Source organism: Sparus aurata, chromosome 5, assembly GCF_900880675.1.
Source record: "Sparus aurata chromosome 5, fSpaAur1.1, whole genome shotgun sequence".
Lineage (NCBI taxonomy): Eukaryota > Metazoa > Chordata > Actinopteri > Spariformes > Sparidae > Sparus > Sparus aurata.
In genome coordinates, this window is record NC_044191.1 from 14,027,632 (window position 1) to 14,099,720 (window position 72,089).

Here is a 72,089-nt window from a genome sequence, read left to right on the forward strand (position 1 = left end):
AGTGGGAGAGTTAACAGTGTAAACAAATGAGGAGTGTTATGAGGATAAAGAACTGCTGCGAACAAGTAAGCCTTTGTCTTCACACATACCTGCTCTCTCTCGCCTCCCTTGCTGTCTAAGGCCTAGTCCACACGTACACAGGCAAATTTAAAAACACGTATTTAAAAAAAAAAATCCTCCTCCAGTTTTAAAAAAAAATCCCATCCACACCAACGGTATGAAAACAAAAATACTGGCTGTCGAGCGCACACCAAAGCGACAGGTGGCATATATACCTCTACCGTTAGGCCACGTTGGCCAATCACAAGCTTGCCAAACAAAGGAGACAAGCCAAAAAAAAAACAGTTTTCCTGTCTACACATAAACACCGCAAACAGTGTTTGTGACTGTCTTCAACCTGGCAGGAGTTTTCCAAAAGCTCAGTTTTCAGTGACCTGAAACGCTGTTTACATGTGTATGGAAGGCCACAGCACAGAGAATTGGTATGTTTTAAGAAATATCTGTGCACACACCCACACACACACACAAACATACAGCACATTTGCTCCTCATATGGTCACTTCAGGTTGTCACCAAAAGCGAGTTGTTTCCCCTCCAGCCCCATGTTAAAATCCCCAGCATTACAGCAGTATATAACAGTGTTGGTAAACAGCTTGGTAAAAAACAGTTTTGGTTTCTAAAGCGATTTTCCCCATTCATGACAGCTGACCGGAGGGTGAATTTTATATAGCTCACCTGTTTATCTATCTATAAATACAGTAACCTCTGTCTGTCTGTCTGTGTGTGTGTGTCTGTGTGTAGGTGTGTGTGTGTGTATGTGTGTGTTCCTCAAATATCTCTGCGGATCAGGATCAGACTGACCTGAGAGTTTCAACATGGCTGCTGCGTGGTTCAATGGTGTGATATTTCGCATTTGTTTGGACTGCAATGATACCGTTAATAAATTATTTCATAAATGCTTTACAAATTCCACGAGCATTGTCCACCGGAGCCACCACAGTCAGGTGCGCACCAGAGCCAATCACTGCACTGCTGACCACACAAGTGAGTGCTACAGCAGAATCATTCTGTGTATTACATTTCTGATATTGCACATTATGTAATGCCTGTCCTACGGAAATGTCTGCCTGTGCAAGTATTTAGCTGTGTTTATGTAGCAATTTTACACGAACTAACCAAGCAGTGTCACATAGTACCAGCTAACGCTAACCACGATCTTCCAAGCTAATGCTAACCGCGAGCTTCTAGTTCGCATCAGCACGGTCTCCACATGCAAACCCAGAGACCCGGTCGGTCAAGCGGTACATACACACACCCTCCACTTGGTCTAAGTTTTCAGGATTTTGTGAAATAATGCATTTGAAAATGTTTTCTAAGCTGAAATATGTTGGCATAGGCCAGGGCAAAACGAGTGTGCTGTTGAGTGCTACACAGAGTTTAGATTCCCTGCTCGAGCCCGCCGCTATCCTCGGCCGGGCCGGGCCGGGTCCTTGACCAAGTATTTGTGCTTTTTTGTTTATAATGACTCAAAATAATGACCATATTTACAGCTAAAAAACGCGCATCTATCTCCTCCCTCCATTTTTGTGTTGCTGCGTGGTGTTACACGTGGGTTATCCTCATGGTAAAAATGTGACTTGAGACGTACGTGACATCACTACCGTCACGCAAGAAGAAAGCAAGAATATATATTTTAACTAAGGAAAATGACCAAAATAATTGTAATGCACAGTGACTTGAATAAATAACTTTAATCTGATCACTGGTTTGGAAATGTTAACGCGTTAGATTACTCGTTACTGAAATAAGGAGGTCAGGTTAGAGTAAGGTAACGCCTTTAGTGCTTGAATAAAACTGTAACAGTGCTGTCATGTGTTACTCCTATCCATATCTGGGAATTCTGTGCAGTATAATTAAACTGTGATTACTTGTTGAGAACATTTCAAATTGTTTGCCAATTTCTTGCAATTGTTTTCATGTTTTATTGTCTTTTTACTGTTCAAGACTCTACCTGGCTGCACTGCATTACAATGAGAAGGCTGATAGAGGACAAGCTACCACATCATCAGGAGATCCTCTTTTCAAACCGAGCTTTCCAAAGTCCAGGAAGGAAGGGAGAGTGCAGAGCCAAACCCGTGAAGACAGAGGCGACATTCTGTAAGTTTTACAATCTTTTATTTGAACCTCACAAATTAAAATAAACATGGACACACAGGCATCACACAAAAGGTTGAACACAAACACTTAAAACTTAAAACCTGAATTCTTTTAAGATGGTTTCAAAATAAATAATAAGGAGAATGTATAAATAAGAAGTCATTAGGAGAAATAAGAGAAACATTACAACACTGCAGCACAAGGCTTTTTGGTTCTACTGCAATTTTCCTGTAAACATACATTTTTGTTTATTTCACTGCAGACTGTGGTGATGCACTGTTGGACCTGATCTCGAGAAGGTTTTCCAGGACCCTGCCCCATATGTGAACGAGGTGCTGAAACTCATAATCCCTGAAGACCTCTCAGACCACGCAGACAGGCAGCACAACTCTCACTCTCTGCCCCAGAGAGCCCCAGCACCAGCTTACAAAGCTTCTGTAGGCTATATTGGCTGAACACAATTCAATATAAAGTCAGCACTGAATGTTTACACCCACCTTTAAGTCTGAGGGGAATAGTGCAGTAAGCTTTTAGTCACATAACTACTATTCATTTATCGCAAAAGTGTTATGATGAAAAGTACATAACTGCTTCCTCTATCTTACTAACGGTACTGCGACGGTGGTTATCAACTTAATTTGTCAAGTCCGGTTCTCTACTTTGTGCTCTGCGCACGTTCACATAAAAGGGGGCATTTGACGTCATATTATTCTACTTCTGTGCGAAAATGGATCGATCCAGGGCCACATATTTTACTCAAGATAAGCAGATTCTTATTATGCAGGACTATGAAGAATTCAAGGAAACCATCACGGTAAAAATTAACACTGTCGCCGCCAATAGAGCGAGGGAGGGCTGCTGCCAGAAAACTGCTGACCGTGTAAATGCGTAAGTTAACAATGATTAATATTATGATCAATATTACTAGTGCAGTGCCCGTAAGAAAAATGTATTCCTATAGAAAAGTGGGAGGTTAAGCAGCTTTTTCATGGATGGCCAAATGAAACTGTGTTTGAACGTGGGACGTCAGGGATATTTAGGTTTGTTGTGAAATCCGATATTCCAGGGTATAATTGGCCGTTTTTGACTATTAAAAACTATTTACTTGGTGTCATTATTTTTTTTTGCACAACCTCACATGTGACTGTGTTTATTCATGGCCACATCAAAGAAATAATTAACTTTACTCATTATCTGTGACAAATAAATACTAGGTTGGCCTAATTAATGTTTCATATTGAATTTCATTAAGATGTGGAAGCAGCAGTCGGACATGGCAGCAAGTTAGAGCCAAATACAAAAACATCATTCAAAGTGGTATGTAGCTAAGCTGCCCCATCATTTTGTCAGTGTGTGTTCTTGCTCAGATTTTCTGCATCACCAACTGAATGTAAGTAGGTTCCCGTGGCGAAAAAACTAAGGGCTACACAAAGTTTGCCCGACAGTGAGCGCACAGCTTCTTCGAGTGGCATTCCTGACACTTGGCTCAATAAGTGAGTGTACGGTATTCCCTCGGCTGAAAATCTGTATCACTCATAGAGAATTTCATCAGGAAATGCCAGCAGATCAGCGCAATCTCGAAGAAGCAGCTCACGTCGTAGTGCTGCCCGAATTATTCTTGCTCCCACGTCCACAAGGTTCTCAATGAATGGTGACGCCATCTCCGAATGAGTTACACAGTGAAACAGCGGCGCTTTTATAGCCGATTTTAAGCTGAAACTCTGAACATAACCTGGTCGTGACCAGGTTATGTCCCTGTACTTTGTAGTACAGGGAAGCCTGGCTTTAGACTCAACATACCTCGCTAACCCACTAAACTGGCTTCGCAGTACACCCCTCTGGGCTGTGAAACTGATGTTTCAAGAACCCTGCTGTGCTCAATCCTTCAGCTTATTTCGACCAAAGCATGTTACTAACATTCCATTTAGACTTCAAGGAACCATGTTAAGAAGCAGAAATTAGCATAATATGGGACCTTTAGGAAACAAGCAGATTTATACCTGCAGCTGCGCGAGCTGGACCGGGATTTTGCCGGCGGTTCGGTCCCGATCTGTTCTGTTCTGTGCATCTAAACTGACTGTTGTGGATTAATGAGATTAAACGAGTCCGGACCGAGTCTGTTCGGGTCTGAGGAGATCCGGAGACGCGCGGACAACAAAGTGGAATCGGAATCTGTGGATGTGCGTGTGTAGCTAGCCGCTAGCTACACTCTAGCTACATGGCCCACCTCCCGAGGCGACGGACCGGAAGCATCGGCACGTCCAAAACCGGACCTAGGGTAAATAATGTACGCCACGCTTTTTCGCGAACATTGCCGTCACGTTTGCTTTGTTTCTGGTGCAGGAAGAAACGGTAAAAACGGGCTTTTGTCACGAAAGTGTCCAAGCAGCAAGTTTGGTTGTTGAGGAACAGGAAGTTGTGGAAGGGACCTAGGCAGATGAATGACATGCAACGACGGTCGGTGTGTGTGAGAGTTCTGAGATTTGTGACATTTAGAGTGTTTGGAGTTTGTAGTTAATGTGTTATGTAGTGTTTGGTGTAGTGTGTTTAGTGAGTAGTGGAGTCGTTTTTTAGTTTAATGAGGAGAAGCTGAATGTGGAGCAGGCAGTCCAGCTATTTATTCAGCTGGAAGGAGCACAGGCAGACCTGAGCATTGCCTGCATTTAAATGTAAATAGTTACATATAACTTTGTAAATGTTTTAAATGTATGCACACATTTAGATAATCAACAATTTATCTTTGCATTATAAGTAAAAAAAATAAATAAATAAAAATGGATTGTTAAACATATTTGTGGTTAAAAAAATCTTACTTTTTCTACTCGGATTTCATGTTTTTTTTTGTGATTTTAGGTCCATTGTGTTAATACAGTATGTCAAAATAAAAAAATAACTGTACAGTCACACATGTGAGGTTGTGCTGAAAATAATGACACCAAGTAAATAGCTTTTAAGATTAAATATAATGGCAAAATCAAAAATAGTCAAAAACAGCCAATTATACCCTGGAATATCAGATTTCACAACAAACCTAAATATCCCTGACGTCCCACCTTCAAACACAGCCTCATTTGGCCATCCATGAAAAAGCTCCTTAACCTCCCACTTTTTTATAGGAATACACTTTTCTTACGGGCACTGCACTAGTATTATATTGATAAGGGGTGAACCGATTATTGGCCCTGGATTGTCGGGGCCAATATTTAACATTTTTTATCAGTATCAGTGATTTTTTTTTGCTCTGATGCAGCCCCCTCTCACACAATGTTCCGCCAGCAACAATATATATGGGTTGACCCCTAATATTGAGCCTTAAAGTTTTGTATGATTAGGGGTGTGGCAGCTTTGAATGACAGCTAGCTGTTTAGTTAGCTGTCAGCAGCTTCATTTGGCCTGCCTCAGCTCCACCATGCTCCACCTACTTGCCTATTTTTGGATCGGCTGGGAGTCAGATGCCCAAACAGCCGGAGCCACCACGCTGAGCTTCACAATGGCTTCAATCTTCAGAAACCCATGGGCGACGTCAGGGAGACAGCATCCATGTTTTTTACAGTCTATGTGTAGTATCTCTCAGGTAGGGTAGAGCATTGCCTATTTTCTAATCAGATAAAGGAACCACTCTTAGCAGGGCCTTATGTTCCTGATAGGTGCTTTTTTTATACCAGGCAGTGATAGAAATAAATAAGTACTCGAGGAGCTATCCAGAAATCCCTCAGGCTTCTGAAGGTGAAACAGTCTCTTTCTCACACTGAGTCAGTACACAGCACCCGGGTCAGACCCTCTGTTATGTGGACACTAATGTACTTGAAGCTGTCTCCTCGGAGGGCCCACTGACAAACGTTGACGGGAGCGTAGTTCATTCTCTGCTTGTTCCCAGATTTCAGTACATCTCCTAAGACTCACTTTCAGGTGAAGGTTCTTATTATGAGACCAGCAGGTCAGGTCCTTTATTTTTTTTCAGGTTGGCCTCTTTTCTGTGATCAGTTATGTGTGTACAGGAAGTACAGTACGGGACTCAACATCGGGAATGTTGAGATTGTTGTTTAATTTTGTTTGAAAAGAAGATACAGTATTTGTGTGTTGACTAACATTTAACCTGATGATACAAGTGTTGTACAGCATATAACAACTGTTCTGTTTAAAACTGAAAACTTTTTTTTTTTTTTTTACAGCAGCAGACATCAATCTTCTCCAGTGTCAGTGTGTTTTACGAATCTGACAACAAGACAAATCTTATGTTGGAGCTCCTGAGTAGGAAAAGAAACCCAAATATTTGACCATTTTTGGCCGTTCATGTCTACTTTTACAAAGTGCAAAAATGCAGAGAATTTGCAGAGAGTGCTCTGACAAGGTTGCAATGACACACACATCCCACATTTTTAGCTTTTCATTCGAAAGAAGGAAATCACTTCACACATATGTTTTCAAACAAAACAATTCACATCTCAAACTTTTCCTTTCACACAAACGTTTTAATCTTGATTTAAGAACCAGGAAGCATAACCTGTAGTTAGCAGTGTCCCTGCAGTATTGTGAGGTTATCTTTCATCTTTCTGGGTTTCCTCACTTGCTCCCAGGACAGGAAGTTAAAGAGTATCTTACCAGGTTGAAAAATAAAGCTGCAGAGCTGCCTTCTCTGGTTCCAAGTCTGTTGCACCCCGTCCCCGACCACACCCAGCACATGTGTCAGGACGTATAAGACATCCTGAAGTACAGTTCCATTAAAGCAAGGTGAGAAGTGAAAACCAACAGGGGTCATAGGAAACATTACATCCATAGGTGTGAATCTAACAGTATACTGTATGTAAGTTCTCTGTCCAGGAATTTTCTTGGGAAAATGACAACAACCTTTTTTAACACCTCTGACCATGAAGTTAAACCTCTGTTGGTTCCTAACGCCACTCGTTATAGTTTGTGTCAGGTTATCTGAATGCTCATTAAATGTTTATATAATCTGAAAATATGCTATGAACTAAAGGATATTTCTTTTTAGTTCCTTTCTGCTAGCTCAAAGCCTCGATGCAACCTTTTTTCCAGACAGAAACTTGCAAATTAAAGTGACAGCACATTAGCAGAGGACTAAGAAAACAAATCAGACATCCAGGATGCAAAGAATGCCTCGCTGTGCTGAAAGAGGCCACTCATTCTGAAAAAGGGGCAAATAGTAACAAGTAACATGCTCACTCACACACACACACACGCACACACACACACACACACACACAGATGGAGATGTGGCCGGGCGTCAGGCCAGATCCTCCAAGAGAAGGAAACTCACATTCTTGTGATGGGGAGTCATCAAGTATCAGGTTCCATAGACTCTGGCAGAGACTGTAGAGCCCCCTCACCACCCACCACCCCATTACACACACACACACACACACACACACACACACACACACACACACACACACACACAGTCATGCACACATACACACACACACACGCAAACAAACACATGCATAGGGGCATACTTTGTAGCCCCATCCTTTTTGTGTGTGTATGAGGGTAGGTTGGCTGCATGAAAACACTGAATTGCTGCCTTTTCTAATCTTGTCAGATCTGTTCCTGTAAAAGTAAGGGCAGAAGTTTCTGATCCTACATGCAGCTTGGAATGATTAGTTTTATTTTGCGAGAGTTTGTGTATAATCCATGAGAAAAATCTCCTTAGTCTGTAGCAAAGATGAACAGATCTAGACGAATTTGTTGGTTTGATCCAGTGTGAGGTCTACATCCCGACTTGTGACTAAAGCTGATCAGGCCTTTTGCTGTTCATCTTTAGTATCATTTAAATCTATGTTGTTTGACCATCCTGTAATTTGTATTATAGACATATGATAAATACATACTTAATAGATGGTTTGTAAAGCATTTTATTGTTTGTTAACTCTCAGATAACTAATGAATAAAGTTTTATTCACCATTCATTTACCACATATTAATTATGGCTATTGTAAAGTGTTGCCAAATGATCATGGAGGCGAGAAAGGGAATTTAGGCCTATGTGTAATTTCTTATGTTTCCACTAGATGTCCCTATCAACCTTCTATTCCTCAGGCCACTGGCACTCAGGTTTAGATTAGATAGACTCTGTTGATCCCACATCGGGGAAATTCAACAGGTCACGATGCAACAAGTCCAGGAAAAAAGAGTCTGACAGATACGCATAAAGTTAAATAGAAAATAGACATTAACAAAAACCAAAGTGAGTGGAAAGGGATTTTTCAGGTAGTGCTTGGGTTACACAGTCTGATGGCTGAGGGGATGATTGATCTGCTGCTGGAAGAGCTGCTCGAGGCTTCCACAGTCTAGTTCAGGGGGTGAGAGGTGTCGTCCATGATTGACGTCCACTTATCTTTTCCTGTCCCTGTCATAAAATGTTCAAAGTAATGTCCTCTGCACCCCAAAGGACCTCGCCTCCTTAGCAGATGGAGGCGACTTTGGCCCTTCTTGTACAGGGCACCCGTGTTGTCAGTCCGGTCCAATTTATTGTATTATATATATATATATATATATATATATATATATATATATATATATATATATATATATATATATATATATATATATATAGAGAGAGAGAGAGAGAGAGAGAGAGAGAGAGAGAGAGAGAAAATTAAGTATTTCTGATCACAATATCTGCTTGAAAATATGACTTACATGCAATTCCTATGTGACTACCTGACAATCACATTAGTCAGGAAGCTACTTCAAACTTACCGCTGAAGCCTGACATGTAAAACACCTGCAGGAAGAAACATCAATCACAAAACTTGACAGTTTACTCTTGTGTCCAACGTTTGTCCATTCAGTGACACTCCATCAAAGCAGCTTGTGTCTGGAAGGCAACTGCGCAGACAGGTTGAATCACTGCAGGTGGAGAACATGATAAACTGCAATGAGATAACCAAGCTGTGACATAAATACTTAGATGACACAGTGATATTTTCGAAGACATTGTCACTGCATTTTTATGTTTGGGTATTTGTATCTAAACACCCGTTGAGATAATTGAAAGAGTATTAACTCATTAATGTCTGTTGACATATAGCCAAGTGGACCATCATGTGAAACTACAATATCTGTTTTTTAAATGATAATATCTAGTTACAAATGTCAAACCACTATTTAGTGTTATGTAACCATTCGCGTCATCATTATGCAAGTTGATGCTGATGCTGATAAGGGGGCTGTGGCGCACGTGGAAATTGTTAAGGCATCTTCCATAGAAGGACAAGAAGAAGAATCTGCTTTACTCTAACACATTTATTTTGGTGTTTATTTAGCTGTACTGCCCATATCACCGTTTTTTTTTTTTTTTTTTTTTGAAATTATTGTTTGATTGCTAACATGCATTAGTTAAAACTGAAGTTTCATTGTCAAGCCTCTTCAAACTCCGGCTAAGGCTATTTGGACCAAACTGTGAAAATCTTTATCTTAAAACATTTATCAAACAATGAAATAATAATAATTGAAATAAAAAAAAAGAAAAAAGAAAAGCTGATTTCAATTTCAGCAGCAAATGCATGTAGTAGAGATATCAAGATAAAAGGTTCTCCACTTATATAATGCTTGTTGGTGGTGTTTTTGAGGTTAGTGTGTTAACTGTGGCAGTGTATGCCTTTGAGGTCAAACAAGCTTATTTTGAGACACGTATGAAATGTTTTGGTGGTTTGAGAGAGTTTTGGAGGTGAGATGAACTTTTCTGGCCATGATGCATGTTGGTAATGCTAACTGATTGTTAGAAGTTGGAAAAAAAAAGTGTGAGTGGACCAATATATCATAAAAACCAGGGTATCGTTACTACTTCATCAATGCATTGGACATTGAATCACTGCATAAACTATTCCTTAACTCAAAAAAGAAAGAAAAGGTTTTAGAAAATCTAACTATGTCATCTGATAAATCACAAGATGAAACTAAATCGGCTTCTCGCCGAAACGCCTGTTCCTGAAAAGGTTCTGGTTGTTATGTCATCCATGTTTGTTTTTCATTCCTCTTTCAGTCTTACATAATTGTTAAAATCTCTGGCCATCACCATCTTTTTTCTGGCTGCTTCCCTTCCTCCATCAGTGATGACTAGATGTCTGCAGCAACAATCAATGCTGCTCACTAGCTCTGTTACTACACTGTAATTGTTTTTAACGACTAAATAAATGCTGAAGGAACAAACACTTGCACTATCCATCCATAAACGTGTGTGTGTGTGTGTGTGTGTCTGTGTGTGTGTGTGTGTGTGTGTGTGTGTGTGTGTGTGTGTGTGTGTGTGTGTGTGTGTGTGTGTGACATCATGAGATGACAGTGGTGGAATGTAACATATCAGTTTGTTCTTAAGGGATAAGTTCACCCAAAATGAAAATGCAGCCATTCTCACTCACCACTATGCAGAGGGACTGTTTGCTGAAGTTTTGTAGTTCTGGAGCATCAAAGCACAACAGGGTCGGAGCATTTTCCGAATGTTGTTCTCATAGTGAAGCACTTTCTGTTGCCATACAAATACAGTTTGATTGATTCCCTGTCATTAAACTGGCTACAGTTGGTCTCCAAGTTTGAGTTTGATCCTGACACCGGCAATGTTCACTTGGAGCCTGGTACGGTCTGATAGCCATTGTCAGTGGTTACTTTAGCAACGGTTAAAGCCATCTTTTTTTATCAGGAAACTCCATTAATCATTGAGGGTTCAGGCAGATCATCTGGAGGATGTTAGAGGGAAAACTAGAAAACACTTTATCCATAAAATATGATCCAGTTTCACCTAAACAGTGATTAAAGTTATACATGTGTGTTTTTGTACACTAATCAGTGAGGCCTGAGGATTTCTGATGGGTTTTTAGTGTAATCTCATTTGTTACACATGCAGTGATTTAATGAACCAACCGCTCCACCGATGATGCCATCACCACTACCCTCCACCTAGCACTCAGCCATCTGGATAAAAAGGACACTTACGTCAGAATGCTGCTCATAGACTTCAGTTCAGCATTCAACACAATCATCACAATGCACCTGACTAGGAAGCTGAGCTTGCTGGGCCTGAACACACCCCTCTGCAACTGGATCCTGGACTTTCTGACGGGGAGACCATTTACAGAGGGACTATTGACAGCCTCCTGGGTAGCTGCATCACTGCCTAGTTCAGAAACTGCACCAGACTGGGCCACAAGAACCTGCAGCAAGTGGTGAGGATGGCTGAAAAGATCATCGGAGTCACTCTCCCCTCCATCTCAGACATTTACACATCACGCTGTATCCATAAAGCAACCAGCATTGTGAAAGACCCCACCCACCCCTCACATAGACTGCTCTCCCCCCTTCCTTCTGGCAGAAGGTACTGTGGCATACGGTCTGTCACTACCAGACCACAAACTGCTTCTTACCCCAGGCCAATACTCAGAGACTGAACTGATCACCTCTGTTGCCCTTCTGTATGCTGTCGTACGTCGCTGTTTTTGTATTTGTCTGATGCACTATTGCACCTCATGTAAATAATAATGATAATAATAATAATAATCATCATCATCATCATCATCATATAATCACTTTATAAAGTATTTTTGCACTTGAGAGCAGCTAAATGTATTATTTAAAAAAAATAAAAATGTTTGTTTCTTGGGAAACATTATTTCATTGCACCATGTACTGTGTATATGGCTGGAATGACAATAAACCCCTCTTGAATCTTGAATCTTGAATCTATTTTAATGGGTTTCACAGAGGGATTTACATGGGTTTGTAATGTATTCCCATAGGTTTCACATATAATTCAAAAGTTTTCACATGTAATCCTAAAGGTTAAATGAATATTTACAAGGCTTAACATATTATACCATGAAAATGTTTCAAAACTATGTTTCACTTGTGCAAGGCATGCGTTCAGCATATTTCACACCTGATTTTAACATGTTTTAACATGCTTTACAGGTATTCATATGTGACCATGAAAAATGAATGTTTTGTTTCTGTAAGGATGTCATCTCCCAACATCACTGTGGTATATAATTGTGAGCAGGTGCTGCTACCATTTCTACCATATTACTGCGTTGGTAAGCATGTAAAGTTGACTGGTAGGAAAGCAGGTCTTGTGAGAATGTATGACCTGTAACATGTTGATCTCCTCCATCAGGTCCCTGTCAATCACAGCCCAAGTATTTTTCAAACTATGATGATTGGTTTCTTTCAACTTTATGTTTTGTAAGAGATGAACATTCTAGTTGTATTTATTGAATAAATTAAGAAGTCTAAATGGGAATTGTGTGTATAAATTTAAGAACATTTATTTGTATAGCACTTTTCATACAGAAAAGCAACAGAAAGTGCTACACTGTGAGAACAATATAAACAACCCCCCCACCCCCATACATACACAGCAAGCAATAAAAACAGTAACTTAGGTGTCGAAAGGAGAGCATGCCTGCAAGTTTCAACGCCCATAGGCTTACACAATAACAGTGGTCTATTGGCAAAAATATTTTTTGGACTGCAGGGGATTTTTAAGCTGCAAGACCATGGGTGGCTACTTGGCAAAACTGGGAGCAAGGCTGAGCAGCGCCGTTGTATCAACTTCTATGATACATTCATGATATGCTCCTCCATCTGTATACATAAAATGCTCATTCGAATGTAAAGAGAGCACAACAGTTCATAGTTTCAGGTGATTATACTATAATCAAAACATAATTATATATATTGTGATGCATTTCTGCCAATAGATCCTCCTGATTCCCCCCTAATCCCTACTAACTGGACCATTAAGCACTAATTATAGTGAGGTCCAAGCTGGGACATTGACCTCGTGGTCTGGCAGTAACAATGATCCATGTGGAGTGCACAGTCTCTCAAGTGACTTACTGTAGCAACTGCTGATCAGGTCTTGCCTTCTCATCTCAATATTGTCAGTGCAGGAGAAAGGAAATTGTTCCTGGGTCTGTGCCTAGAGAGACTTGGGTGTGGTGAATATCGTCACCGCTGTCTGCCTGTGATTGTTGTTGAGCTTGAGCAGAGAGAGAAAAGAGGAGGGGTTTTCTCCTCTCTGGTGCTATAAAAGCCTTCAGTGGATGTCTCTGTTGTACAGCTCAAGAAAAGCTGGCAACTCTACAACCTAGGCTTATTTTGGGACATATGCCTGGATTACACAACACAAAGGTAGGAGCGCTTGTAACTTAAGAGTCACTAAGGTGTATAGGACAGTAAGACATGATTAAACTTTAATAATGTCTCTAATCAATTGAGCTAATATTGAAAAAAGGTGATACTGCAGGTGCAAGAAAAGGATGCAATTCTGAGATTATTGGCAATAGTGGAGCAATGCACATCAATCAGCCACAACATTAAAACCACCTGGTATGCACTCTGCAAGTTCCTCTTGTGCTGCCAGAACATCTCTGATCCGTCAAGGTGTGCCGTCAAGTAGCATCCACCTGAATGCCTGAACCCAAGGTTTCCAGCAGAATATTGCATAGGAATTAAATGATCAGTGTTAACTTTCGTCTGTTAGTGGTTTCAGTGTTATTGCTGATCGATGTAATGTCATGACGATTATTATCAGTAGGTGATTTGTTAATTTTTAACGGGGGGATGGCCCAATGGGAGCACCACCCTGCCTCGACACACCTATGTACACCTCCCAAAGGACACCTTTACCATAATCAGTTATCTTCCTTCTTTTTCTACAACAATTGTCTTTTTATAACTGGATTAAAGTAATACACCTTTAAAGTGTATGTAGTGGACTGAGTTTATCCAGGCAGGGTTCCTCATGTTTCTCACAATACACTTCAAGCAGAGTAAATTTAAGTTACATGACGCACATGAACCCTTGGAATTTTTTACCATCTAAATTCCTCTGGATGAATGTATTGTACTTGGCCCTATGCCATGTCTCCCACCTGAGCACACTGGATGGAGATGAAGAATGGGAATTGGATGAGTGTGTGAGTGAGTGTGATAGACAGGACAGCAACACACAAAATTATGTTGTTAGGGCTGGAGTCCACAAAAGATAGGTAAGGCACAGTTGCCAAGTCTGCTTATTATAAGCAACTTTGGGCTTGTTTTTCTGTAAAGTCGCTTATAAATATTGGTAGTCACGGGTTGCGGGTTTTTGACCTTGTTGTTAAAGTGTTCCTCTTCCTATTGTATTGCATGTCATATTGTTTTGAAGTATTGGAACTAAAACAAAAAAGGATCATAACATATAAAAACAATAATAAATACAATGATATTTCTGGATTCAGGGTTTTTTTTTTTTACCACAAATGGAGAAGTCACTTGTTTTGGGCACGTTTTCATAGGCCCGCTTGCTTGTTTCTCTCGCGATATCTGGCAACACTGCAGTAAGGGGCAGAGGTGAGCTCAAGATGAACCAGATAAGGCAATGCAAAGACCAGGAAGAGAAAATCTGATTCAATACTCTTTGGCATTGCCATGTTCCATGTATGCACCTGGACAGGTTTAGGCTGAGCACCATAATGCGTCATTGCATATTTGTCTGTTAGAGGACATAAATAATCCTACAAGACCTAATTGAATTGTTGTCTAATTATTTCACATACCATCAGAGTAGGGAAATAACACAGACACTACACCCAAACCACAGGGCCTCTCCCTGGTCTGATGTAAATCTCCTATCAGCTGGTTTGTAGATTGTCATCATGGATTATTAACAACTTTAACAGCATCGTTATCCATTGAACGACGCTAACAATACAGCACAGCAAGCTAGGAACACCAGTCACGCTTTCATAACAGAGAAATCGAGACGTTTGAGTTAAATTGACGTGACTGAGTCTAGTCGGAGGGGTAAATCGTTCATTCACTGATGTCTACATGCTAACATTGCATCTCAGACACTAGCTAGCCCAAAGGGAGCACCACCCTGCCCCGACACACATATGTACACCTGCCAAAGGACATTGTTACAGGACACCCTAACCATAACTGTGACATTTCTAATTCTAATCTACAATTCCATTTCATCCAGTTATCTTCCTTCTTTACCTATTACAATTGTCTTTTTATAACTCAATTAAAGTAATACACCTTTCAATTGTATGCAGCCGACAAAGCAAAGACCAGGAAGAGAAAATCTGATTTAATACTCTTTGGCATTGCCATGTTTCATGTATGCACCTGGACAGGTTTAGGCTGAACACCATAATGTGTCATTGCATATTTGTCTGTTAGAGGACATAAATAATCCTACAAGACCTAATTGAATTGTTGTCTAATTATTTCACATACCATCAGAGTAGGGAAATAACACAGACACTACACCCAAACCACAGGGCCTCTCCCTGGTCTGATGTAAATTTCCTATCAGCTGGTTTGTAGATTGTCATCATGGATTATTAACAACTTTAACAGCATCGTTATCCATTGAACGATGCTAACGATACAGCACAGCAAGCTAGGAACACCAGTCACGCTTTCATAACAGAGAAATCGAGACGTTTGCGTTAAATTGACGTGACTGAGTCTAGTCGGAGGGGTAAATCGTTAATTCACTGATGTCTAAATGCTGACATTGCATCTCAGACACTAGCTAGCTATTGTTACATACACACATACACGTTTTTGACAGAGGGAATGGCCCAAAGGGAGCACCACCCTGCCCCGACACACATATGTACACCTGCCAAAGGACATTGTTACAGGACACCTTAACCATAACTGTGACATTTCTAATTCTAATCTACAATTCCATTTCATCCAGTTATCTTCCTTCTTTACCTACTACAATTGTCTTTTTATAACTGAATTAAAGTAATACACCTTTCAATTGTATGCAGTGGACTGAGTTTATTCAGGCAGGGTTTTCTCATGTTTGTCACAATACACTTCAAGTAGGGTCATTTTAAGTTACATGACCCACATGACCCCTTGGAATTTTTTACCATCTAAATTCCTTGAAGGACACACAATGAACATTGTGCAAAATAGTAGAGCCTGACCGACTTATTTGTAGGCCGATTTTATCAGCCAATATTAGCCTAGCACAGATATATCAGTAACATTTACTTTTTTAACATAAATAGCAAATTTACTATTAATATCAAACTGTCAGAAAAAACTAATCTCTGAAAAAACTTGAACATACTGAAAATAAACAAGTGCATCTGATACAGGTTTCATGCCGCCCTCCACACAGCATCATACCATGAATGCATAAAAAGAACAAGATTCATAGTGGGAACGTTTCAGAAGCGGAGCCCTTTGCCTGCCCGACTTTGTTGATCTGGTAATCTTTAGTTTTTATACAATTGGTAGTCTGCACAGGGTGTTTTATTTTGAAAATTGTCCGGATGCTCTATGCCATTTCTGTGTCTCTGATTTCCTGTTGGCGCGATATGCTCTGTGCAGCTTGTTGAAAAAATGTTTTTTTTTTCTCAAGACATGAGATTTTTTTCACAATAGTTTGTCATACAAGTTTATAAATTGATTATACAGTTAAGCATGCAGTAAACAGAAACATATGGATTTTCCGTTACTTATAATACATATGGATAAACTTAATGTGCTCCGAAATTACATCTCTTCATCTGTTTTTACAGGATATTCAGAAGAATATCAACTGTTCCACTCCTGCTGCACTGTCAACCACCTCTCCTGCCACCACTCTCATTGTGAGTCGGTGTTCATAGTTCAGACATATGTTGAAGTGAAAGTCTATTTGTGTTTTTTAAATGCCTCAAACATCTCTTGTAACTACATTTTCTAATTCATTTCTCAATAATGGTGGTCGAAGGAGCTCTACCCCCTGATGGCACACCCTAACTTGCCGTCTGACCATGACAGCACCCAGAAGGACAGGAAGGAGAAGGGCCCCATGCAGCCAGCTCCCACAACCCTTCAGAGGACCAAGGCCCACTTCCTCAAGGGAGTCTCCTACTTTTCTGGAGACATGAAGGCTTTCGGAAAATGGATGGAAAGTAAGTCAATGTGAATTGTTTCCCAACGCACAAAAGCATGTATAGACTTGAGTACTCTTTGTATGATCAACTACTCCACCCCAAACTCAATAATGCAATCATTTGAACAACTAAAATAAATGACATTCAAGTACTGAATGTACTGTTTGACATCTATTGTATGTATGTGTATGTAAAACTGACAAACTCATGACAGGAACCGGTAAGGGCAGCTGTAAGTACAAACAGGCTATACATTAAGAACGACATGCCCTGTGGAAGATTTATGGTCATTTGTTCCAGTAGAAAAGCTTATAATCCTTGTCCATACAGGACATGGTTTCTGTGACACTGCATTATCTATTTGTGACATAGTGGTCCCAAGTGTCTCTTTACACTATGTAGTTTAAAATAATACAAAGAATGTTCAGTATTGAGTGTGGTCTTGCTCACGGAAAGACTGCAACTTGCATAAAATTCAATATGAGGCACATGAAGCAGTTTCGTCCAAAATATCAACGATTTCTGTCTGTTCTCTCTTTCCATCCTCCAGAGCAGTTCTTCCTGCTGCAGTTGCTCGACTGGGTTTTGCGTGGTGCTGCTCAGGTGATGTTTGTCAACAACCCCCTGAGTGGCCTCATCATTTTCGGAGGCCTCATCCTGCAGAACTACTGGTGGGCTCTCAACGGCTTTGTGGGCACACTCTTTGCTACCATTTCCGCCCTCATTCTGCGACAGAGCAGGTTTGAACACTCAGTTATTGTGAATACAAAACTGATTTGACTTGACTTGTTTATCACAACCGAGGGGTTGCATAACTGTATGTATGAGTATGCTTTGATGAAATGGCTTGATAATATTCGTTTTGGCAGTAGACAGGCACATTCTTATGTTAGATGGTTTTACACTGTGTTGTACACCAGTAAATATGTATTCATATAAATGACTTTTCCATAGGGGTGCAATTGCAGCAGGGCTCTATGGTTACAATGGCATCCTGGTGGGTCTGCTGATGGCTGTGTTCTCCAAAGCAGGAGACTGGTACTGGTGGCTCCTGCTACCCAACATCTTCATGTCCATGATGTGGTAAGCAAATTGGAGGACTAATGGTTAAATGATAAGGTAGATTCAAATCACAACAAATGAGAGGTAGATGTGAGAAAGTGGATAAATTAACCAAACCAAGACACATCAAATGTCAAAACTGATCAGTTTACTCAAATATAAACATATAAATGTGGATTAAATCTAATACTGATTATGTTTTATCCTTGTCTTTCAGCCCGATTGTGTCCAGTGCCCTGGCATCGATTAACAGCCGTTGGGATTTGCCAGTTTTCACCCTGCCATTCAACATCCTGGTGTGTCTTCACATGGTCGCCACCAGCCACTTCAACCACCACTTTCCCCAAGTCCTCATTGAGCCTCGCTCAGAGCTGCCCAACATCACCTGGGCAGAAATCGATGTAGCCAAGGTCAGTGACAGGCCAGGATCTCTCTCTGAGGGCTGATACTGTATGCTTTAGACTCTGTGCACTGTGACACACCAGTGTCAGAAAATGTCCTCTGTTTGCATGTGATCTGCGTGTCTTTAGAGTTACTCTAGTCAATATACGTCTGTTCAGCAAACAGATGGATAACAAAGATGGCAACCAATCAAAGTTTCTACTAACGAGCAAGAGGTCATACATGAGTGCTAAAAACCTGCAGGTGTAACCTACTTTTGTATGCATCTTCCACTATGTTTAAACGTCCTCTGTTTACCTCCCAAGCTGTTCATGTCAGTGCCTGTGGGAATCGGCCAGGTCTACGGCTGTGACAATCCTTGGACAGGAGGAATCTTTATCATCTCCCTCTTCATCTCCTCCCCTATCACATGTGCTCATGCTGTGCTTGGATCTGCTGTGGGCATGGTTTCTGGTGAGATGACAATCACTACCTTGGCAGGCAGGGCACATGATAACAGATAACTTCTGTAAACGTCATTCTGCCTCACCTTAATATACAGCACAACTTATTTTTGCTTTTTAAAGTAACTCCATGATAATTCCCCAAAATATTTGTTAAAGGTGCAAATCAACCAGGACTTCGATAACACAATCTTAAACTGAATGACACATTTTTGATGGCTGTGATTGATCTTTTTGCAGGTTTGGCTCTGGCAGCTCCTTTCGGAGACATTTACTTTGGCCTCTGGGGATATAACTGCGTGTTAGCCTGCATCGCTATTGGGGGGATGTTTTACGCACTAACCTGGCAGGTGCACCTGCTCGCCATCACATGTGGTGAGTAGACACCCAGAAGATACAAATCTGCGAGTGACAGGATGATAACATCTTATGTAATCACATGCAATGCCGGAAGAGAACAACCAGATACTTTTAATCCGTTACAGCACTCACACAAATGTCATCTCTTTTCTCCTCTGCAGCTTTTTTCTGTGCATACCTCGGCTCTGCCATTGCCAATATCATGTCCAACGTAAGTAGACATTTTCTTTTATGTCTGTTTATATACTGGCTCATAATTAACACAAGTAACTAACTGCAGCTTGGTATATTTCTCATCTACAGTTTGGTCTGCCAGCCTGCACCTGGCCTTTCTGTCTCTCTGCTCTCACTTTCCTCCTCTTAACCACGGAAACCAACAGGATTTTCAAGCTGCCGCTGGCCAAAGTCACTTACCCCGAGAAGAACCTGGGCTTCTTCTGGAAAATGAAGAAGCAGGAGAAAATGGAGAAGGCTGAGAAAGAGAGGAAAGAGAAGGAGGAGCAGCAGAAAGCTACAGAAGAAGAAATTATACTAAACGAGAAGGAGAGACTGAGGCTAGAGCTCGAAAGAATGGAAAACGGCGAAGAATCAGGGGGTAAAAATGACGAGACACTTGTCAAAATCCATACAAGTGAGGTGGAAGCACTGGACACTGCAGGAGAAAACAAAGAAAGTAATGTAACAGAGGTCACTCCTGCTGATTATGTTTAATGTAGAGTGCGAGAGCGAGAGCGAGAGCGAGAGCGAGCAGGCTAGAATCCAACACACTAATGGCACCTAAATGAATGATGAATGTAAGTGAGTAAATGTTCATATTCTTTGAGACTTGTTGCACTTCCAATTAAAAACTTATGGCAGTTCTTTCTTACTCCATTGATGTTTTAACTGGATGATTTGTTGGTGACACGTTGCACACTGCACAACTTTGTTATGATGTGAAATGTATAATTTTTTTAAATAAATGATTTTCTTATCATTACTCTTGGTGTCCATGGTGTGTACATATTTATATAGTTACTGTATGGTGTGATACAACAGCTGCATGTAGAGGAACAATTCAGAGCTCGTCTAGTGCCAACGTAAACGTCTGTCTCCAAAATAGGTCATTAGCTTTGACATTCAAAATGTTCCACTGATCCTGTTTACAAGCAGTAAATCTCTCTGGTACAATGACACCGTTTGGATTGCATAATGTAACATTCCAGTGCTTAATGAAGCATGTAGTTGGATGCTTGTACAGTCATAAGGTGTTATCTAAAGTCATCCATTGGCCCAGCATGTTGAGCAGATTAAGTCAAAAGATGGCACGGTTATCACTGACTATAAATCTACACGTGTCTGAAAGCCACAGTCACCTAGGTTTGGTGGATGGACAAGGCAAAGTGATTAATAAAAAAATACTACACCACTACAAAATCAAAAAAAAGTTGAAAAATACAGGCTCAACTTGTGCTGATTAAACAGTGTGAGTATTGCACAGGTGTGCTGGGACGGTGTCAATAAAAAGGCCACTCATAAATGTGCAGTTTTATCACACAACACAATGCCACAGATGTCACAATTTTTGAGGGGTGTTAGGCCAGTTCGATAATTGCCAAATCCTGGAAAATCTCATTGAATGTGTCTCATGGTGGTAGAACGAAGACTTGATAAACCCAAGGTTCCTGAGGTGAGACTGGCTAAATAGTCTGGTGTGTCCGACACAAGTACTTCCTGTTTCTTTATATCTGCATTTAAAAGTAACACAAGACAATCATGCTCAAGAGCATATAGTTTAGAGGTTAAAAAACAAAAGGTAAATGTTTTTTCTGAGACAGGACGTAGGAGTTGGTCATGGACCAGCGAGCAGGTGGAGGCTGGAAATGATGCCAGGAAACTTTCTCTACTTGAACAAACATATCACTATCAACATCTTTCTTTTCTCTTTATTACAGGCCTCCACTGACTGCTTTTGGGTTAAAGTTTTGCTTCTTGCTTCTACTCATTAACACTTCCAGCATCCACACCCAATCATTAACTATAACACCGCTTAACATTTTACCTCATATCAGATTTTGGTTTATTTGCAAATATGAGCAACCTGGTGCAAGCAGGGCAGCATGGGAACTTATCAGGGATATTGAATTTCAGTGACCTCATACAAATCTGCTCTGATTCCAACACTGAGCCATCGAGAACTTAACAATCAACCCTGGTCATTTAATCTTTTAACCCTTTTTGAAGGGTTAACAAAAGTAGGTGGTATTCGTGAATCCTTTTTTACGACCATCACATAAACTCAAAAGCATATGGTGGTCAAGCTGCAAAGTAGGCTACAGTCACTGGAAATAGAACAATGGTGCAATGTGACAGCAGAGGGTTTTATACAGTGAAAATATGTAACCTTAACCTTCTTAGAAGATTGCCTTGTTTCTCAACCCAAGCATGTGAGATGGAGAATGAAGGTATGCTTCAAAGATCAGATAATTGCGTGCAGCACAACGAACCAGAAGATTCCAGCAACTTTCAGCAACTGAAAAGTCTCTGATCTCTGACTTAGAGAAACTGACAGCAGTATGTAGTGTCTATGAATAGTTTTCAGCTGACTGTATGATCACGATTGCATGATTTATGATATTGTCACACGTTTTTGACCTCTTGCAGCACCTGTTGCCTCAGGCCTTTTTTAGAAGGCAGTTTTTAAAAGCAATCTTTTGTTTGAAGACTGTGGTAAAGCAGGATCCAGATTCCAGCTCAGCAGAGTCAAAGCCCCATAGCTTTTTCATGATATTACGCCTGTTCAACAAATCATTCAAAAGGTCATGCAAGGTTTCGAAGGAAAATCCACTTCAAGAGAAAAAAAATGGAATTTCTAGACCTTAGTTTAATCAGCTTTAATCTGTACACTCATAGGGCCTCTCTTGCACATTGTAATCTTAACATGTGCCAGCTGGGGATGTACATGCGGGCTGTGTTCCTATCCAAACATCTCTGTTGTACGCAGGACATCAGGAAGTCTTAGACTCAGCCAGCCTTAACAGACTACCTGTAGAAGGGCTGCTTTTTTTAAAAGTGGTGCGACAGCCAGAAAGATTTTCACTTGGCAGATTTAGATTGGATTGGATCCAACATCTCATGATGAGATGGCACACTGTCAAATGACCCAATTAGCATCTTTAAAATGTCATTATTATTTACAGATAATCCAATCATGAAGCTTCATAAAGGTCTGTATCACAAAGGTCATTGCTGCACCTCCAGCAACTCTGCAGTCACAGTCTTTAGAGCACTGACACTTACACACCAGTTTACACTAAAGCAGACACATTTCCATCCCATTTCATTCCACGTGTCCTCATTTCAAGACTTCCTCCACAGTTCTTTGTGTACAAGTGATCAAACATGTGATACATCATCTCACTGACAAATGTACACCCTGAAGCCCAAAGGGCTGAAGTTGCTGATGTATAGTTAGAACTATGTATCTGCATAGTTCTAATGGTTGACGTGCCTCAAACAAGGGTTGGGGCTGAATGAGGCCAAACAATTCATTAATTGATTGCTCATTTGCTATCTGTGCACGTGCGAAAGACTTTTGTCACATGCAGACCGACAAAAGGCCTGTGTTTGCTGCATAAGGTGCGTGTAAGGTAAGGAAGTGCATTTGCTCAAGTACTGCATTCAACTTCAGTTTTGGAGTCCCCTTTATTGTATTGTAAAGTAAGCATTTCTTTTCATTTTTGGTGAGCTGTAAAACTATAATTGGGTACAATATAAATACCAAGGCTCAAAAATACATCATCCAAATATCAGTTTGTTGAGTCTTCTAAGCAGCATCCCTTTAAAAACTTTATGCTAACATGGGAATGTGGTAAATGTTTGAACAACACTATTTTTAATGAGCTCAACCCTTCTATATGCAAATCATAGAGGGGAGGGGGAGCGCCAGTCTTCAGGATGAGGGTTGAGGAGGTGCGGTGATCCAACTTAACAGACTGTGGTCTGTTGGTTAGGAAGTCCAGAATCCAGTTGCAGAGGGACCGAGGTCACTGATTTTGGTGATAAGTTTGGAGGGGATGATGGTGTCTAATGCTGATCTGAAGGTGGGAGAGGGCAGAGTGAAGCGCCATAGAGATGGCATCTCCAGCACTCCTGTTCTGCCGCTAGGCGAATTGGTAGGGGTTCAGTGTGGGTGGTAAACTGGTTATGGTTTATTCCAATTATGGTTGTGGTTATTCCGTTATTAGCCAAATTTACAATATGCTTTATTTCTTTGTCAAAATAGTCCCTTATTTGTAGATATCTGAAATGATCCTAGTTATTTAATTTAAATATATATATTTTTTTTAATCTTCTGGAAACTCAGGAAATTCACGTTTTTTTTATCATTGTACAGAGAGGGAATGGGTCGATATGAGAAAACTGGTATGTTTTTTTTTGTTGATTTTTGGCACTAAAGCATTTAAATATATTCTAGTAGTAACCAAAAACAAAAATAGGAAACTGAAAGTGAGCATGTCTCCTTTAACTTAGACACAGTGTACCATGTGTCCTAACAAATGAAAATAATGTTACAAATATTCACAAAAGACCACCACTGATAGTAGAGTAACTGAAACTCTACAGTTCATGGCATCTGCACCTAGCAAACAAAGAAGATGTATTGGGCCCTGTGGTATCTGTCAGGTCTTATAGAGCATGCAGTGTATTCATTATTCATACCAGGTGACTTCGTTTCTTTCTTTCTTTTTTTTAATACAAAGCCGGCAATTGTCTTTGTACCTTTTGCACTTCTGTTAATAGCCAAGAATGAAAGTTTGAGGGCGAAAACACTGGTGCTATGATGTCTTCCAGCTGTGTGGCATCCTGCCAAAAAGTCCTCAAGGTACAAAACAGACTTTCTAAAACACACACCAAATACACACACGTAAAAGGAACAGTTTACCACAGTTAACTGGGTTAAAATGCTCAAAATAGTTGTAAATACCCTTTATAACTATAGCGCAAAGGTTTTTATTCTGTTTTGCAGACATGGTATGAAGTAGCTAATGGTTTCCACTATGCGTTCATGCCTGTCAGGTTTACATCATAAATCATTTCCCCCAAAATCTGCGGTGTAGAAGTCGCTCACCTCAAGTGATTTACATCCACATATACGTTTATACATCCAAACAAACAGGCATAGTCTCCAATGTTAAAGCACGAATGAGATTCAGTATGGAAGTTTCCAGAAGAGCTAGAAAGACCTCTTGTGGTACAACTGAGAAGCATCATGTAAAAGACATGTCAGTGTAAATCTCATCGTGTTTAGAGCATCCTCACAGGGGTTGTAATTTAGAGGTTTTGCAGCTTCATACTGACAATTGTGACCATTTGACATTTTACAGGACAATAATTGTCAGAATCTAGCTTTCTGTTAATATTCTAGGCAAAGACATTTGCCCCTCAAATTCCTGACCTGTTCTAACCCTGTCAACTCTCAGGTGAGGAGGATCTCCCCTCCTCTCACAACGTGATGTGCTCTAAAATCATAAACTGTTTAACTCCCACACTTTTTTGTGGGTTTGTTATTTTTACATATTTCTACAAGTAAATGATCTGTATACTTTTCCACTACTGGTTACTGATCAGTGTTCTATTGTTTCTTTCCTTCCTCACATGTCTCTCTTAATAGTTTTGTAAATCCAAATCGTGTTAACCTGTGTGGACTTTATGCTCAAGTTTCCTTCATCTGTGGGTCTGTATGTATTCTGTACTAAATGATCTCGCTGCCGTTAAATCTAGTGTGGCTGGACCCTGTAAGAAATTACATAGTTTTCCTGTCTGTGATCAATGTGCTGTAAAGACAGGAGCAAGATGTGAGAGGAGGAAGAGAGAATGTCATGTTACTTGAGGTGTTAAGAGAGCCCCAGGTTCGGGGCACATCCCCCACATTGGAAGATACAGAAATGTGGATAAGATGACATTTGCTGTCCCATCTGTTGCATCAAAAAGTCACAGTCCTGGGAAGGACAGGATACACCCAAACATCACAGAGTCATTGTTATGTAAATTAAATGTTTTATGACTGTTGTAAATGAAGGTAACCTCCTCTCTGTTTCTGTACTTAAGTGGGTAACATTTTAGAGTTCGAGAGAGAGCGCTTTTGACTTCTCTCCACGCTGCGTGTTATTAAAGAGATTTGATTCATACGCTGAAGTCTGAAGTTCTTCGGAGACTTAGCAACTCTCTACCTCACAAAGGAGAATTTCCACTACAACCCAAAATAAAAATTTCAGAATAATTCCTAAAGCTAAAATTAAAATTAAAAACTAAAATTAACCTTGAAACCAAAAAAACCAAAAACCTCTATTTTGAATTAAGATCAAGTCTGCATATTCTAATACCCGTTGTATTTCAATTTAAAAGAAATTGGAACATTTTCAGAAAACAATTTTTATTCATATTTTGTTCACATGAAGAGCGACAGTTTCATGAGCATCTGCAGCATTTCATCCCAGTGCAAAGACAAAGACAATCTGATTGGATTTACTGCACACATGGTACTCTACTACAATCCTCCCACCAGGCAGGCTACATCAATGACTTTGGCTAAACACCCTCTACCTAATTGACATCAGTAACACTCGTCTCTGAAAGCTTACTGTATCTGACTTCAGACATCTTCATATTTTCTGACCAAAGTATGGTGGACAACCCAAGTCAGATCCTCAATAAAACTGATTAATCAATGTGATTTCTGGAATCGGATAAAAGACACTTTTAAACAATAAAATAGTCTGAATTAGCCACAACATAAAAGTATAATATGTATATTTAAAGGCAAGTGCCATATTATCATAATGTCGGTCCAACTGTAATGGAATAGGCTGAATAAGTCAATGGCAATAGTGATTTAAGCTGCGATGACCTCCTTAAAAGTAGAGTTTGACACTGATTAATCTTTTCTAAACTGTTTGGAATGCATGATTCTCTGTACTGTAACCCTTCATAACATGCACCCCAACTATGGCATACACAGCCATGCCTTTGATGCAAATGGTGTCTCTTGGTGTGGGCACTTTTTTGACTTCCACTCCTTTACATCCATTTGACTAACCACTCCTGCAGTAACAAACACGTGACCCTTCATGACCTGTGCGCAGGGCCAACGATGTTCATTGGAACACATAACAAATCAAGAGGTAACAGTACTGGAAATTCAACCCAGATCTCGTGTGTCGTCTTTGTGACACTTTGGTAATCTTTTTTTTTTTTTTTTTTTTTTTACATGAATGAGACAGAGACAGAGATGCAAGTCTAATGACAATGTTAGGGATGTCCAAAGAAAATGACCTAATCTGCAGTACATTTACTAAATTATCCTGAATATCATGACAGTGATGGAGTGAATAAGTAAGCAGTACCACATTAAATAAAGCTCAAGATGAGTGCACAACTGTATTTAAATAAACATTATTAGACACTCAATAAATAGCCAGGCTACTCTTTAGCGGCTGGTTAACATTGGAGTAACTTTAAACCTTCTGTATTTTTGTTAGGCTGATGAGCAACAGCTTACTGAAAAGATCAGTCTTGCCAAATATAGATGTTCTTCTATATACTTTGTATCTTTAATATGCACTTTAGCCCTTAAAACACAAACATTCTTGAGCAAATGACCTCCCTGGGGTCGTCTAAATCAAGACATACAGTAAAAGCATTTGACCAAGGCTCCTGATCAATTCTATGTACATCTCCTCTTTACACTCTATATACAAAACACAAAGAAAATCTGAATATCAAGAAAGCCAAGATGGTTAAAACAATACATCCAAAAATCGCAGTGAAAAAGGTTGTAGGTTTGAGCATATTCACATTATAATTACAAGTTTACAAGCACACACAGTTAATGTCTGTGCAAGGACTGCTCTGCGGGCATAAAGCAATCAAAAATAAAACTCAGAATCAGATTTAAAGCAGGTTTATGACTGTAGAGAAGAAAGGGAATATGTCTCCAGTGTGCACTGCCTGCTCTCACCTAAGACACATTGGTTGTTGATTTAAACCTGCACTGTTGTGCAGTATGCCATCTACTGTACGCATTAGGAAGGTTTTTCAGTACATTCAATTGATGACAACACAAGTTTGGTATTTTAAGCTATTAATCAATCAACCAACTCATCTTCTAGCTATACTATGACTCAAATAGTAAATGCTTTGGCTGGCATGAGTTCAGAATGGCAGGCAGCTATTTTTTCTACACAGCGATAAAAGGTTGGTTAAATAAGAATAATACCATCTCTCAAGTACCGGTAATTTCAACTTCTCATCACTGAGGAATCCCTGACAGCTGCATTGAGACAAGGTCCAGGACTGACATACAAAGACAGTAATGTTGACATTCGTAATACCTGCTCTTTTAGAATTGGCCCTTACACAGCTCATACGGTTTTGTGCCTGAGAGCAGGCTGAGCAAAAGGAGTGTGGGTGAGGCATGATTGTCTGTTCAGGCATGAGGTTTCCATGAGAAATGCAGAGGAGAGGTTTGGTCGACAGCATTAAGTGTGAGGAGTTTGTGTTTGCATCTGACAGCACTCGGTCAGACACACAATCAGAGCCACCCTGAGCTAGCAAATACAACTAACAGGACCAGTCTCAGAAAACCAAAGTCCACCCAGGTAGAGCACAACCTTTGGCTTTGATTAGAACTCTAACCTGGATAAAGGGAGTGAAGAGACACAGTCCTACAATAGTGCAAACACTGCTGTTGTCTTGACGACACACCTCGACTGCATGTTAGTGGGGCGGAGACTGGATGGAGCACCTGTTAGAGCCATTTTTTGAGTGTGGGCAGGTTCTTATCCATCCAGCGCTGGTTCAGTCTGATGGTTTCTAAAGCTTCCTGCACGCTCCTCATCTGAGCGCCACGCTCCTTCAGACTGGAGAAGAAACCCTTCACCTTCACCACAGACAAACAGATCAGACTTAACACAACACACATAATGCATTCTGTGAACAATTAATGTCTCCCAATAAACAATTGCACAGGCCCTCAAATATGCTACAGTGCAGATGTGTAAAATTAGAATAAAGAAACATACTTGATAGAGGTGTGCCTGTGTGGAGAACTGGGAGGTGACAGACTTGATGACTGTCTGGATGGCAAAGGAGCCCACAGGGAACCTACAGCCAAAAACACAGAAACACTGATGTTGTTTCATCTTTTTATGTTGCTTTATTATTTTCATAATGTGAAAAAATGTTAAAATGTATTAGGGCTGCATTATAAGGTCAAACAATCATATTGTGATTATTTTAAAACTATTAAAATTATGATAATGTGACATTTGTTGGGCTCTATACCAAACAAGCAAGACTTGGAGGCCAAGGCATCTCTGCAGTACTATAGTACTTAATCATAATGCTGTTTATCACACTTTTTATACTTATATTATAACTGCTTTAATAACTGCAGCTTTTTGATATGTAGTAATTGCACACAGTCATATCGCGATTTCCTTAATAGTTTTGATTGATTTTGCAGCCCTAACATTCATACGACTTACTTCTCTATAAGGTGGTCCCAGTTCTCTTGTATAAAATCCCAGGCAAACAAGTAGCCGGCAAAGCCGTTACACACAGTGTTGATGACCAAAGGCAACTCCTGTGTCTGGATGATGTCCCCCTTAAGACCTGCGTTTAGAATCCTTTTGACAGACCGTCATATGTGTTAAATACCTTCAAGCCCTCTTGACAACATGGTTACATTACAAATATGCTTCAGGAAAAACACATTAAAATACAAATAAAATGAAAAGCCCAAATAACAACATGGATTTAGAACAAGATAGAACAAGTCTCAAACATCAGCAATTTAGTAACTTAGGCCCTCACTTGTAATCACATATGACTAAAACAATTTCATCTGAAGAGGGTAGCTAAACATGTTATAATACAGTCCAGTAACAATAGACTAATAACATGATAAGGTTGGCACCAAAGGATAAAAAAACATAGTCCAAATGTCAGTTATTGGAGTTTGTGTCTTTGTGATCTTCGTGACCTAATGGGCCAGTTCAGAAACATTAAAGTTATCTGCTACTTGCAGGGTTCGTACACATTTTTCAAGGTCAAATTCAAGCACTTTTCAAGCACTTTTAAGGGTAATTTTCCAGCACCTTATTGCTGGGGTAAAGTACTTATCTACAGGAATATATATACTCATGATTTTATTCTTCACTTTTTATCACAATTATGTATATTTTATGCTGTAAACATCTAAAATTATGTTTCATAACGGCAAAAACTTCAGAAATTAATTATCCGGTCTGATCCCAATTTTGTGAAAGACACAGAGTTATAATGTCAAGCACTTTAAGCACTTAAACTAAAATCCAAGCACTTTTCAGACCTTGAAAACACAACATTGAAATTCAAGCACTTTCAAGGATTTCAAGCACCCGTACGAACCCTGTACTTGAATCAGACCAACAGGCTCGAGATCAAGCACTGGGTTTTGGTTTGGCATGTTTCATTGCATACAGCTTCTGGCTAAAGCTGATTCCATGTTTGGTTTCTCTGAAGTGCAATTTATTGACAAATTGCTCTCAGGGTTGGTCAGTAGGATTTTGCCTCTCAGTAGACATTTAAAAACTTGCTTCTCTCTTCTGCACTGTTTTCAAGGGATGTTTTGATGAAGGTTATTCATGGGTGCTTCTCTCTTTTGGCTTTTCAAATGTAATATTAACTTGTATTGGATACACTGTACGCTTGAGAATTTGTAAATGATGCCCGATCCTGACACGAAGCAAACACACACTCACACACAACAACCTACCAAACTATACGCCGTGCGTCCTGAGTGGATGCTAGGCCTCGGAGCATTTTCCGCTTTTCTGCATCATAGGTCACATGTTCGTACATGTTGAGCAAAGTCGGCCAATCTTCATCTGATTGAGCAGCCACATTGAATACAACCTGCTGCAGGTCGCCTGGGATCCTACAGAAAACACACTTTTGGTTATAACTGCACCAAACTTCAATTGATTTCTTACAACTCAAATGTCAGACACCAACTAAACATGTTTTCCCCATCCTTGCTAAAGATGATCTCTATTTCAATACAAAGATGTTGAGGCTGGGGTGCCCTGCTGTGACAGTGTCCCAGAAAAGCAACTCAAAAATAAAAAGTTTCTTGTGTGCTATACGTACCGTGTGGTCCCGTTGGAATCGACATACTTTTGGAACAGGGCTTTGGCTTGCTGAGTGCAGTTTTCTTCGTTTAGACCACAGGCTGTCTCCAGCAGGGCTGAACGCAGCTCTTGTTTAGACACACTTTCCTCCTCTACCCATGTTTGATTGTTCATCAGGGAACCAAACTGATGCAGAATATAAACCTGTCACATGGGAGAAAAAAAATGCATTGCATGCATTAATACACAGAAGCACCACAGTCAGTTCAAAGGAACACCTAATCTTAGAAATTGACATGAATTCTTTGGATTCAAGAACATCCCAACTTCGTAAATAAAGCAAAAACAGATATGAAAATGTGTGTTTTAAGTTTCATATCAGTTACACTAATGTTTAATGTCGAGTGTTTTGAAAGATATCAAAGCTTCACAATAAGATGTATTTTGTGCTTTTAAGGGAGTTACTTAAGCAAACTGATGTATTTTTCATAGTATTGTTGAGTGTTCTTGAAAGTAGCTGCTTGAGTTTTAAATTGAAGGACTCCTAAGTTAAGTTCAAGGTTGTGTTTGGCTCCAGAATGGAATATATTGACATCTTTATATGACACTAATAACCCTAGTAGCTGCTTCCTAAACTGCCTTACTACCTTTATACATATGACATTACCATATAAATTCATTGATATTATCAATAAATTAAGCACTTCATAGCCTTGACTGTGGCTTTTCTGTTTTAACAAACCTTTAAGGATTGTCAAGACAACATGGGATGTGTTTGACAGACATGTGGCTTAGTATATCTTTATTCACAAAACATATTCACAAATGTATTGTAAAGTTGTGTTGTGGGTAATGCAGGCACCAGGTTTTGAAATAGAAAAAAAGAATGTGTTGTGTAACGGACTCAAACTTTGAAACAGCCGATGTACCCACAATGCAACTTGGCTACTGAGTGACATCACAGGAGGCAATCTATCAGACTACATGCAGCTTCCTCTAGCAGTTGTATAAAGTCACAAACAGCTTCATATTACTTTTTCAAACATACAGTTATTTAGAAGTGTGTGTATGTCTGTACCTTCATGCGGGCCACAAGAGTGTGCTCCTGTCTCTTGTCGAGCAGCCTGTACAAATTGTTGAGCTGTAACAAGGCCTCTAACACGGGAGTAGTCTCAGTTTCATTGGTCATGTAGTCTAACAGGTTGAAGACATGACGGACGGACACCCGTCCCAGTCTGTTGATAACACAGGAGAGAATTAGAGGTTTTTACAAGTCAAATACATGGGACGGTACATACTCCTATTCTTCATTTTCCTCCTGTCACTGAATGCAATCCATTAAGCAACTATTTATGTTGTTCACTATACCTGGAGAGAGCAAAGATGTTGTGTATGAGCGAGGCACGGTCCTCATGTGTAAGAACACTGACATTGCTGGACAAAGCATCTCTAAGAGCAGCCCAGCCCTCGTCTCCGTAATGGACGATGTAGAAGCCTGTGTTTCTATAGTTCAACTTTAGCCACTTTACACTCTCTGGCAGCCTCAATGTTTCTGAAAACACAGAAACACATGCTTACACACACAAAAAATGTACAGTTTGACACAGCGCGAGAGACTCTGAAACTTGATGTTGCAGTTTAATACTTTTTGATTTACCTGACTTAGTCTTCAGAGTGAACACTTGTCTGCACTCAGGGGCCAAACTACAGCTGTCGTTTACGTACGTCACTGGAATGTTCCACAAGCTAAAGAAAACACAGAATATAGTAAAGGTTGTGGTGTGTCTATGATCTGTGTGTAAGTCCGTGTGTGGTCATGTAACCTACCTTGAAGTATGCGTGGCATTATCAGACGTGAGCAGGAAGTGCTCCTGTGTCAGCGTCACCTGATCTCCCTTGCGGCTTACAGTTACTAATGGGAAGCCTTTCTGCGACGTCCAGGAGCTCATCATCTCTGACACATTCTGATGCTGTGTCGAGACGTCAACCTGAGACAGAGACAGAGATCCTAAGTCTGTGCAGTCCACTGCCGCGTTCTTTGTTTCCTCTGAAGTGCAACCCAGATTGCATCTTTCTGTCCTAACCTGACAGAGTCTGAGAGAGTAGTAACTGAAGCTGACCCGAACTAGCCAGGCATTCATCCCACTGCAATTAATGTAAGCTAAAGCATTCACTTCGTGCTACCCTGTCGCACAGTTGATACTATGGTTACAGCTGGCTTTTTTAGCCTGATTATAGACATGTACAGTGAAGAATCAATAGGTCCAGCAGGGGGGAAATAATTAATTGGCAAACTTCTGTTAAACTGAGGGAACAATTTAAGCCCTTTAAACAGTAGTTATGCAGTCTAATGTCTATATTTACTGTATCTTGTGCTCCCACTTCCCTTCGAAGGGGAATTAGCAAAAAAATGAACACTCTTACAGGTACCAATCAATTCTAACATTAACAACAATGCCACAAGAAATGTACTGCCTTATAAGTTAATAATGTTCCTCCTGAGACAGTTCCTGATCGCTCACTATATCAACAGTATAACTAGCTAATGCAGCTAAAGTCAGGGAGACTATAATTAAGATAGCCGACTGACAGATTAATTGTATAAAGGCCCATAGCATCAGACTACAATTACCAGTCAAGTTGCAGTTTATGTCCAAGTCTGTCCAAATTCAAATAATATAACATGTGTTGAAGACTTTATAGGAAATAAATAAAAAAGGTATTCAGTGTAGTTCTTGGCAATTTCGAAGTTATGACTGTATTGACTTGTATGATTGAAATGAATAATTAAAAGTGAGAAACTTGCTGCCTTCACTTAAAGACTATTTTTACACAGCAGTACAGAGGACTGTTGACAGCGACAGCTTTCGCCAAAATGGAGGCATAAAAACAAAAAGGCAAACCCACCTGCGTAAGGCTGTTCCAGAGGTCGTTAGTGTCTGTGTTTAATCCACTGAACTGATTCAGGTATTGAATGATACCCTTTCTGAACTGTCCGTCTCCTGGGAGTGAGGCCTTCAGCATCAGAAGAATGGACGCACCCTGGGAGACAGAGGCACAAAGCATCTCAGATAAGACCCAAAGCAGACCACTTACCACAGTTATAACTGGTTGTTGAGATGAACAGCTGGTTATGGAAGGCACTTCATGCACATTAAATACATTTATCTGCTCATATACTAAATATAAAAGTGTACCTTTTCATATGAGACAGAGTCAAACATCTCTTCCACTTGTTCAGGTGTATTAACCTCTGTTGAAACAGCGTGGGAGGAGTTTAATGCGTCTTTTTCCATGGCTCTGAAGCGCACTGCCAGGAACAGATTTCCCTGCAAACAAACACAGGACGTACTGCTTGGGCACACACTGAAGCACACATCTTTATCTGCTTCGAAATATGTGGGGAGTAATTTGTGTGAACTCACAATGTCCAGGTGAGGCAACACTGTTTGAAGTGATGTGTACTGCATGTAAGTGGCAAAACCTTCATTGAGCCACAGGTCGTTCCACCAGCTCATCGTTACCAGGTTTCCAAACCACTAGAACACAAAGGCAGGTTAAAACCCAACTGTGGCAAACTTACAGTCTCTGCTACTTTCACAAACACAAAGGTGACCACAATTACCTGATGTGCAAGCTCATGGGCTATGACGGAGGCAACTACTTGTTTTTCCAGAGAGGAAGATTGTTTTCCCACCAGCAGGCTGGTCTCTCTGAAAGTGATGAGTCCCCAGTTCTCCATGGCTCCAGCCAGAAAGTCCGGAATGGCCACCAAGTCTGACAAAAGAAAGAGGGAGCTTATCAGGGTGTTTAATATGACCCTGTAGCTCTTTGGCTTGACAGGTCTTGTCTAACGCTCAACGTTAATAAAACAGTGTCAATTTGCTTTTCCTCTGGGAGGCGCTCTACACCAATTGCTTTAAATATTAACATCAATAATCAACCAATTAACCAGGTCACAGAAGTTAAATATTTAGGTCTAATGCTGGATGCACATCTCAAATTTGATAAGCACATTAAGAAAATCAGCAAAATAGTTAGACTGAACTTATTTACCTTCAGACTAATTAGAGATTGCTTAACATTTGAAGCAGCCAACATATATTTACACTCAATGATCTTCTCACACCTCGGCTATTGTGTAACTGCATGGTCGCAGGCCAGTCTTTCGGTAATCAAACCTCTGGGGAGACTCTATAATCGTGCATTAAAGATCTTAGGCAAGAGGCCGATGAGATCTCATCACTGCGATGTTCTGCGGGACCTGAACATGCTCAGCTTTGATAATTATATAGCCTCATCCAACATTAACTTAATCTACAAATGCTTGCATGGTCAAGCCCCTCAGGTTCTCTGTGACCTGGTTCAACCGATGCAGGCTGTAGGGCGGTCCACTAGAAGAGCCGCTGCAGGGAACTGTAGGGTACCTCACCGTAAAACCTCCTTTGGCCAGTCATCATTCCTTATTAAGGGAGTTAATATATGGAATAGTCTGTCAACTGAGCTCAAGGCCATTCACAGTCATGGGCAGTTCAGGAGAAAAATGAAGGAATTCCTAAAAGACAATCAAGTTTGTAGCCACATATAGGGAAATGTGGGTGTATTTTATGAGTGGGTGTGTTTGTGTGTGTTTGTGTGTGTGTGGGGGGGGGGGGGGGACTGTGAATTGTATGTGTGTGCGTGAATATGTGTACGTGTATGTACCTGCATCATGTTAGTTAATTTCTAGGCCAAGATTCAGGGAAAAATAGGCCAATATGTTATCATGTTATTTAATATATTCTATGGATGAACGGAGGGATGGATGAATGGATAGGAAGATATTGTTTATGAATTGATGGATGGATGGTTGAGTGGAGGGTTGGATGAATGGATAAGATGTTTTTTTTTTTTTTTTTGTATGTTATTTTAAAGGCCCCTCTAGGGACGGGCATTGGAAATTAGCTAAGGCTATAAATGCTATGATGCTTTCTGTTGGATTGTTGTACAACCCACATGATCGGTATCTGTCCCTATCAAATAAACCATATAAAAAATTTTTTTTTTTAAAAATAAAGAGAGGAGAAAAGACAGAACAACCAGATGAGGATTAAATGATCCTCAAGTGTCTTCCTCACCAAGTTTTTTGAGTGGGTAGCCGATTTCAAAGAAGTTGTTGTAGAACTCCAGCAGTTTGGAAGCTGTGTCCAGAGCATATTCAGTGTGCTCCTTCTTCTCTGGCACCGAGTACACAGACACCTTAAACAAACAGATATAAAACACATCGAGACATTCTATTAGCAACGACACAATAGTTGAGTTAAAAAGCAGTTGCAAGAAAGCAAAAGGGAGTCACATCTGTGTGAGCCCTACCAGAGTTTCTGAGACATTTTTGCTGATAGGGGTGAAGTCAGCAACAATGAAGGCCACCAGGTAGGTGCTCATGTTGACACTTGTCCTTTCAAACTCATCTCTCAAAAGGCCATTGGGAAGAGCTGTGACATTAGCCTGAAACACAACGCATAATGACAAGATTACCACCAACTGTTATCAATAGTAAACTCAAAACTAAACTAAACTAAATTTCATTTGGCATCTTCTCAGAAAGCTGTGAAGTATAGTGCTGCAAGCAAATACAATGACATGGTCTGTTAGCCCATGCTATCAGCTTACAAGTCACAGTGGGAACAGTAATGCCTCACTAATTCCTCATAATATACAGAGTGAGTGAGATAACATATCGTGGATTGTGAACCGTGTCTATCCAGTTGACCCTTATGACATTATTAGTGAGCTGCATTTGACATTGTGTTGGAGAGCAGAAAATAAGGCTGCCCATACTGACAAAGACAAAACTTATGGTCACTAATCCACCATTTTTCACTAATCATACATTAACAACAGCTGACATCAGATCGTCCTAAAAATACTTAACATCTGTGCTAACCTAAACTACTTTATATTATTAAATAATGTCTATTTACATTTTTGGTATGTTCAGAAACAATAAGCTGGACTGATGTTAGAGTACCTTAGGCATGTTGGAAAGAGTCTTGTAGTTTGGTTTTCTGGTGATTTTAACCAGGAAGGTGGCTTTGAAAGCTGGTTCATCAAAGCAAGGAAAGGCCTTCCTGGCTGACAGTGGCTCAAATTGGGTTGCAGCTAGGACCCTTTGAACAAGAAGGAGATCAACATGATCATACCAAAATACAAAATTAGATACATTCTATTAAATCAGTAAAAGACAGCCCTGCTTTTTAGTGTCTGGTCATCACGTGCAAACTCAACTCATTAGCAGTGAAGTCACTCGATCACATACATTTTATAAAGTCTCTACTTTGCAACAGCCCTTTCAGCTGTCGTGATATAATTAGACCATAGCCAATTAGTCAAGCGTACCTTTTGTTTCCATCTTTATCTGTGTATGAGCTGTTGTAGAAGCCATCATAGGTGTGTGAAAGTTTGGCGGAGTATTCCAGGGTCAAAACACAGTGCTGGCCTGCTTTCAGGTCCTCAGTGAACTTCACAGCTATCTGCTGCGCGGGTTTGTACTCTAGTACAGTCACATCACTGGCGTCACCATCACCCAGCTGGAAGACGGACGCAAATAAAATCTTTAAAAAACGGTTCTGTATGGATAGTCAGACAGGCTTTGCACATCACAGAATAAAACAAAGTTATCTAAAATAAAATAAAACATGACATTGATTACACACTATCGTCAGTACAGAACCTCCTTTAAATCCTACCTTGAAGGTAGCTTTGGTAATGTTGAGATTAGCACTGTGCAGGACAATGCGCTTGGTGTTGTGAAGCACTAACATGTCAATAACAGTGCGGCCACTGAAAATCATGTTGTCAAGGTCAGGGTTCAGGGTGAGGTCATAGCTGAGAGGATGCACGCTTTGAGGCAGCCGGAGCTGTGCCCATGGAAACAACGTTCCATTTGTGGACTCAGGGTACACTGGCTCAATGGGAGTGGTCTTGTTCGGCTTACATCCCGTCTGCAGAAGGATGGAAGGTTGGGGTCAGCCGAAGAAATGGGTAAGACAGAAAAATAGTCAGATATAAGTATAGACATAATATGCTGAAGACACAAAAACTCCCTAATCAGAGCAAGTGAAGATTTTTTCTTACCTTGGTAAAGGTACACCCAGGTAAGAAGTACAGTACCATAGTCATAGATGCTACAATCACCAGGAATAACACACATACAACCATGGTACGGGCTGAGGGCCGTGAACATGACCTGCAACCAGAAACAGTTTCACCTTACTTTACAATTCACAAATGGAACTTCACCTAAACCACCACATGTTGCTTTAAACTTCATTGTAAATCTTTGTCTAAGATGAAGTCATGGAAGAAAGAAATGACCCACCGTGCTGTACTCGCTTCTATCAGTTATATCGTCCAACAATAGACCTCAACAATCTCAAAATGTCAAGTTCCTTGGTATTTAAAGTTATGGCAGCTTAGTAAAAGTCTCAAAATACATTCACATGAATCAACATGTGTATATAATCAGACCCCACAAACACTTATCATAGAAATATTGCATAAGATAACACATGATTAAATACGCTGCACACTTAACAAATAAATAAAATACAATAAAATACGCAAACATACTCAGTGTGCCTTTATAATGCATTACCTGGGTGGGGGTTGTCTGGTGTAAGGGGATGAGCTGGGTCTGTGAGAAGAACTACGGTTCATGAACGACATGCCTAGCAGACGGGCTGAAGACTCGCAGTCCTCCTCATCCTCGTCCATGTCATTCTCTCCCAAGCCCCGCACAAGCAACCGCGAGCTACGAGGCTCATATGCCACCTCATCTGGGTCAAGAGCAGGAAATGTCTAGAGAGAGCATGTACAGTTCACTCTGTTATTTTCCAGCTTATCTATGCAGTGTTTCCCAGATAAAATGAATAACTAGATTGCCCTGTCAGGTAAATTAATTTGCACAGGGTAAGAAGTTCGTATGCAGCAGCAGTGAGGGCAAAGACAGGAATAATGGAAAATAATCAGGACAGTAATGGGTCTGTCAACAAAGTCTAGGACACAGATGAAAGGTAAACCATAATGATAGGAGAGTATCACCGGTGTTTTTGTTTTTAAATTAGTACTGCGGTGGATGTGGAAACAACATAAGCGATAAGCTAGTGGAGACTGAGGGAAGAACTTAGGGTTTATGAGGCTTTTGATACAGAATGTCTGTAGAAACAGAAGCTGAATTGGGAAAATGGGTCACTGTAGCTCTGGAGAGAAGGATATTGATACTACTGACACAAAGAAGATAAAGCATCTTCAGCATGATAAAGTGAAGTTCCCTTTTGCCGGAAATACTTCTCACAGTGTTAACTACAGCTATATTCAGATCTGAAATCATGTACAGACTGCTGAAAGATGTACTGAACCTAAACGACCAGATAAGCATCATTGGCTACCCACAAATGTTGTCCTCAAACTAACTGATGCTTATTTATAAGGCTCTGATCTGTTCAAATAATCTCATCTCAAGATCAAAGTACTTGTTAAAAATGTTCAGAAATGTGCAGATATGCATTATTATATATGCAAAATTATTTATGCTGGCTGGTCCTTGAAAATGAATGCATAAATGGCATGTATGGCTTAGGATGGCATGAGCATACCGGAAATGAAGCAGAGTCTTTGGCCAAATCCACAACATCAGGCTCTTCTTCAAACATGCTGTTCTCAATCATGTTCCTCGGCAGGTTGGCTCGCTCTACAACACACAGAGGAAGTGAAATCAGACGGATAATTCTCAAAAAGGGGAAATGAGAGTAGGTGAGCGAACAGAATGCAAGTGGTTATATACATTGATACAAACACACAGCAATGTATGTTAACATTATGTGCTGTGTTTTTAGAGTCTTTCACTGAAGAGTAGTGGCAACCATCTTTTAACACAAAGACTTGTTATTGTCACTGCATTTGCAAGCACGCTCTTCAGTTTCCTGTTAGTAAACCTCCTACAGCATTTCCTGGTGCTTTGACCTACATGGGATGGGTCCGTCAGGCTGGTATGGCAGCTTAGTTTAAGTGCTGGCCTTACAAAATCAGTCAAGACAAAATCTGTTGTATTTCCTTTTGAGTTAATTCATTCAACTGCAGGGCTGAAGAACAAACACTCACTAAGTGACCTCAGAACCAGAAAATGCAAATATAAAGAATACCACCATCTGGCACTGTCACATGCTCCTGAAGTTAAAAAAGCCTGAATATCCATGAACTACCCTCTGTCTTCAGTATCATGACATGAGTTGTGCCAAATTCCACGTGATTTTATAGCAGCTGGGTACACCATTCAGCATTTCTTGAAACAACCAGAGCCGTGTTCAACTTCCTAATTCAATAACAACAAAAGTAGTACAATGCTATGCAATGCAGGTCTCACATTTTGCCTCTCGTTCCATTCATGCCTTTAACGGACAATGCATTTTCAGATCAGTTTGAGTGGAAACCACAGAGTGACAGTAAATGCCTAATGAATACAGTGTTGATAGAGAAACAATGACACAAACAAAGGTGAGCTTTAGCTACTGAAAAGGAAGACAAGGGTCCAGAAATGCACAAGGAATGAAGCCCCTTGTCTGTCCTGTACAGTTTTTCTGATATGACTGTATGGGGCTGTCACTGTGTCTGTCTGGACCACATTGCTGTGGCATTAATGTCTATTAATAGGGTAAGAGCTAAGTAGTAAGTAATGTGTAATGTGCAGACAAGTAAGTGATAAAAATAAGACCAAAAAAAAAACCATCCAACTTGATAACGATTGAATAGTCTACTCAGTCTATTTCTAAATGAAGGAAATTGTGTTATATTATGGTAAAAGTTATCTTATAAAAGCAAGATGACAGATAACAGAGGCTGGATGGATGTGATGGTTATCATCTAGAACTGGAAAACATGCCAGGAAAATATACATAATCAATAACTCCTGTACTTTTATCAAGCCTGTATGTGAATACACCACGATAACAACATAGATATAGAAGCAGAGTCACTGAGCCACAACGCTGTCATTGGTTGGCTGGTCATTAAAAAAATGGGAAGGAAGCATCTGCTCATGTTTGTTTAACATTATCTGATCAGTGTGAGATTTTGAAATGTGACTTCTACTTGGAAACCACAACGACAAAGCACAAAAACATGAGATCTAACTGCTGTGATTTGGTGATTGCTTATAGCAGGGTAATGTTACATAGAGGAAAACATTCAGGTTTCCAGACAGCTGTCATATTGTGTCCATTGGGCTTTTTGTCTACTTTAATAAAGCCCTGGGACTCTGGCAGAAGTTGTAAAGAAGCCGGCAGCCTTAGCCAAACTGAGCATGACTTATCAGCTCCCACGCCAAGACAAAACAGCTAAAGCACCAGGCTTTGACTGGTCAAACCCTGCTGAGTTTTAACACAGAGAGACAACTTGAGTGCTATCAGTGGCATACTACGATTCTGTCAAGAGTTTCAAGAAAGCATGTGTTTATTATGTTAGAAACGTGTTGCTGGCTTTGATTAGTTCAAATAACAAGAACATTACATAAATATACTGCAACATTCACGACAGCCCCTTCCGCATTGTGCTTAAGGTGAAGAGACAGTTAAGTGCAGTAAGTGTTATCATCCCACTGCAGAACCGAGCAGTAGGACTGCGATTAAGTTAGCTTCTGCGAAAACCCCTTAACTGTAAAATAAAGAAACCCGTTACTCAAATAGCCCGAATGAAGCTTTTTCTTTAGCTTGTCAAAATTCAATGCCACCCGCCTCAACATGTGTCCTCGGGTGAATGTCACTCCAGACGAGCTTGTTGCTAATGTCCCGTTAGTTATTAGCTGGCCTGTTGCCGTTAGCTTGCTGTTACCATCTCCCCTCCTTACCTGTGCTGTTACTGTCAAACGGATCCATGGTGGGATATCTCAGCCAGCTCCTCGCGTCCTAAACAGGAAAATCTGTAGATGTTTACACAAGCTCGACAGACGTGATGTTTCTCTCGCTGGCCACAACCCACCGCAGGCTGTTGAGGCGCTCACAGTAAATAGCAGCCTGTCTTCGCTGTACACACGTTAGCTACGTAGTTGCTAGCTTGGAACTAGCCAACTTCTGACAATTGCAACTGACTGAAAGACATTCAGTTTGCTAACGTTAGCTCGTTTACAAAACTTTTTCGCCCATTATCGTTTTGTAGGATAATACACGAATACGACGGGATTGTTTAAAACGTCGAACCTTGCGCTAAGAATATGTAAACAAATCTTACTTGCTCTTACATGCAAACTAACAGACGCACAATTGACACTTTCCTTCCTGCCCGACCAGTTGTTGACAGCATCCCATCTACTTATAATCCTGCCATCCTATTGGATGTTACTCCAGGGAGGGCGGGGCTAGAGCACACTACACGGATGTATTTTTATTTATTTTTTTTTACATATTTTCCAGGACAATGGAGGTCAACCACAACTGTCACACGCTTAACCTCAACCCTAGCCAAAACCCCAACCCATTAAAGTTCTTACTAATCCATACAGGCAAGTCTGAACCCTCAAATAATTATTTATCATGTAGAATATCATACACCCACACACCCTTTTTTTCTTTTTTTCTAAACCTGTGACGAAAGTGATGATTGTTTTACACTAATTGGATCATAGTCATTTTTAAGGTCTTAACCTGAGCTCTATGTCTTAAACCTTAAATAGTTAATATAATGAAGCATACATAGACACAGTGCAAACACAATGGCTGTACTTAACCCAAGGATATGGGTTTCACTACACAATCATCATGGCGAGACAAATCTACAATGGATGATATTATCGCAACATCCATAAATCTTTTTTATTTTAGCAATGAAATCTGCTTTTACCTTTGTTTACTTTGTGTTTCGTCTCTTTGAGGTAAATAAATTACCCTAAAAATACGAGTGTAGAGGGAGTCTGTAACTACAACTGTAAAAAACAGTGTACAAAAAGAAAAATCCCTGTTAACTACTTAATTCCTTGTGAAAAAGCATCTAGATTCATTTAGATAAAAGATGCACAAGGCCGAAAAGATCTTTGCTTGATTAATCAGACAATATTCATAAGATATCATATGTGTATTATCAACACAACATCAATATTTCATTTTTTTAATATCATGTTATTGTGAGTAATGCGATAATGCAAAATTTCTGTAAACACAGCACACATAAAGCTACCAAGAGGTACAACAAACACTTTAATTATCTATTTAAAAATCAATTTTTTACAGCATTTGAGTTTCTTTGGAATGATCTCTCTCTCTCGCACACACACACACACACACACACACACACACACACATACACACACACCCCCCCCCCCCCCACACACACAATATTCACAGTACATACATGGCTCCTCACTCATACAACTACTTTTCAACTTGCAGGTCTACCAATTACATTTTTTTTACTTTTTTTGTCTAACAAATAAGTCCCCTTAAAATTTTAAACCTTTACACCTTTTTCATATACAGAACTCAACTCTTCAGTGATATCTAGCACATTATTCTACAATTTGTAAATAAAAACAACTTCAGAAATCATTCAAATATTCCCCTTGGGTGATGTATATTAGCCACCCCCTCTCTTCCTGCTGTCCTTCACTTCATTTGCTTGTTCAGCCACTCTCTCAGAGTCTCTAGGTTCCTTTGAAACCAGCGAACATTTTTCTGCACGTTGTCCAGGGCAACCTGAGTAGCTCTCAGCTGAAGCGCCTGTTCTCTGATGGACTCAAAGAACAACTGCACCTTGGGGTCAAACACACATCTGTTTACAGAACCAACACACAAATGTACAACTGAAAATGAAATTCAATTCACCACAATTTCCTCTTTCTGTTACAGTAAAGCCTTGCAGTCGTCTTTGTGACAAGGTTAGCACACGTGTCAATAGACATGCCTTTTAAGGAATCAAACATTTAGAATTTGCGTTTTTATGAGGTTTGAAAAGCAGTTGCCAAACAGTTTATGTTTTTCAGACATAAAGTGTTTGGCAACTGTATCAGCTATTAACTGTATCAGCTATTATCATCATTATCATTTTTATCACTGATGTTGCAAATGCATGCCATTACAAAGAGCATATTGAAACATTGGTGCATCTCTAAATTGCTTTGCAGAATATATATGAGCTCAAAGTTTAACAGTGTATTTACATTAGTGAGTTCCTCCGGAGATGAAAACTGGCCAGTGGTACCAATGATGATGTTTCTGATGCAAAATGATCCCAACTGGAACCTGCAGAGCAGACAGAAAACAGACAGTCAAGGACAAATATTGTCTCATTCATATGTTGTGCACATGCTGTTACTTAGGGCTTTCACAGTAGTGCAATCAACAACCCATTGTGTGGTTGTGTGCTTGAGGTTTAATCAGGCCAGATCAAAACAAACCTGTTTTACTTGTTATTGAACGGAATGAAAGGAACTATAAAGACAGTTGTTCTTGCATTCAACTCACAAGACAAACTTGATGTTAGCATATGTATATGCATGATACAGTGTTACTGTGATGTTTTAAAAAGGTGAGGAGAACTGCATTTTCATAGTTTGAATTATACCATAACATCATTTACGGTGTAGCCATTGTGTCGTACTAACTTTTGAACCAGTGTGTCCCAGTTCTTCTTGACAAAGTTCCAGGCAAGGTGATGTCCCCGCGGGTTCCTGGCCACCATCAGGATGAGAGTAGACAGGTCCTGAGATCGAATTACCTTCCCTTCTAGACCTAATTCCAGCAGTCTGCAAAGCAAATACACACAATGTAACTTGCTCAATAAAATGTTACATTATCTGCTATCACTTGAAGAGCCTCTCCTGACAGTTGTCAAATGCAAGTTGTAAGAAAAGTAATTGATAGTCGGCTGCCTTGACACTTGATTATCAATTAGTTATTAATCATATATTAAATATGTTGGACATTTTCCATTACAAATCGGTTTTAACTAATAATGTGATGTAGGCTAAATCTACATTAGAACAACAGATAATACTTGAATGATAAACTGTTGCTATTCAACGACTGACATACATACAGTACATTTTTCATACCAGTATTTTTAGTTATTTTTTTTTATAGATTTGAAAAGCAAGTATTTACAATTTTTAACAAACTTGTTTCTTTATGTATTTCTGCTCATCTCTTAATTGTTTAATCAGTTAAAGTCTGAACAGCAATTAATTGATCAATGGCTAAGCATTAACATCCCTAATAGACACGGAATAAATACAGGATTTCTGTTGGCAGCAGTTCTGTTATACAATACCCTGTTTTGGCCACATGGTGACAGCATTAACTGTGAAAAATGTAACAGGGCAAAGACATAGCTACCTTTGTAGTTTGTCTGTGTCTTTGCTGCAGGTCAAGGCGAACAGGATTTTGCTTTTCTGTGCTGCAGAGAGGGAGATGTTGTATGTGTGTAGGAGTGAAGCCCAGCCATAGTCATCCTGAGCTCCAACTGAATACACTGTCTCTGCCACATCAGTGGGCAAGCTGAGGTAAACACAAGTAGAGTCATGCATATTAGGGACATGATGAAATATTAAATGATATGCTCCAGCCTTGCACAGAGCATAGTTGACTAATAATGACAGGTGATAAGAATAATTTAGACGGACATACTTGAGTGTACCGTTGGACTGAAGCCAGTCTTTGAAGCTCTGACGTGCCCGCTCCAAACACGGAGGGTCATCCAGGTGGCAGGCCAGTGACAGGACCTCTGACCTCAGCCGTCGCTCTGAGATAGAGCCCTTATCACTCCACGTCTGGCGGTCAATGACAGCACGGAAAAACCATAGGATGTACGCCTGCACAAAAGCACACAGGGGAGCAGAATCTCACATTAACTTATCTGAATGTTGAACAAACGTTGTCGTTGACACCATAATAAATGTGTAATCTTGTCTACGTACTCCCAGGCTTTTTGTTAAATCAAACTCATTCCTTTTCTCAATAATGCGGTAAAAGGTCTCCAGATAGCCCAGTCCTTCGAGAAGAGGCACGGTGTGTGTCTCCAACTGGAGGTAGCCAATCAGGTCTAAGGCTTTATTCAGGGGCAGGTGACCTGCCCTTTAGAGACAAGAAGAGGAATATTGGAAAGGTTAGTTGCTATATCAGGTAGGACAATCAAAGCTATTCACGTGTAATTATACAGACATACAGAAAAATCACTGCCTCTTGCTCGCTCACACAGACCCAAAGACAAATATATGCTTACGTGACCAGCTGAAAGGAATTGTGTATCAACTGAGTCCTGTCTTTGTAGCTCAGAGCAGTGTGGTTTTCCAACAGTAGTTTGGTTATCTCATCCCAACCACCATCCTCGTAATGAACCACATAGTAGCCTGTCATGTCAGTATTTACTTTCACCCAGCTGACATCCTCTTCTATATGTATACTGTCTAAATGAGACAAAAATAGCAAAAGATAGGAATAATATTACGGCAAAGCAAGAACAAAGATATTCATGAACTTTATTCAGCATCTCATTCCTGTTACCTGTGTGTGTTGTCATCAGGTGTCTGTGGATGGTGTTTGAAGCATCTGTCTTGTATGTCAGAGGAATATGCCAAAGGAAACTATAATTGTAATGAGAGAATTACTTCAAAGAGGTAAAACCTGAAGCTGAAATTCTTGATAATAATAGTGTAGTTTTTAAAAGTTAGTAAGTAAAATAAGAGTCAACAAAAAAAACTGTACTAGTTCATGTGCATGCTCACCCCTTTTGCAGTGTGGACCAGAGGGGGTCTGAGGGCATCACTGTCCTCAGGAACCTGTCCTGTCTAAGCAGCAGCCGAGGCCCCTTCCTCGTTACAGTTACCAGAGGAATGCCTTTCTGCAGAGTCCAAGTGTTCATCATGGCTGTCAGGTCTAGGTGTTCCCCTGCAAACAGGTACTGTGGGAGTAAATCAGAGATCAATACTTGCAACAAGCACCATGCCAACAGGTCTGAAAATAATCTTGTAAAAGGAGGGACATTTTTAAGAGCAACCCCCTGTGAGGAGAGGTCTGTGAGTTGATGTTTAAATGTTGACTCACTGCATTCTTAGAGGCCTGTTCGCTGCTGTAGCAATGTTTTCCTGAGATGAAGTCCTCCTCTGAGCATGTCTGAAAAACAAAATAAGATGTCATTTAATACATTTAATTAATTTCTGTCCATCATAAATTTTTCTATATTTCTATGATGGACCATCATCTTTTTTACAAATCACACTCACCTTAATTCTAACTGAGCCGAGCACACCAGTGGTTCAGATTTTGAATGTGACCTTTCCTATTTTCATGACAACAGTTTGTTTCAATTCAGTTTTGTACAGTAAGAAAATGAACTTCAGATTGGTAATCCATCACAATGAACAGCGTGTCTTCTCCTATTTCTGTTAATGATTTGTTATCGATGCATTGCAACACGGTATATTATCTTAAAATGACTTGAGGGCCTTTGATGAACTTTGATGGCAATGAAAACAGACATCCTGTTCACTTTGAACAATTACCTTCTTTTAAAAACTTTCAGATCTCAACTGGATTTATGCACCATAATGAAATGAATGGGACTAAATGGCTGTCAGGGATTTTGCGTTATGAAATGTTTCGCAGAAAAATACTACATTAATAAGAAAGGATAAAAACCTCTTTCTTTTTTTCAAAAAACACACAACAGTGTTCTTCAATCCTGGTCCTTGGGGACTCCTTCCGTGCACGTTTTAGATGTTTCCCTGCCCCAACACACCTGATTCAAATGAATGAGTCCTTATCAGGCTTCAGCAGAGCTTGATGACGAGCTGATTACTTCAATCAGGTGTGTAGGGGCACGGAAACTTCTAAAACACGCAGGGAAGGAGTCCCCTAGGACCGTGATTAAAGAACACTGAACCACACATTGACAACTTTCACAAGAAACATAATTTGTGCTTGTACATTTGTCAGACTGTCCCACAGGTCCTGGTTGTGCGCATTTCTGTAGCTGTATTTGCGAAGGTATCGTACTATCCCACTCTGGAACACGTCTTCTGTCAGAAAGTGTCGCAGCATGTGCAGGATACATGCTCCCTGGTGGGATAGAGAGAAAAGACCTATTCAATCTTATAATAAGAGACTATCACAGGTTATATTGTGGGTCAGCAGTTAAAGCAGTTGAATGATATTAGTCATAAATGAGAAAAAAAGTTAGATTTTCCGTTACAATATCAATATAGAGATCAAAAGCTTTGTAGTCACAAGTGTAAGAAGATAACCTCGTAATGAATTGACATCATCAGTTGCATACTTTGTCGTAGGAGACTGTGTCGAACATCTGTTTGATCTGAGTGGGGTTCTCTGCTGGGCTGGATATTGGCCGAGAGGAGTTCAATGAATCATGACCCACTGCTGCAAAACAGGTGTGCAACAGATATTCTTCCTGTAATTGTGCACAGAACAGGGTCATCAGTACTCCCTCCTAGGCTTAATGTCAATCCACGACCATTAATCAATTGATTTGATTCGTAACAAAGCACATACCACTTTGAGGTCGGGGTAGGTGGCCTCGACTGAAATGTACTCCATGTATCTGGCAAATCCTTCATTGAGCCAGATATCGTTCCACCACTCCATCGTCACCAAGTTACCAAACCACTACAGGAAGAGATAGATACTCAGCACTTTGTATTGTCTGTTTATGTAATGATTTGATTTATGACCTACACAGACACTTCACAGGACACAGCATCACACTCACCTGATGGGCAAGCTCATGGCCGATCACCATAGTAATCCAGAGTTTATCAGAAATGGAGGATGTGAGAGGATCGAAAAGAAGGCTGGTCTCTCTGTAGGTGGTCAGACCCCAGTTTTCCATTGCACCGGACTGGAAGTCTGGGATGGCTATCAGATCTAAGAGAGGGAAAACACAGGAGAGAGGAGAAAATGACAGACATTATAAGAAGGAAAAATGAAATGCTGCGCAGCTTACTTACACAAAAACTGGGCAAAGGTTACCTTGTTTGGGTAGAGGATAGCGTATGTTGAAATACTCTTCATAGAAGTCAAGCATTTTGACAGCAACCTCCAGGGCATAGCGGGTTTGGAGCCACTTCTCAGGGGCAGCATAGATGGACACCTACAGATGCAAAATAAATGTGTCACTGAGAAAGTAATTTAGTTGGCATGGAAACAAAATTCAGATATAGCCACAGAGACCACACCTGCACCCCAGAGGATGTTGTCGCAGTGACAGATTTGAAGTCACAGATGACAAAAGCTACGAGGTACGTGCTCATCTTTACACTTGCATCAAACCGGTCCTCAAGAAGGCCGTCGTGTACTTCAACTGTCTTGGCCTAAAATATACAAACAATTCATTATAGCCATTTTTTTCCCACACATTTGAAAGTGCATAAAAACTAGCACGTATTCAACACTCACCACAGGCATGTTGGACAGGGAAATGTACTCTGGACTCCTTCTGATGCGTATGGAGAAGTTGGCTTTGAAGCTCGGCTCGTCGAAACACGGGAATGCCATCCGAGCGCTCGTGGGCTCAAAGTGAGTTGAAGCTAGGATTCTGAAAAAAAGATGTCAGCAGATACTAATTGGTAGCTGAAACCTCTTTGTGGGCCAAACTGGCTGCGTGACTATCAAGTCTTACCTGGTCTCTCCGGTGCTCGTTCTGTATGTGCTCTTATAGAAGCCATAGAAGCCTTCTGCAAGTTCAGCCTCAAACTCAATATACAGAAAGTACTTCTGCCCATTGCTGAGCACTCTGGGAGAGAAAATACCAATCTGCTCATGGGAAGGATTATGAAGAACTGGAAGAACCTAGAACAGGAGAAGATGATAATAGTTTTGAACCATTGTAGGTAACAAGGACAAATAAAGTGTTATAATAACTGTTCTGTACTGACAGCTACCTTGTCAGATAGGTGAGCAAGATTCTGGTCCAAGATTGTGGCCATGGAGATCCGTAGACCCTTGCTGTGCAGTACAACCCAGTTTGTATTGTTCTGGACATCAATCTGGATCTGCACCGAGCCAGTGAAACTGAGGTTTGTGATGTTAGGGTGAAGGAGGAGGCGGTAGTGAAGAGGAATGATGTACCTAAGATAAAGAAAATCAGCAACTCAATAAAGGAAGTCCCTCAATATTCTTGTCAATTTCCAGATTTTTAAAAAAGTGTGAAGGGTACCTTGGGAGGCGGAGACGACTCCAAGGGAAGGACAGATTATCAGGAGCCAGGGGAGGCTGCTCTCCTGCAGGGTGAGGAGGGCCCGGTGCCTGCTGTGAGCTCTGGGTGGGCTGAGACCCAACCAGAGACACGTGGAATAGAGACAGCACTAGTAGCCCCACTGGGATCATTGTAGAGGAAATGTCGATCTACCACTGATTTGAAATGAAAGAGGAAGCAGTGTGACAGGCTGACAGCTCGTTTTGGATGTGGTCACATTCCCAACACAAGGACCGGTGAAGGATGATGATGTGAGCCCGTTGGCTGATTCTCACGATTGTGTCGGAATGTGGTTGAATCAAAAATGTCTCAGGACCTTTGACTTTTTTTTCTTTAGCCTGAAAGACATCAGAGCAGGAGTAAGAATACACTGCATTCATTTATTTTGCTTCTACTGACGAAGTGAACGTGTTCACACAAGTTCAGTTGAGTGAGTGGTTACTTCAGGCAAACTGTTTAAGTTTTAGACCCCAACCACAGCACATCCAACCCAGCCTGAAACATGTGACAAGGGAACCTCATGATTTTCCGTGCGGACAAAACAAGATGAGGACACAGCTATAAATGTAAGGTGACAACAGCTGCAGGACCGTAACAGCAGTTCAAACCAGGTTGCCCAGTCAGTAGCTGTGCTGCACCATGTTGATAAAATGAAGATTATGTCAGTTACAGCAACCCAAAAGCTCACCAGAATAATACTTAATTGTTTCGACATTGCATTAGTAAGAAAAGCTTGGCCTGTAAAGGTCAGGCTTTAAGAAAAGTTAATAATGTGTCGAAAAGCTTTACCTCGATCACTTTGGCTTGGTCATTCTTCCTTCATGTGCCTGCAGTTGAGTTTCACTTTCTCTTTTACAGTTAACTCCCGCCCACTGCTCATCCAAAAAATACAGTGTGTGTGTGTGAGAGAGAGAGAGAGAGAAAAACAGAGATTGTGTGTGTGAGTGTGTGTGTGTGTGTGTTTGTGTGTGTGTGTGTGTCTGTCTGTGTGCAGGTGTACCCTACAAGACTGTCGTCTAATGTTCTGGGTGTGTTGATATGATCAGTTTCTTACCTCAGATATAACAGCCGGTGGCAGGTGTGTCTCCAGCTCTTCAAACAATCTTCACTGACTTTCTCCTGTCCTCCTGACTGTCCTGTCCTTGTCCGTCTCCCACTATATAAATGCAGATAAAGCCTCATTTGTACTAGTGTTCACACTGTCTGTCTCTCTTTCTCTCCCTGTGTGTGTGTGTGTGTGTGTGTGTGTGTGTGTGTGTGTGTGTGTGTGTGTGTGTGTGAGTGTGTGTGTGTGTGTGTGTGTGTGTGTGTGTGTGTGTGTGTGTGTGTGTGTGTGTTTGGATGGCAGCTGGGGGCATCCATTGTTAGTATAAGGTCGCAACAATGAGACGTGCCAACACCCCATAATGCAATGCTCCTGTCAGCCAAACGGCATGCCCCCATTTCACACAGACACACACACACACACATGAACGCAAACACATACACTAATTCACTGTAGCTACTGTAAGTGAAGCAGACATGGCAGAGCCATCCAGGGGTCTATTTTATCTTCCTATCATCTATTTATGGACAGGTAAGAGCTTTTAATCTCTAATGCATGATTGTGTGTTTTTTTTTTTTTATCAATAGGCAAGAAAATGCATCGCACCTGCGAAAATCATAAATATCCAAAAAGCATGACCTTTTATTTTAATCAGTGGCTGTTGAATGTCACATTAAGTCAAATCAATATAATTCATGTAGCATAAAATTGCAAATTTACCTCAGAGTTTTGAAATGTGTAATACTACATCACTATCTATCCTTAGGCTTTGACATTATCAATTCTGGCGTATTGACTTCTTCATTTGGAGTTTCTTCATCATAATGACAAAGATCTATGAGAGTCCGCGGCACGAAAATAAATGATTGACATATTTTGAATTGTATCTGGCGATAAATGCTTGAGGGCTTGACTAAACTGTTACACTACACCGTTTGAACGTCTGTCTTTGAAAGCAAAATAGCAAACACATCATTTTTATAATAAATGCCTCATTTTTATAACTACTTTACAGTCTTGGGAAGCTACTCGGAAAGCAAAGTTTGTGAGCAAATTTAATTTCTAAACTACAGTTAGTCACTCTCTGTGCTTTCTGTTAGTGGAGCAGAAAGAGCCACTGAGATGAGGCACTCGAGAACGCGCATAAAGTCCTTTGGACAGTCGCAGAAAAAAATCTGACCTGAGTCCCTCACATAGAAGTTCTCAGTCCAGCATTAAATAACCTCAACAAAGTCTCCATAGCCTTGTACGGGTGGACGAGAATGAAGAGGAAGATCATTTTGCCCATCACATTCACATTGCAAGCTGCTCAGATATGACCAATAAAATACATGTTAATTGCTTCAAATTATAACTTAAACTACTAGTTTAATTAGAGATGGTTCGCTATCCCCTCGAGTTACATCTATCTCCATCTCTCAGGAGCCGTGGAGGGCAGCGTGCTGGCATCTCTGGCCCCTCCAGTCCACCTGTCAGGGGAAAGGCTGGGCTGGACCCTGCTGATCTGTATGGTGAGTGACTTCAGGAGAGGACACCTCGAGGTCAGTTGGAGGTCACCATCAGAGGGCCACCACATTTCCAGCTCACCATCCAGCATCACTGTAAACATGAAGCACCGTGGCCATGGCGCTGTGGCGATCATCACAGTGGCTACCGGTGACTGGCCATCGTACAGTTGCTCTGTGAGCCACAGGCGACACCCAAAAGTCAACAGGAGACGCCACACCAGCTCATCAGGTAGGACTGTAGCTGATAGTTAGTGAGGAGGGTCTGGTTTTAACTCATTTCTACTCACAAATTTAGGAAAATTACTATTTATCTTACACTGTTTTTATGATTTCAGATCATCACGACAAGATTTGCGATGAATATGAAGAGACAGAAGGTCAGTTTTAATTGTGTGCGAACAATTAGAAAAGTCTGTGTGATCATACAGATGTTGGGCCTCACGCTGGTCTGTGTGGTTTGATTTACAGATGTTGGAGTTGTTGTGTGGACAAACACAGTGGTTGTCATGATTATGAGACTGCTCCTCATGAAGATCATCATCTTTAACACCCTGATGACAACTTACGCCGTTATCAAGTGGTAAGAGAATGAGTCAGTGTGTTTTATTCGGACTAAATAGCCAGCCGAGAGAAAAATTACCAGGTCCTTAATCACCTTCATGGAGGTGAAACAACAATGTATTTTATCTAACATGTTTCAAATATCTTGATGTGTTTCAACTTACAGATGGTTGGAGATGGCCTGATGCACCGTGTGACCTTGAAAAGAAAGCTTACCCAGAGAGGGGAACTCTTTGTTGTCTGAAGTCTGAACAGTGTGGATTTCTGCACTTAGACAAACGAAGTTGACCACCATCACCTTTGTGGCTGGCTTCATTACAATGATCTTATACTGAGTTTTGAATTGGAATCTCCTGGATTGAACGGGAGATTATCCACTGTCAGGATCACAGGAGGAGCAGGTTTGAAAGGCTTCGTCTTTTGTCGCGCCTATTTCAGCCTCCTTCTTGCTGACTTCCCAGGTGTTGCAGACGTTGGCAGTTGAAGGCAGATTGTGTTTGTGAGGCCAAACCTGGTATCTGATCAGAACCTAACCTCAGACAGATGGGTTAATGCACATACTGTTTTAAATGTGTTTGTGCGCAGATCTGTGCGTTTTCTTGCTCATCTGTAATTCCGAATTCCGTTAGATTCTTTGAAAGATTGTGCAGAAACTTAGTTAAACTTTTTTGGAAATGTATATAAGAAACATTTCAAATATCCTGTTAGATTTGTTTTTTTTTTTTGTATATTCCTGTGAATGTGACATTAATGAACAGGAAGTAAGCTTGAAACATTTTGACTTTATTGTTTTTTTTTTTAAATAAAACACTTGCACACAGTTTTTTTTTCATGATTTTTTTTTCTTTTTGAGCGCCTTGAGTAACACACTGACATAGCAACGGAGCACCACTAGGTGGCAGTACAATCACATCTGACATTTTTTAAATTATTATCCAACAGCAAGAATATGGAGCTTAACTTCCTCTACAGGACACTACGATCATAAATAAGTTAAGTATTTCAACATTGACCAGTCACTCTTTACCAAACCGACACTCACACATGATGGCCAAAAAAAATGAGATTAGGCCTATATGACCAACCAAACGGGGCATAATTCTACAGAGTGTTATAGGCTCATAGTCTAAAGGGTTGACATTTCTATCAGGTTTCAAATTGAGATACACAATACACTGCCAAAGCACATGTCTCAGCAGACAGTGTGGTAAGGTTTTCTCAGTGATTTGCAGTGTTTTGTCTTCACTCCAGTATTCTACACGTATCCCAGTGAGGAGCAGCTCATCAATTCTGGCAGTAAGAGAAAAACCTTCTACAGTAGCAACTTTAAAAAAAACAAGGGGAGAGAGTGTGAGGAGGAGGAGGGTGCTGGTTTGGTGTTGAGTTATGATTTCTTTGTACATGAAAACCATAAATTATCTGTCTTTGGCTCAAATCAACACATCAAATAATACAGTGAGCAACAAACATGAGCCGGTATTGTCACAGCCTCTTGGCAAAAAGGTGGGAGTGCTTCTGACATGATTGTCAGAGAACATAAAAAAAACACATCCAGGCATGTCACCATGTCACCTAAAAAAAAAAAAAAAATACTGATTCAGCCACGCACACACACTTTCACGCACACTTGCACATATTTGAAATCAGGACTGAGGAAAAACAACAAATTCATACAGCAACAAAATAGTACTGATGGCATCTGCTGTGACAATATTCATAATACATTCAAAAGAGAACAACTCACATTGACTGACTTAAAATGACGCGCTGGGTCAAATCAGCTACTTGAGGAAAGATGCATTTTAACAAAAATGGCAGCTCTTTGTATTCAACAGACTTTTACTTTGAAAATACCAATAATCATATTATAGATGGTCTCCAGAATTTTGGTGGAGGACAGTAGGTGAGAGGAAGAAACACTGATGTGGATTTGTTTAAAAAAAACACAAAAAAAACTATATAAAGTGCTTCTGTTAAAACAAACTTCCTCTGTCTGAGGTATTAAAAGAAAAAAATCACATGAAATGACACAAAATAAACAAACATTACACTGTGCACTGAAGACAAGCTATTTACAGTTTGGAGTGTATATCCACACACTTGCCGCCCCCCATCCACACCAGTACATCTGTGTCACCGTCAAATGTCCGCTCCGAAGACTGTGGAAGCTGTCATCACGTCTCCTGTGGTTTTCCCCAAAGGGCTGATTCTGCCAGGTGAGATGCTTCTCCAGAAATACTTCCAAATAACCGTCCAGCCTGCTGTTTCCTCTTCATGACAGAGGAATCAGTGCTTAATATCAGTGCTCAGCAAAAAAAAAAAACTCTCTCCTTAGTGCACACACATACACATACAGCCCACAAACACAAAGACTCCAACTCCTGTTCTTACATCAACGCTGAGCTCAGAGCACACAGCAGGAGCAGAGTGAATTGTGTGATAGGCTGAGAATCAGATTGTAAGGTGGATGTGGAAGAGCTGCGGGGGAAGATCCTCCATCTATCTCGGTGCGGGTGGAGGCTCTCCATGTCCTTCAAGGCGCTGTAAGCGGCTAGTGTGAAGTTAGCATCCCCGGTGGTCAGGAGATCAAACACACAGGAGTGGAAGTAAATGTCCTGCACCTCCAGCTGCTCCCTGCAGCGTTCCTTTGCCCCCTCCACGCCGAAAACCTGCACTGCACCATAGGGTGATGCTTGTGTCTGTGAGGCATAGCTGGGCCGACGCAGCTGCTGAAGCTGTAGGCCAAGCGCAGGAGGGGAGAGAGGCAGGGGGAGATGCCCCGCCTGGTCGATGCGTTCTCCACTGGGGCAGCCGTTCAGACAAAGCTGCAGGTCCTGGGTGGCATCATAGGCCTGAGCCAGGTCCTCCGGGATCCGCACTGCAAGGGTCAGGTAGCGACCCAGCTGGCGAATGATTACAGTTACACCGATGTAGCCGGCATGCAGCTCCACGTGGTGCCCCGGGCTGCGCTCAGAGATCCACAGAGCCCGGACCTTCCCAGTGGCACCGTCTGCTCCAGCAGAAGAGTGGATGGGGTCTCCACTGCTTATGGTTCCATCATCAAAGGCGGCAGGGAGGTTGTCAGTGACCGCCTGGTAGACCCTCTGGTCTGTACAACCCTCATAGGGCTTAAAGATGATGGTGATCTGTAGAGAGGGAGCATCAGTTAGTGTTACAGATATTTAAAGTGTGTTCATTGAATGACAATACAATCACAGAGAGAAGATTAGAGCTGAAATAATTAGTTGAGTAAGCAATTAGTCGATTGAAAGAATTGTGTAACTGTTGCCATACTACTCTGTCATATATGACGCATGAGATATCTTTTGGATTTTGACTGCTGGTCTGAGAAAACAAGCAGTCTGAGGACTTCACTTAGGGCTCTGGGAAAATGTGATGGATATTTTATTGATTTTTTACACACTGAGTAACCAATTAACTGAAAAAAGTAATCAGCGATTTAATCAGAAATGAAAATAATAATTAGCTGCAGCCTTCAACTAGTTTGGTAATGGATTTTCAAGCAAAAGAAAAACTCTGTGGAGAAGATCTGCTGCTTTTCTCCTTTTGTTGTTGTCGTAAATTGAGCAACTTTTGGTTTGACAATACTAAAAACATGACTATTTTGTGACTTTTTAGTAAAATAAAAAATCCCCAGATCAATTGATAATGAAAATGTTGCTCTCTCTCTCTCTTTCTCTCTCTCTCTATCACACCCACCCACCCACCCACACACACACACACACACACACACACACACACACACACAAACACAAATATTCACCAATTACACAGGTAATTGACTCTCATCACACTACATTTGAGGAATGGCTAAATGACTTTTTAACAAGTTGTAATTTGACACAGCTATGCAAACATGCTGTCTCACACACACACACACACACACACACACACACACACACGAAAACACACAGGGCACCAGTGGCGAGGGGAGGCGGCGGTGGATGCTGGGTGTGGTGGTGTGAGCATTACGGTTAGCACTAGCATCATAGTTCCGGTGAATGGCTGCTTTGTTCACATGACAGCCGTGAGGAATGAGGCCTGGCAGGCCATTAAGCCTGTAGGGCTGTTAATTCATGTGTGTGCGTGTGAGAGGGTGTGTGTATGTGGGCGTGTTTGTGTGTCTTAATAATCGTGACCAACAACTAACCCCACCTCCGACACAAGGTCAAACCTTCGGCTCCACATTGTAGCAACTCTACTATTTGCTTAATGTGTATATGTGTGTGTGTCCGTGTGTGTGTTTTCCGACCAGTGGGTGCCTAAGTGTATACACGGGTGTGTATGTGCTTTAATATTTAAAGCTATTGACTAAGCTGGAGAGGGTAGATCATTGGGGGAAACATCAACAATACTTCTTTAACACCACAAAGATCACCTTGTGCGGCTCGTCATCCATTTGGTGGTGGTGGTGATGCGTGCGCTGGTGCTTTTTCTTTTTTGTCATTAAGGGATAAGGACCTTTAACACACATAGTGCCTTAAGCTGAGTGCAAGGAGTGCCACTTATGAAACATGCACACACACACACACACACACATACTTGCAGACACACACATAAGTAAACAGTGGGTCCTTTCACACATCTCATTCCATGTTATTAGAGGTCAGGGTATGTGCAGCCATTAACTTAGTTAGCTTTCCAACACAGTCACAAGTGATAGGTCACAACAACGGTGGGCTGTTTGCCTCACATTGATAAGATTTCTTTTTCTGAGACGAAGAAAAAAACTTGCAAAGGTTCCTCTTATTAACACACGCACACACACACACGCACACACACCCACACACAGAAATAAGCTAAATTACACCAGCTGCTCTCACTTAGGAAACTCTTTCAGCCTTAATAACAGAAAATTAGACCCTAGAAGAACCATTTATAGCTGCTTTTCACATCATAACAGTTCCCATCTCACCTTATTGGTCGCTGTTGCACTGGAGCCAGGTACCACGGGGACATTAGTGACCTGCACCGACAGATAGTCATTATCGATGAGAGGCCACGCCCCCTCCACCTTACAAGTCTGGAAGCTGTCCTTAAACGTCCTCAAATGTGGGTCCCCAAACAGCCCGCAGAACAGGTACCCGGGCTGGGAGTGGCCATGGCTGTGGCCGTGAGCGTGGGAGTGTGTGTGTGAATGCACGTGGGAGTGTGTGTGGGCGTGCTGGGTTCGACTGTGGTAGTTGCAGGGCTCATGATGGACCTCGGGGTGAGTGGAGGAGGTGGGCCCATCTCTGGAGCAATTCCGTTGGCTCATGAGGTCGGAGATGCCCAGCACGGCCGAGTGGAACACCAGGTTCCCCCGGCAGGACTTGGCCGTCCTCTGGGTGCAGGCCGAGTACGCACGTAGAGCCTTGCAGAATTCAGTGTGAAAGCCATCCACAGCCGGCGTCAGGTGGGAGGTCAGGGAGACGAAGTCGGTGGTGCACTTCTGGATACGGCACTGAGGGGTGGCCACTTGGCACTGGCCTGGAGAGAGATTCGGAAATATTGTTAGCAGGTTTATTTTATTGGGTCATTATCTATCGATCTGTTTATTGTGTGAGTTTTTGTTGATAGTGGTTAGGTCCATTGTATAAGCCTGAGGGCCTCTTGACCTCTCCTGACACATCTCTTATCTTTAAATTGTCTGATTGTATGCAATCTTATGCGTCTGCATATAACATAAATAAATGAGAAATAAAATAAGCAGCCGTAAGATTATCATGTATCAAAAAATTATAGGTATGTACAACACTGAGAGCTGCATTTATCTAGAAATTGAAAGTTCATGTGCACACAAAGGACTACGGTGTGTGGACAGCTTTGAAGTTAAGCACACAACGCTATCCTACCTAATAAAATTGGAAAAAGAAGCTGCCCGCTGGTTGAAAGTCATGATCAATCAGCAGTGCCGCTCTGCGAATATAATAAACCTGAAGTGTAATAAACCAAAGAGCAGCCAGAGGGAAAAGATAAAGAATCTCTTCCCACAAGGAGTGAGATAACACTACTTATATAGCCCAGGTGCACATAACATATACAATACTATAGACAGAGACGATAAAGACAAAGAGACAATACAAGGAGCGCAGTCCTTATTGAGGGTGTTTGTGATTGTGTAGCTTCAGCAGAGAAGATATATACCAAAAGTACATTAATTAAATATAATAGGATGTTTGCATACAGCTTTAACTTCGAGCGCCAAATGAAATGCATCCAAAAGACGGTTATTCTGTGCACGTTTACCCATCAGGAACAAATGTCATGGTCTGAAACTGCCCCTGATGTTTTATCTATTGCTACATTTCTGAATGTAACAAGGGTCAAACCAGCCTTTTATATCATAGATCATCAGAGAGAGGGAGAGGGAGTCGAGCGAGAGTGAGAGATTAGAGACCAGACCTAATGCATCAGTCACAGCGTGCTCCTATTAGATTAGGCCAGAGAGAGGCTCTGCAGTGTATGGGCAGCTGCACACATACACAAATAGCTATCTTACAAAGAATGCTGTTTGTGTGTTAAACACACACAGTCCGTGGTCTTCAGATGGTGGTATGATCTCGTAATAGCAAAGCAAAAGTGCATGGTTTTTACTGAAATCAACGGATTCCCTCAATGTCACACTATAGCTTAACAACCACTTATACAACAACACAAGCAAAGAGCACATTCCAGCTCCCCTTATACACTTATATGATTTTGGAAGGAGTCGGGCGCCACCATTTGGGGGCAGTAGTGTTCTGAGTTTTAGAAATCAGGGTGCAGGTACAGACCCCCACTCACACCACGCTTCAGAATCTCTCTCCTGGCTGTTAAATACTGACACCAACCCACAGACACACACACACACACACACACTCGCACAGGCTGCCTGCCATGCCAACCACCACTGTACAGACGGTCTGAGTACTGAGGACACATTGTGTCTTAGACTGGGCGCACCAGCAGCCTGCTTCTCTCCCTCCTATCTGCCCCGCAGCACCTAAATACAGCTCCCCAATCTAATCAGAGCCGGTTTATTCTCTTTCCGAGGGTATCAGAATCATGAGCTGCTCTAAAAACACACAAGAGCGCTCATTCACTGGCGTTTTCCCAGCAGGGCGACGTAGCGAGAAGGGAGTCAAACCTGCAAGAGAAGGACTGGGGTTCCAGCCTCCGACTTATATCAAGGTTGAAACCTTTCGGACGACAAGCATGTGCTGAAGTTTCACGAGCTCCCTTTGTGTTGCTCTACAGCCGACCCTGCACTCACTCCTGTGAATGCATCAAGCGGTTAATAATATCCTGAACCAGTATCAAAGCACAGTTTTCATTCTTTTGTTCTTCAAGGCCTTCCATGATCTCTCTTTCATGCAGCCACTTCTATGCATGCACGGTTTTACTTTAAAGACAGAATCCAATCTATGCATATAAATAAGCAATTTGTGGTAAGTCTAGTCGAGGTGATGAATACTGAATTGATTTGAAAATATTGCGAAGAAGAGGATGAGTATGAGGAACTGTTCAACACACCCAAAGCCTCGTTTGTATCACAGGCAAAGTTTCTGATATGGACGGAATAAAAAAAACAGCGAAGCTCACACCACTCCTTCCATGTCCTCACATGATGATAACCTCCCTTTTAACTCCTCTCCAGGCTGCCTCTATCATCGCACAGGTCTCAACTCTTTTTTCCCTCTCAAGCCTCATCTGTTGTCAGATTTTTCCCCCCCAGCTCAAATCATTCCCCTCCATCAGCTCTATTCTACTCTGTTCTCAGTCTGATTCCCTGGCCGGGTCTCCTCACCCCCGGGTAATCTCTCTTCCCTGCATCCTCAGGCTTCTTCCCTACTCTCAGACAGAGGTCAAAAGATCCCAAAGCTCAATCTCTCAGGCTTGATTTATCCATTCTTTGTCCCCGCCTCGACAGCCTCCAACTTCTCTGATCTCTGGAGATCAGAAAGGGATCTACTGGGATCATCTCTCAACCGAGGGAATGGCCTGTGAAGTGCTTATCGATCACCTTGTTGTGTGCACTCTCTCACACACTGAGCTCGAATCACACAAACAGCCCCTCCAAGCTTTAAGATATGAAGCTTTACAGGAGCTCACTGCACTCTCTCTCTTTCTCTCGACAGACACTCAGGAGTGCGAACAATAGTCAACACTTCAGACATTCCTGCTTCCCCCGTCTAAACAGGACACACCGAGCCGACGGCTGCAGCGTCAATGAAATATGTACAAGTTATAACAAATAAAGCTCTTATGTTTGGCCTAAATAATACACATTCTTTCCAGGTGACGCACATGGAGCAGAGGGTGCCAGGAGGGTCTTAAACGTGAAGTGGTCTCCTGCCCTGTTCCCACCAGGCTGTGTGTGCAGAGGCGGTTTTTGCCCCGCTGGTTGAGCCGTGTTAAACTAATTACCGGAGGTGTGACTGCTCAACAGACAGCCGCCACAACAGCCGACCTGACCCCCTGCACACAAAGCAACACACACACACACACACACACACACACACATACATACACTCTGTGGAAGAAAAAAACAAGAGAAAAAAAAGCCAGTTTCTGGAGAGAGGACATTTGACTTATTAGTGCACGGAATTTAAAAAAAGGCCTCTATGTCTTTATCGAACTTCACCATTTTATATAAAAGGTTAGTAAGAGGTTAGTAAATTATGACCTCTGCATTGGCACAGAAGAAAAAGGTGTCCATAAGCCCTACTAAGTCTTCATTTTCTTTCTGCCACACTGGCTGTGTGAGTTTCGCCTTTGTGTGCAGCTGTCCAGAGAAGCATTACTTCATTTTAAAACGACTGCCTCGTGTAACTTCAGTCACTTTATTCCTCCTGATGCATTGAACTGATTTGCATCATGCAACTGAACATAAACTGTGTGCCACGATTGGCTGAGGTGGATTTACAACACTGATGATTTAATCATTTAATGATCAGACACACTCTGATTCATTCTGATTTCCTCCAGACTGCTCTGACTGAAGCTGCAGTCTGTTGTGTATGGACATGAGGAGAGGTAGTCACCCTCTCTTGCCTTCTCTTCCCCTCCTCCATGAGCCATTAAGGGGCAGACAGGAGAATGACGGCCCAGGAGAGAGGAGGAGAAACTCGATCCGTGCTCAGACTGCTGCACTGCCGCTGGAGAGAGAGCCATTGTCAGGCCCAACACTAGGATCGGCCACACAATGATTACAAACGCTTAATAACTAACTAAGTATCTCTGATGGCAACTAAACGCAACAGACTGAAAATAAATGTTGTTACTGTGTTTGTTGTTAGTGCAGCGCACAACAATTATAGTGCCAAACTGGATAACAGGGTGCGTAAAATTACAGATTTGTTGCGATCACGAGCGAGAGACGCACTAGTTGTTGCGGTGTTGGAGTGTAGTTTGTTACCTAAGTGAACACCGCAGCAGAGAGCGATGATCAGCAGCAGCAGTGGCCGGAAGCGTCGCACCAGAGACGGGGAGGTGAGGCGCTCAGCCCCGCGGCAACAGCATCCGGCTCTCCCCATCCCCGTCCATGCAGGGCCAGGAGGGGAGAGTGGACAGACCTCCAAAGGGCGAGGAGGGGTGGTGTCCAGGCCTTCTCACTTCTCCGTCTTCTTCTTCTTCTTCTGCCTCTTCTTCCTCACTCCTCTCTCCTTCCTCTCCTCCTCGGGTGCGCAGGGGCATTAAAACACAGCTGCTCCGCGGAATGCAGGGCGGAGGGAGTGGAGAACCGAACAAAGTGAGGAGGAAAAACAAAGTGCGAGCGCAAGTCAACTCCGACGACACTTTTACTTTTCCCCCGGACACATCCACACCCCCACGTGATTTAAGTGCGCTCCCTCCGCGGTCGGACTTTTGCCTCGATTGCGATCACTCTGAGCTCCCCTCTCGTCCCAAACACGCACAATCGCATCTCTCTCTCTTCCTCACCAGGCCGGGGCTTGTCCTCCACTCCTCCCCTTTCACTTTCTCCTCCTCCTCCTCCTCCTCCTCCTCAACTGCCCCTCCAACAAATCAATAGAGAATCAACCAAACCCTGCTGGCGGAAAACCCGCCTACCACGACTCTCTCTCTCTCCCTCTCCCTTTCTCATTTATCTCTCTCTCTCTCTCTCTCTCTCTCTCTCTCTCTCTCTCTCTCTCACACACACACACACACACACACACAGAAAGAGAGAGAGAGAGAGAGATAGCAGCCTACCAAATAATGAAGAGGCTGGAGATAAAAGTTGTAAAACGTTGGTAAGATGCCATTAAATCACTGCACCGAAGAGAATAATGGGTTTCCGACGTGGAGCTGCCAAGGAGGTTTATTTTGCTGAGGGAAAGCTGATCGACACCAAACAGGGCTTTTAAGAGATCCGCATAATTTCTTATATGCATTTATTTATCCTGTTTTCTTCCCTACTGGAAAAAAAATGCAATAATTGTATTATTCAATTCAAGAACGAAAAGAAACATACTTTTCTGCCTGAGAAGGAAGCTGTTACAGGGAAAAAGGGTGCGATGGGAACCTGCAGGTGGATATGTAAACTAGTTTTACGAGCTATAACAGCTGTTATAATGGCATACATTCATACGCAGGTAATTAAAAACCTACATAAATCATGTTCAGGGAACAACGTGACAAAGCCAGAAATCGGTTTCCTTTGAATGTGCTAGATTTAAAGGATACCTTTTTTTGTTTCCCTTTCCTTCAGTGTGTTATGTAGGTTTCTTATGCATGTAAGAGATCTCGAACATTCAAAAGGGTCAAAGTCCGCAGCAACAGAATCTCCTTTCTCCCACAGAAAACACAGCTCCTGGAACGCCTCCTCAGCAGTCTGTTTTTTTTTAAAGCTGTGACTTTGTGACATCACACGACATCAAAGGGTCAATCGTTTGCAGAATTTATGCTTATTTGTGCTCTGTTGTTGTTAGCCATGCTGGCTCAGGTGTGAATGAGCTGACCAATCAGAGGAGCTATACAGGAGGAGGGAGAATACAGAGCTACAGCACTGGACAGTATGAGAAAACTGAAGCGTGCAAAACTATTTCAGTAGTAACGCAAAATAAACATCTGAACCTGAACATAAGAGTCATGTGTCTCCTTTAATCTTTCTGAAAAAAAAAAAAAAATATATATATATATATATATATGAACATCTAGGATTGTATATATAAAACTGTTACTTTTGCAGTGTTTTTCCCCAGAAACAAGCCAAAGAAGTCATAAAAGGACAACCCTTAACATGATTATAAGTATAACTGAACACTTCTTTGTCTTTGGAGATGCTGTGCATGCAAGCTTTGAGCTTGAAATAGACACACATTATACACAGTATATAGCGGTATGTATGACTGTTAACTCCTCACACTTCTCTTAACTTTTAATGCAGGACAAATCCCTGTTTTCCTCACTGAAGCTAATCTGAGGCATGAAGCCTTTGATTTCTCTGATCCCACAGACCAAATGGGCTGGATACTTCATGGGAGAAAATGTTACTAATTGGTAACTATTTACCATCACGTGGCTCACTCCATGTTTGATTTCTTGGTTCATGTTTTCTGTTCCGTTTTCAACTGTGGATGAGTTTGTTTGCCTGCTTACTTCCAGTGATGGAATGTTACTAAGCGCATTTACTCAACTACTCTACACAAGTACAGTTTTGAGATACTTGAGTATTTCATTTTTTTGCCACTTTATTCTCCCACTCAACTGCATTTTGAATGCAAATATCACACTTTTTGCCCACTACTTTTATTCGATAATGTCATTTTCTAGTTAGCTGGCATTTTACATGGTGCATCCGAGCCAAAGTAGAACTTTTTGGATGAATTTATTTTATCAGCAATCAGATTAAAAAATAAACAACCTTGATGCTGATGATCAGTCAACCCACAGTATACATACATGTACTTTTGATAATTAAATACATTTAATATAAGATACTTTAAGACTTTTACTATGACGCAATGTCTCTTTACTTTTACTCTATGACTTTTGGGTATGATTTACAACACAATCAAATGCTGTACTTTGAAGTAATTATAGCCTACCTTACTTGAGTATTTTCATTTTTTATTTCCAAAATAAACAAATAAATCTGATTTTACTGTACTGTACTTGTATGAGTGACTTTCAGTTTTACAGTATTATTATAACACAATAACTTTACTTTACTTAAGTATGACTTTTGGATTATTTTACCACTATGCTTACCATACCTCCTTACCACAAAGTACAAAATGTAGACTGAAAACGAGTAGAGCACAATGTGAAGGCAGCACCTGTGTGAAACAAACCAGTTCTGACGTTGCAACATACTGACAAGAAACTCCTTCCGCTGCAAAAAGTCATAAATCTTTGCAGTCAAAAGTATAAAACTGCAGCGGGTACACAAGGAGACTGCAAGGTGTGCAGACGTAAACACCCTCCAGCCATCCTGACAGACGAACTGTGTCTAATTTATACAAAACAGCCTGTACCTTTTTGATCGCTATTGTTCTCTCCACCTACAGTTATGATTCATAAATGAATGACTTCACACTCACTTTGCGTAGGCTGTACATGAATTTTAAAACTTTTTTTTTTCTTTTGGCAAGGATCTTAACCTGATCCAAACTATCTTTATGGAGGTGGACTGGTTTCACAAAAGTGCCTAAGCATCTAAAGTTCTAGATAATTTTTTACTAAGTGATTCATATCTGCACCGTGTTTGTTCTTTTAATGCTGTTTGTCCTCTGTCAAGAACGTAAATGTGTTGAAGGTTTGCTAGTGTGTGTGCAGGGCTGTTTGCCACATATGACTGTAATCCTTCTACCCACTGCATTCAGCCATACTGTGTGCCACCCTGGCTTAACTTGTTTGCATTCGTGCATTTGTGTGAATATACGTGTGTGTGTGTGTGTGTGTGTGTGTGTGTGTGTGTGTGTGTGTGTGTGTGTGTGTGTGTGTCCATAAGCCTGACTGCTATGTGCCGAACAGAGCTTCACTGTGACTGATATTTTATGTGCTGTGTGTCATAGCCGGGTTGTTTCACTCTAACATGACTCAGCTACAGTATGCACACTCACATCACTGCCGGCCATAAGTTCGGTCATGGCCACTCGTTCCCTACTGATTGTGTCAGTAAAATAAACACACACAGTCGCTTGAAAGCTTATGAGGATTTGACAGTAAGTGTGGCCAGAAGACATGACGTGTGCAACTCAAATAGGCTCTGATATTAGATTAAATTAGCTTCCTGTTTATTCCAGAAGCCTCTGAACACGCCAACTGGACGTTTGCAATCTTTGTGTGTGTGTGTGTGTGTGTGTGTGTGTGTGTGTGTGTGTGTCTATAAGTGAGGAAATCTTTTCAGATGTTTTATTAATGTGCATCTGTATTTGTAATGTGTGTGTATATACTTTGTGCCTTTAGGCATGGAATAGGTGAGAAAAATTCAATTGAATGATCTCCACCACGGCCAACTACAGGTTTACGTGTTATTTAAGTAACAGCAACACATTCTGAAAAGGATGGTGTTGTCTCACATAGCCCGACTCGTCTCCAGCACAGGCACAGCACAAAAACTGCAGCCATGACCATTCTGCTAGGGGGAAAAAATGCTCTGGCTGGTTTTCACTCACAGTCTTTGGTGGTGGCAAAGGATGCAAGAACACCGCCCCTGCAAAATAGTGGTCGGGAGGAACTCGCTTAGGTGCAACAGTTGCACATGTGGAGGTGAATAACTAAATCAAAGCAAAAGAAAAGGTAAGAACTGCTCATTTGTTTGAATTCATACAGGTAGTGTCCAGGTTAGGTTTGGATAGCATGCCATTTCTTTAGTGTGCAGGTTGCCAGTTTGGAGGGGTTTTTTGCCATAGAGACAGATTTTGAAAAATGCAAGCAAGAGGATAGTGGAAGGGGAGGAGAATACCGACTGAAATAGTCACCTGATGGCTGGCTCATCGAAAATCTGGTGATACTTCACAGTGCTGTAATAGTTTCTCTTAAGCTTGCAGGAGAAAATGTTTGTGTTTTAACTTATCACTCTGCAGTGTAACTGAGTGCACTTAGTTATTTGGCTGCCACTGGTCTTATTTTTCCTGTAAAAACGAAGGCCAGATTACAACTCAAAGGAAGCGTGTCTGCCATTGCACACACACAAAACAAGAAGAGGCATTCTTTTATACGGCAATGGCACAGAAGGTGAACAGGGAAATTGATAGAAATTGAGGGAGAGTGAACAGACAGACTTGATGGAGAGGGCTGGTGTCCTGTCAAAGGTGTCGTGATATGTGTTTACTCTTACCACCAGGATATCAGACAGTTACAAACCAGCATCCTTCCTACTAGATCAGTAGCAAGGCCTGTCTATTTATCAATACAACCAGGTGTTGTACTTACTGTTGCTGTCCTCAAAATTATAAATGAGAGAATATCTTCTAGATCAGCGGTGTTCATCCATCCAGTAGAGGTTCAAACATAATACGCCTCTTTTTCACTTTAGTTGCCTCCCAGATGTACATCCTGGATGCCAGATATTGAGACGAGAATGAAACAAGCAGCGTTGTGACAGTTAAAACAGGCCCTCTGACCAACACGCCACTCGTCTGCAGGAGGTGAACATTTCATTTATGCTAACACTCCAAACACAGAGTGGTTAATTCAATTACATGTGTGCATATGGTGCTGTTCATCATGACTAATTTCATATTTCATTCTAATCACACATCCGCCTACATAGACACACACACACACATACACACACACACGCAGGTCTAGATGGCATGTGACCCTGTGCATGGAGTTTAATTCTATATTTCATACTAATTCATTTAATCAATTACACCGCAGCTGAGACCTGAGAGCAGACGCTGAAACTAACTAACCCCCTTCACACACACACACACACACACACACACACACTCTCTACAGAGCCGCTCTGCCTATAGTCGCACATGCACTCAATCACCGACCCTCAGGCACAAAGACAGTCTGTTTCTGAGCGTCCAGCTTGTCTTCACCTCCACACCTCTGCCTCCCTTCCCCACTTCAACCTCTTTCCACCTCCCCCTCTCCTCACCCCGACTCCAAACAGCCCGTCATTCAACAAATGGCTCTTGCAACTCCATGTACACCTGGGTATGCATGTGTGAGTGTGCGTGCCACAGTGTGTAAGCGTTGAGTTTGCATTGTTGCAAACATGTCGCAGGCTGTTCTCACAAGATGTTGCCACAAATCTCTGTCTCGCACACACAAACACGCACACACGCACACATAAAGTGGTGGAAGAAGTAAAAAAAAACAAAAAATATCACAACAATGTAAAAATACATGCAACATTGCTGCATTAAAAATCTTAAAAGTAAAGAAGCACTTTTAGCAGATTTTACTTGAATCATTAAAGTGAAAGTACTATAGAAAAGCCCATTTCATCATGTCATACATGGATTATTAATAATTATTGGATTATTATTGGACAATCACTTGTTAAGAGAACATTTATTTGAAGCAAGAGTATTCCAGCCAGCATACTGACTTGTCAAAAGGAAGAAGTAAAGTGCATTTCAGCACAAATATGAAGGATCAAACTTAATTTTAGAAAATACTTGAGACAATTTGATTTGCATTGAAAATAGGTCAGAATAGTTTCACTGAACTGGTGAATTTTGTCATGCTTTGAGAGCCTAAGAGCCAATTATAGTCAAGAGTCAAATGGCTTGATAAGAAAGGTTTGTGCAGGGAACAAATCCATCATTATTTACATAGAAGGGGAGCAAGAAAATCTTACAATAATTGGTTTTAAAACAGGAAAAATAAAGAAAGCCCACTCACTGGAATAAAATGTTGTCAGTTTCCGCAAATGTTCACATTTGAGAAGGGTTGGATCAAGTCCATGTTACATGTTTATGATCTAACTTTTGTATCGTGAGGTGGATGAGATGATCATGGAGTCGGGCTTTGCAACAAGGCTGACATGTGAAGGCCATTTGTCACCACTTTTCAAAATTTTTAAATGTGACACTACTGGATACATTTAAGGAACCTAGTTGAATTGAACATAAACAAATGTAAAGTTGCGACATATCCATGGTTTACAGAAACGTCACCATCGATTAAGTAAACAGGGAGTAACAATATCTTATTTCTTTCTGAAAACTGTAGTGGAGCAGAAGTATAAAGTATGAACATAAAGTATGAATATTCTATTTGAGTAACTGTTAATAGTTACATTTTATCACTGCACACATACAATATCCAGGTGTCCTCTCCCACAAGTTCTCAGTGTCAGCCACCTCAACACACACACACACAAATCCCACACACCCTATTCCAGACTCACAGATGGCTGGTAAATGTAAGTGGAGACTACAGGTGTGAGTGTGTGTGTGTGTGTGTGTGTGTGTGTGTGTGTGTGTGTGTGTGTGTGTGTGTGTGTGTGTATTAGCGTGCGTGTGTGCTTGTGTGTGAGTGCGTGCGTGTGTGTTTATATTCCTGATGTGAGACGATAACATAAAAGAAAAAAATCCAGGTATCAAAGCTTCTTGTCATTTGAGCAGAAACTCAATCCTATAATAGCCTTTTTGATAGCTGTTTCTCTCCCCAGCCAAACTCTTGTTGTGTTTTACTTGAGTCGGCCTTATCAGACCTCCTGTGTCTGCTCCCTCGCTTCCCTGTCACAGAAAAACAAGAGAGAGAGGCTACCGAGGCTGGTTTCAGGTGCTTCCATGGAAAAAAGTGTCAAGAGTGGGAAAGCTAGAGAGCTCGTCTCGGGGTCAGTTTGTCTTTTAAGATGCTGAAGAGAAACATCATCCGAGAGCTCAGATCAGGGGGAGAGAATTCCTTTAAGCAGGCCAGAGAGAGGGAGAGATTATCACATTGATCCTGTTCTTGTTACACTCTCAACCCCGGTGCCTTGTTCCCTGAGCGGCCCGCTGATGTGCATTGATTGACTGGTACTGACCCAAAATACTATCATGATAGTTTAAAATAGAAACAGATGAGAGAAAATAGAACACATAATCACAGCAGAGCTTTCTGTTCTGGTTCTTTAAACTGGTTTCAGGTGATTTCTTCTCTCTAATTGTGCTTTTCTTCCTTCTCTTATTACAGCTGCTTGTTTTTCAACTGAATATCGGTGGAAATTGTGTTTTTTTAAGTAGTCTAATGTACTTTAATGTAATTTTGAGATTCTTGTACTTTTCTCGTATTTCCATTTAATGCTACTTTATACCTACTTCTCCACTGCAGGGTAAACATGGACTGTAGTTTAGATCACTGGGTACCTCGTAGATTACTTATACTTAGCTGCAGTATTGGGATGGTTAGTTTTAAAAAGCAATAGTTAGATTACAGATTACCTTTAGTTACCTTGCCTAAAATGTAATAAGTCCTTAAATATTAATTATATCAGAATAATTTAACTCTCTGTAAATTTGATTGCTTTTTCATCAATATATTATTATGTAACCCCTTGGTATACACTAACAGTCAGATAAGTAACTGTAATACAATTACATATTTTCTTAGTAACTTAGTAGTGGATGACGGTTACATTATTTTGTATGTTTCTGACTTGACTGTCATATCAGGTGATAGAGGGGATGGTGGTGGAGTAAAGCAAGAAGGCTGCCAAGCCACCGACTGCAGTTTGAGATTGTGTTTCAAAGTTTGTAAGTTAGCTGCTGCTGTTGTTGTTGTTGTTGTTGTTGTTGTTGTTGTTGGGTATTTGTTAGAAGACCTCAGGACAATTTCCAGCCCTGTTTGTGATGATAAAAAAATATATATTTTTGACAGGAAGTCGGAACATCTCAAGCCATGTTTGTGGCAACAAAACTGGGTCTGAAGAGGACCTCAGGATACATTCCAGCTGTGTTGGTGGCGATCAGGGTAGGTATTTGAAGCCAAAAAATTATGTTTTCCAAACCCTAACTGTATATCTAAGCAGGGTATAAGCACAGTGCCGTCACAAGATAAAATTGAAAATTGAACCTAAAGAAAGGTGAAGTTTCACCATATACGTGCTTTGCAGAAACATAAATTGCCAACATCATTCTTGTGATCAGGTTGGTTTATCAGGTATATGTTGAATCAACTGCATTATGGTATCACTACTTTTACATGAGTAAAGATATGAATAGTTCTTCCACGGCTGTATTTATAGGTAAACAGAAGACTTTTCTATTTTTGCTACTTGCTACATTTTCAAAGATCAGAGATGAAATAAAAATCTAACACACAATGTGCAGAATATCTGAAGAAAGTCGAAACAGTGTCACTGGTGACACCTTCGAGATCAAGTCTCCCTCATTCCTTGAGGGAAAAACACACACAGGTAAAGTGATTTGTTTGCAGAAAGTCAAGTGCAAAGACATCTGATTCTACTATTTTTTTATCCAGTTTGTCTTTACCCCCTTCCTCTTCCCTCATAATTTCCAATTTCATTCTTTGTGTAGAGACATCTGAAGCATATGCAGCTGCATCAGAGAGCACTGTGACAACGACGCCTCTGTTTTCTCTGGGCAAACACACACACACTTGCACACACACAGAGCAGTAAGAGGGAAACAGCTGAAGGATGTAATAGGGGAGATGAGGATCATGGGGTTGCAGTTTGGTTTTGGTCAGGGTGAATGTTTGGCAGCTGTGAGACAAAGATACGCTATTAAAACTTCTCCCTTCTCCCCTCCAGCTTGTTCCACAGGGGAACTTGTTTTGTCAGTCAGTTTTGCAGATGCCTTATAATTCTACCAACGCTCGTTTTGAGGATAAGAAGCGTCTTTTTGTGTAAACATTGGCGCTTACAGTGCTTCCAAAAGCGCGGGCATTTTTAAGCCTTTGCATCTAATCGTGAAGGCCGCGCTGCAGATAATCGTTCATCTAGTTTGAAGTCGCTTTCTGTGCATTGACTTTGATCACATTTCACACACACAGATAAACACCCTTTCTCCCTTTGACTTTTTCTCTGTATCACAACCACACACAAATGCACACACACGCACGAGCACACACACACGCAAGTTACTTTGTTGATATGCTGTGTTTTTCACACATTCAAGCTTCACAGATATTTTGAGACTTGCGGCTACAGATGGTCAGCTTCCATCTCCTGCTGGGCCATCCACATCCTCCAAGTGGTAAACACAAATCCCCTCAGCACACACATACACACATACATACACACACACACACAAACAGTAGGGGGGGGGGGGGGGGGTTTATAAATCACTCATGCTCCAGAGCCATATGCTCATACCTGTCTGTGAGGAAGACCCAACACAGGTGAGCCCCTCACATTC

The 72,089-nt window shown here is 41.1% G+C and overlaps 4 protein-coding genes across 6 annotated transcripts in view; 1 reads left to right on the forward strand and 3 right to left on the reverse strand.

Annotated features, from left to right (window-relative positions):
• The first annotated feature begins 13,183 nt into the window (after positions 1–13,183).
• On the forward strand, positions 13,184–20,312 carry slc14a2 (solute carrier family 14 member 2). 2 transcript variants are annotated; one of them, XM_030416086.1, is made up of 10 exons: positions 13,184–13,299; positions 16,707–16,778; positions 16,901–17,084; positions 17,617–17,806; positions 18,021–18,149; positions 18,346–18,538; positions 18,836–18,983; positions 19,214–19,348; positions 19,495–19,544; positions 19,637–20,312. In XM_030416086.1, exons 1-10 carry the CDS (start codon positions 13,276–13,278, stop codon positions 20,042–20,044), a joined length of 1,533 nt encoding a protein of 510 aa, XP_030271946.1. In that variant the 5' UTR covers positions 13,184–13,275; the 3' UTR covers positions 20,045–20,312. The 2 variants fall into 2 exon arrangements, with proteins under 2 accessions (XP_030271946.1, XP_030271947.1); XM_030416087.1 differs by lacking the exon at positions 13,184–13,299 and having other exon boundaries at positions 16,891–17,084.
• A 5,419-nt stretch (positions 20,313–25,731) lies between these two features.
• On the reverse strand, positions 25,732–41,812 carry lnpep (leucyl/cystinyl aminopeptidase). The gene is made up of 23 exons (XM_030416944.1): positions 41,759–41,812; positions 41,369–41,426; positions 39,123–39,217; positions 38,123–38,325; positions 37,603–37,714; positions 37,215–37,469; positions 36,865–37,055; positions 36,497–36,635; positions 35,839–35,973; positions 35,604–35,724; positions 34,112–34,263; positions 33,912–34,025; positions 33,684–33,815; positions 33,394–33,528; positions 32,314–32,474; positions 32,144–32,232; positions 31,855–32,038; positions 31,565–31,721; positions 30,506–30,690; positions 30,132–30,293; positions 28,861–29,001; positions 28,396–28,477; positions 25,732–28,253 (listed from the first exon to the last, which is right to left on the reverse strand). Exons 2-23 carry the CDS (start codon positions 41,394–41,396, stop codon positions 28,122–28,124), a joined length of 3,105 nt encoding a protein of 1,034 aa, XP_030272804.1. The 5' UTR covers positions 41,397–41,426; positions 41,759–41,812; the 3' UTR covers positions 25,732–28,121.
• An 879-nt stretch (positions 41,813–42,691) lies between these two features.
• erap2 (endoplasmic reticulum aminopeptidase 2) lies at positions 42,692–50,562 on the reverse strand. Its single transcript, XM_030416945.1, has 21 exons — positions 50,506–50,562; positions 49,678–50,054; positions 49,403–49,589; positions 49,141–49,310; positions 48,918–49,056; positions 48,698–48,832; positions 48,492–48,612; positions 48,232–48,386; positions 48,015–48,128; positions 47,782–47,913; positions 47,433–47,564; positions 46,551–46,619; positions 46,232–46,407; positions 46,011–46,090; positions 45,730–45,913; positions 45,425–45,581; positions 45,135–45,319; positions 44,844–45,005; positions 44,114–44,254; positions 43,670–43,751; positions 42,692–43,262 (listed from the first exon to the last, which is right to left on the reverse strand). Exons 2-21 carry the CDS (start codon positions 49,845–49,847, stop codon positions 43,116–43,118), a joined length of 2,838 nt encoding a protein of 945 aa, XP_030272805.1. The 5' UTR covers positions 49,848–50,054; positions 50,506–50,562; the 3' UTR covers positions 42,692–43,115.
• A 3,030-nt stretch (positions 50,563–53,592) lies between these two features.
• Positions 53,593–72,089, reverse strand: part of rgmb (repulsive guidance molecule BMP co-receptor b) — a 59,587-nt gene continuing 41,090 nt past the window's right edge. The window contains exons 1-3 of one of the 2 annotated variants that reach the window (XM_030417556.1): positions 62,231–62,833; positions 57,767–58,320; positions 53,593–55,976 (exon numbers count right to left, since the gene is read on the reverse strand). In XM_030417556.1, coding sequence (XP_030273416.1) covers positions 55,218–55,976; positions 57,767–58,320; positions 62,231–62,348 — 1,431 coding nt within the window. In that variant the 5' untranslated portion in view covers positions 62,349–62,833 and the 3' untranslated portion in view covers positions 53,593–55,217. Of the gene's footprint in view, positions 55,977–57,766; positions 58,321–62,230; positions 62,834–72,089 lie in introns of those variants that run through there. The other variant, XM_030417557.1, reaches the window with a different exon arrangement.

Coding starts and splice junctions, on each gene's coding strand:
- slc14a2 (XM_030416086.1), top strand. CDS start 13,276: ATGCCTGGATTACACAACACAAAG. Junction 17,085..17,616: donor TTTCGGAAAATGGATGGAAA/GTAAGTCAATGT, acceptor TCCATCCTCCAG/AGCAGTTCTTCCTGCTGCAG. Junction 18,150..18,345: donor ATCTTCATGTCCATGATGTG/GTAAGCAAATTG, acceptor CTTGTCTTTCAG/CCCGATTGTGTCCAGTGCCC.
- erap2 (XM_030416945.1), bottom strand. CDS start 49,847: ATGATCCCAGTGGGGCTACTAGTGCTGTCTCTATTCCACGTGTCTCTG. Junction 47,565..47,781: donor ACACAGTCTCCTACGACAAA/GTATGCAACTGA, acceptor CTATCCCACCAG/GGAGCATGTATCCTGCACAT. Junction 43,263..43,669: donor CTCCGGAGGAACTCACTAAT/GTAAATACACTG, acceptor TTTGACCCCAAG/GTGCAGTTGTTCTTTGAGTC.
- lnpep (XM_030416944.1), bottom strand. CDS start 41,396: ATGGATCCGTTTGACAGTAACAGCACAG. Junction 32,039..32,143: donor CACTCTGAAGACTAAGTCAG/GTAAATCAAAAA, acceptor CTGTGTTTTCAG/AAACATTGAGGCTGCCAGAG. Junction 28,254..28,395: donor CACAGGCACACCTCTATCAA/GTATGTTTCTTT, acceptor TCTGTGGTGAAG/GTGAAGGGTTTCTTCTCCAG.